General features: G+C 36.2%; 3 protein-coding genes across 3 annotated transcripts; all 3 read left to right on the top strand.

Moving 5' to 3' along the window:
- Positions 1–6,475: 6,475 nt before the first annotated feature.
- On the top strand, positions 6,476–11,133 carry LOC113318872 (transcription factor UNE12-like). The gene is made up of 7 exons (XM_026567154.1): positions 6,476–7,418; positions 7,569–7,709; positions 8,327–8,449; positions 8,673–8,738; positions 9,303–9,368; positions 10,012–10,089; positions 10,282–11,133. The coding sequence occupies exons 1-7, from the start codon at positions 7,023–7,025 to the stop codon at positions 10,510–10,512; spliced, it is 1,101 nt and encodes a 366-aa protein (XP_026422939.1). The 5' UTR covers positions 6,476–7,022; the 3' UTR covers positions 10,513–11,133.
- A 23,602-nt stretch (positions 11,134–34,735) lies between these two features.
- Positions 34,736–39,112, top strand: LOC113318935 (NADH dehydrogenase [ubiquinone] flavoprotein 2, mitochondrial-like). The gene is made up of 10 exons (XM_026567225.1): positions 34,736–34,896; positions 34,987–35,019; positions 35,123–35,188; positions 37,212–37,328; positions 37,723–37,800; positions 37,941–38,046; positions 38,204–38,250; positions 38,412–38,489; positions 38,571–38,636; positions 38,731–39,112. Exons 1-10 carry the CDS (start codon positions 34,828–34,830, stop codon positions 38,836–38,838), a joined length of 768 nt encoding a protein of 255 aa, XP_026423010.1. The 5' UTR covers positions 34,736–34,827; the 3' UTR covers positions 38,839–39,112.
- Positions 39,113–45,622: 6,510 nt separating this feature from the next.
- Positions 45,623–48,363, top strand: LOC113316167 (protein FAR1-RELATED SEQUENCE 9-like). The gene is made up of 4 exons (XM_026564386.1): positions 45,623–47,521; positions 47,650–47,874; positions 47,995–48,078; positions 48,292–48,363. The coding sequence occupies exons 1-4, from the start codon at positions 45,623–45,625 to the stop codon at positions 48,361–48,363; spliced, it is 2,280 nt and encodes a 759-aa protein (XP_026420171.1).
- Positions 48,364–72,089: the final 23,726 nt, after the last annotated feature.

Raw genomic sequence — 72,089 nt, 5'->3', positions numbered from 1 at the left:
ATATTCATCAGACATCCTATAACTTTTGAGTATTCAAGTTAAGATACTCCACTACCCTTATTTTTCTTGAGACTACAAGAATAATCGTACGAAGTACAAGCAGGTTTACAATCAGACTGATTGTATCTCTTAAGCACAACTCAACATAATGAGAACGACTAAGACTTATAAATGTTTGATTATCTTCTAATCCTCATCCCTAAGATTACATCAAAAGGGCCCAAGTCTTTCAAGTCAATGTTCTCATTCAGTGCATGTTTTTAGTGGAATTGATCACATCTATGTTTGTATCAAGCATATCATCAACATACAAGCATACAATTACACAGACATCCTTAACAAGTTACTTGTAAACATACTTGTCAGATTCATTAATTTAAATCCACTATCCATTATCACATGATTAAATTTTCCATGTCACTGTTTACGTGCTTATTGAAAACCATACAAAGATTTTTCAAATTACAAACTTTGTATTCACAACCTTTCACTACAAAGTCTTCAGGTTGATCTATGTAAATTTCTTTACCTAATTCACGGTTTTAGAAAAAGCTGTCTTAACATCCATCTGATGTATCTCTACGTTCTTTATGGCAGCAATAACAATTAGTATCTCAACGGAAGTAATTTCCGTCACAATTGAATTAGAATCAAGGAAATCTACCTTCTTTTAGTTTATAGCCTTTAGCTACCAACTTAGCTTAATATTTTTCCACAGTTTCATCTACCTATCGTTTCCTCTTAAAGACTCATTTACATCCCATGGTCTTACAACCTGGAGGTAAACTAGCAAGCTCCCAAGTCTGGTTCCAACGGACTGAGTCCATTTCACTAAATGAAGCTTCTTACCAGAATGGGGTTTCAGTAGATATCAAGGCTTCTTTACAAGTCTGTGGCTCAGACTAAGCTAGGCATGTTATGAAGTCGGTTTCATAAGAAGTCTCAAGTCTAATTATTTTACTTCTCTTAGGCTCAACATCAACTTCATCTTCCTTTAAAATAAGTTCTGACTATTTGAAATAAATCTAGGGGATCAACAACACATCTCTAATGAGGTACAGGTTTAGAATAAACATGTTCAAAGAACTCAGCATCCCTAGATTCCATAATATTCACACCAATGTCAGAAAAAATCAGAACACACAACCAAAAATCTATTTGTAGAAGTATACTCAATATACCCTATACGAAAACACAATCAACATTTTTGGTTTCAATCTAGTTCTTTTAGGAAGAGGAATTACAATCTTAGTCAAACGCCCCCACACTTTGACACATTCATAAGAAGGTCATCTACCGTTCCATATGGAGTTTCATCTGATTCTTAAAAGGGTACTTTATTCAGGATATACTAGTTAAGAGGACTGCCTCCCCCCACAAGGCCGCAGGTAATCCTGAACTAATCAACATGGAAATTATCATCTCCTTAAGGATACGGTTGTTATGTTCAAGGCTTCTAATTGGTTTCCAACTTCAAGTTTATACATCTTAAGGCTTCTAAGGCGTCATCCTTATCCTAAGCAAGTATACAAGATAGTACCTCGTACAATCATCTACGGAAGTTATAACCATCTTTTACCACAGTGGTTTTGGGTTGAACTCATGTCAACTAGGCCTAACTGAATTAATTCTAAAGGCTTAGAATTACTCTGAACATTTGTGCTAAAAGATTTTATAGCATATTTTGATTCTTCACAGATTTCACTTTTGTGTTCAAAATCCAAACTAAATTTGGGTACGAAGCCTATGCTAGCCAGTTAAGCATTGACTTATAAGTTTACGGTTCCAAGTCTACCACGTAAAACAATCAATCACACAAAGATCACAAGAATCAACTACGTTCACATCATCAGTTTTTCCGTTAAGCTTATATAGACCCAAAGTCCTATAACTCTTGCTTAAAAAATCACTGCCTAGTTACAACAAGTTTTCCAGATTCAATTAAGATCTTAAATATTTTTCCATCTACAACAGAACAAGATACAAGATTTTCGCATATGCTCGGAACATGAAAACTTCATTCAATGTGAGAATATTACAGATATGAGCTTCTGCTCGACCTTTTCCTTTTATGCAACCTCTATTGCATATGAGTTACTCAATAAGAGTTTCTCGACATCCCCTATCCTATGATAGGAGGTGAACAGGTCTCTGTTTCAACAAACATTCTTGGTGGCTCCAGAGTCCACCTACTGGTCTCTCACATTGGTTATTAAAATAACTTCCGACATCATGCCACCAAACTCGTTCTAGTTTGTTTCAACTAAATTAGCATTAACTTTCTACTTATTAAGGTTTTTATGTTGTCTACAATTTACTGCCGCGTGGCCAGGAATTTTACAAACATAACACTCACCCTTAACTAAAGTAATTCCGGATTCAGGTTTACGAAATATACCTTTATCATTAAGACCATGCTTAGAGTTGCTTTCGATGTTCTCACCTTTGCCATCTTTGGAAGATTTGTTTCCAACCACATGCGGCTATTAGCCATGTCCCTCGGAGATGACACCTTTATTCACAAATCACAATTCCAAATCAGAAAGTAAAATATGAGTTTTGAAGATAACATCTATATATACAAACTTCGTTTGAATCAGCGTTTCAAAAAACTCATGGTTACCCCACAAAAATTAATTTAGTTAACAACAATTTTCTGCTCGTCAGAATTTTTAAGAAACGTTTTTCTGTTTTGTAAAATATCAAAAAAATACTTTTACAACTCCAAAAATTCTGAAACTTTACGCGGGTAACTATCAGGATGTCTACTACGTTGTGTAAAAAGGGTTCATCGAAATTCCTTCTAGATTAAAAGATAAAATTGAAACTCTACATCTGACCAGAAATTCGTTTTTGTTTTTCACTCCACAATTAACATCCATGATTCACAAACCAATCAATCGTTTTCGATTATTACAAATACTAATGTCTTAAGATTGTTGGGTGCAATAATCAAAAACAAAGAAAAATCAAATAAGCAAAAGTTATTGATACTTAGCTCCTTTATAATGGAAGTGATTGCTTTGACGAAACGAACAAGCTCCCCGTATCTCCGCAACAGCAACAAGGCAAAACTTTGGAAAATAGAGTGAGTCACGTGTTCAACACGCTGTCCTTAAGACATTAGCGCCCGGCTACACTCAAGAGTGATGCTATAGCCCTCACAGGACGGATATCTCCAGGATAAAACACCCTAATACACCTACTACTAGCATATGTAGTAGATGCTCAACTTGAGCTTGGCAACTCCGAAAAAACCGTTAAGGAAAATCGCGAATGCTTAAAAAACGCTATAAAATATTTTCCCTTAGGGGTCCCTCTAAAATATAGAGCAACCCCTTTCCCATGATTTTACAAAAGTAGTGAATTTCTTTATATAATGGAATAAAACAATTTAAGAAGAGGAATTCCCCGATGTGAGACTAAAAAGTTTATATAGTCTCTTAAAACAACTAAAAAGTGGAAACTCCACAATGTGGGACTAATAAGTTTTTCATTCACAAACAAAACAATAAATTAATTTTATTTAATTAAACACATTAAAATAATAATTAATAAATATTGTTCCAACAAGGATTACATGTCATGGTTATGAAAAAGTCAGGCTTTCCGTATTTCTGAACCAATACCATGGCGTCATAATATCTTTGATGCATATCACGTGGGCTTGATGTATAACTTGGAGGCAGAATAACCCTTTGTCCAATATCACCTGCAAAGAATCACCATAATTTTAGAGAGTTCTAAAAGAGAAAGGAATGGACGGTCCAATTCAAAACCACCTGATTCTAAGGGAAGTTACTCTAACCTATATGTGTATACAGTTCTGAACTACAAAGATAATATTGAAGTAGGAGAAGTTGTAAATAAGTTACTTATGGAATGGAAATAAGAGGAATTTTAATCTACAACAGAAGTGACAGTTTCTGCAATTCAAAACTTCAACTAACAGTTTCACATTACTTCTGTAATGAGAAGTCGTCTATTGAAGTCTAACTTTAACTAGCAGTTTCACATGAATTATTGTTACCCGTGTTTGCATCTGCGGCGTCAAGAGCGCCAGAGTACCAATCAGCTCGAAATGTCTTTTGATTATCTCGAACCCATCTCAACTGCATTGTTGAGATCTTCACGTAATTATCGACCACGTATTGCAGCAGCAGCTTTCCAGCACGTAACAAAATCGAGTCATCGTTTTCTCGAATCTAATGACATCAGGTCAATTAGTGAGCAACATGCAGTCAAAAAATTTTAAGGCAGAGAATTCCCCAATTCAAAGTAAATTAACTTCACTTGTAGCATATATGCATAATATGCTCGACAACTGATCCTTCTAGTGTTATCCGAGAAAATTGTCAAATTCCATCCAAAACTCCCATAAAGAAGTAGCAACGGATATTGAAGTGGATCGTAGAAACATGTCGTGTTGGGTACATTCAGAAGTTGCCCAGAATTTGTTTCAACGATGATGTCCCTGAGAAGCACTTCACTCGGTTCTTCTCCGCCAACTAAGATAGCAGCTACTTGCGGTGATGTTGGCATGTTATATTGACGACGATACTGATAGACACATTTTTGTGTCTACTTTTTCCTCAATGTCTGTATTGTTGGAACTCTATTTTTGTACTAATATTGTGTTTTTATGTATTTTTAGGAAATAAACATTTTTGGAAAATTCGGCTCGAAAAGTTGATTTTGGCACCCGAAGGACAAGTGTTATTCGGGCTCTCGCTTTTGGATAAGGGGTAACCTAAGGGGCACCCCGGGTCACCCCCAAGGCATATGCTATTCGCACCCCAGTTCAGGATAGGGGGCATATCATCTTCAACATTCAAATTCGTGTTTTGGCGGGAAAACCATTTTCACTCCTGACAGATTTTCAATCACCAAAATGAGGGTGTTCTAGTGCGATTCAATCGCTGAAAATTGGTGAGAAGTTGTGATTTAACATGGAAAAGTTGTTGTGAGTGTTCTCTTAGCTCAAATTTGGCTAGAATTGGCTATCCAATTCACGGGCTCAAAACAGGTAAAACACATGCAGAAGAGTTTCTCTACGACTTCTGGAAGATTTTGTGTGTGTTCTGCTCGTGTTTCATGCATCGAGCAACCCTGTTGGAGCATGTGTAATCTAATTGGAGCGTGCTGGACCAGAGAAAACGCGTGAAAAGTTAAAACAAGAAAGAAAATATCCGAAAATATTTTCTTTCACTGCCGAGGATTTGTGGAGTTATGGAGGAGATTCGATGCATGATTCGGGTTTAAATAGAGTCCTTGGAGGTCATAGTTTGGGGTCGAGAGTTTGGGGTCGATTGAGAGACCACAGGGAGGTTGCAGAGGCGAAGAGAAGAACTGCAGGAAAGTTTCCTGCTGCTGTTGAAGAAGGAGAAGACGAAGAACAGACGCCCCAGGACCGTCGTTCTTCAACAGTGTCAACAGCAGCAGCTAAGTATCGTTGTTTTACAGCAGTAAACTTCTATCGTTGATTTCTGGACGCCTTTTGTGGGTCGTAGATTCACTGTTTTATACTTTTTCACTCTTTTAATCAAATTTTGAGCATCAATTATGTATTTTGAGAACATGATTAATATGACGAGTTAAACCCCAAGCACTGGGACGACGGAGGAGGCCGTGTTTCATCCATGTGGTAAATTAAATTAATTCTTTATTTACTTTTTGCACCAATTTTAATTGAATTAAGATTTTAATTAATTATTTGTGATTTTATTTGATGGAGCATGTTTAGTCTTAGGGATTCTTGATGCGCCATGCTCATAAAATACAAGTAATATTTTATAGAATCTACTTTGGCAAAGAATAGAGTTAATATTTGTTTTGTTTTGAACTATAATCGCCTAGAATTAAATTCTGAACCACTTGAAAATGAAAAATGGCCGAATCTTTAGTCCCAGTTTCTCGCACCAGTGTTAATATTTTTATTGTATATATTTATCTTTTTTATTAAGTTTAAAAAATTATCCTTCACAAGTCCGAGAGTTTGAACCTCATTACTACAACCCACGAAAAATTATAATCAGATACGTCGGTTGCTCTTTTATATCTAAATGAACATCATGCAAGTCATTACCTTGTGAAATCTGGGGAATAACACGTTTGTACGAGTTGAAATATCACAGGTTGTGCGTAGTTCAATCACAGTTGATAAATCCGACCTTGTTTGTTGGATATAACTTGATTGACTCTCGGACATTGGTCTTTGGTACCATCCGAGTTATTCTCATATCAATCAGTCTCACGGATTTCTATCTAGTTGGTTTACTGATTTTATTGTGAAAGAGACAAAGCTCTTTGATATCTTTCTTGATTGAGTTTCGCTTTTAAGTTGGTCCTATCGGAATTATATTGGAGTTTAGTCCATACAGATTGTCGAACGAAATATTGGGTGTGGTTGTTATACCCCGCGTTTATCTTTCTTTACCTATACAAATATATTCCAATGGAAAAAGAATTGGAAAAAGAAAAAACGAAAACTGAGTTTCCGTTTGACACTATTTACATGGAACTCAATTCCATGGTGCTTGGCGTAAGCATTCTTGGTGATATATGACATTGCGAGTATTTGATTATGATGACGATGATGATGAAAAACAAAAAAACAAAAAAAGTTCCCCCTTGAATCAATTCAGTTCTCACTTACTCTAAACTCTCCTCTCTCTCTCTCTCTCTCTCTGGAAGCCCAAGAAACGAGATGTATAACAAAGTGAAAGTAGATAGTTTCTTTCCAAGCACCAAACCATCTCTCTCTCTCCATAGTACAGTCTCTTCATCTCTCTCCCTCCCTCGCCTCTCATTTTTCTGTTCTCTTTTTGTATAAGTAAAACGAAAAACACTCTCACAGAACTTCAAAATCCACTCCGGTTTATCGGGTGACGGATCTGTAACCCGTTTTACGGACGCTTTTGGGTTTTCTCAAGAACCTTCTCTCTTACAGTGCATAGATACTCAGTCCTTAAAAAACCCTAGCATCATTTCTTGTTTTTCACTTTCTCAATCCAGTAGTAGTCATGGCTAATAGTAACCACCACCATAATCATCATCAGAATCATCAACAAAATCATCCAGAAGGATTAACAGATGATTTCTTTGAACAGATCTTGGCCATTCCATCTTACCCTGGAAACCACCATCACCAACACCAGCGTCATGATTCTTCAGGTTTAACTACAAATGTTGGAAATTTGGCGGGAACACCACCACCACCATCTTCATCTATGCTTTTACAACTCAACTCTGGGAATAGTAATATTTATCATCAACAACAGCAGCAACAAGGAAATCTGTTTCCATTAGGTTTAGGTTTAGAACAATCTTTAGGGAAAACTAGTAGTACTAGTTTCATGAAGCTAAATGAAGAATCATCAACAACTTCAGGAATGGGACATGCTTCATCTTCTTCTAATGTAAGTAATTAATTACTTCACTAGATTTTGTTTCCTTGTTTACTTCTTTACTTCATCAACCTCGTTTATGGTATTTCGGGAAAAAACGGTTTTGTGACAAATTTCAGATGAATTATATCGTTTTTTGTTTCAATGGTGGTCCTGAATCAGGATAACAGAGGAGGAGGGCTAGGAAATTCAGCTCATATGTCAAATTTATTTCCCAGTGCATTTGGAGGACATCATGTACAGCAGCAGCAGCAACAACGACATTCTGTGAGACCTACGCTACAATCCCATCAGGTTCATCAGGTTGGGTCCCACCAAATAATTTTTTATACTATCTATTTAATTTTTGTTTTATTCATAAAGTGTTTTAATTATTTAGTTGAAAGTATTTCAATGAACAAGATAATCTTTGTTTATGCAAGGAAAGTAAGTGATTATCTTGAATTGTAGTGTAATTAGTAATGCAATCCTATGTTAATGAAATGAGACTTGTGAAGATTTGTCGAAGAGTGGGTCCATACAAGGATTCACACGGGCGATTGTTCGATTGGTATTATTACCGCCTGTAAGGGTAATTGATGTCAATTTGGTTGAAGGAAGCTGACTGTTTCTTGGCCAATTGTCCTTATTGAGCTACAGAATTTCATTGATTTTCTTCCTGAACCACATTAGCTGATACTAGGATTAACCCAATTTGGCATGTATAAGCTTTGGTTGCATTAGCTGGTGATCAGATTCAAATGTGACATCAGTTGCAAAGTCATGTTGTAACATGGTGCAATTTGCTGTTTTTGTGGAAATAGTTGCACCCTTGATCTACTTGCTATAAAGTTATAATTTGGACTTCAAATTCTGTCCTCAATGCAAGAAACTGTGATGTCTATTTTTCTGAGGTTGGATGTATTTTTACATTTTTGCAGCAGCCTTTCCACGGGCAACCTACACCAGGTGCTGCAGGTACTGTACAACATCCACCTGCAATTCGACCAAGAGTGCGAGCTAGAAGAGGACAAGCCACTGATCCCCACAGTATAGCAGAGCGGGTAAACAACTGTTAGAAACTTGGACTAACAAATCAATGTGGATCTACCTAGCTACCTTAATATTTTGGTTTATAGATGTAACTACCGTGTTTCCAACTCTTTTGTCATTGATGACATCTTTTCCCCATTGACATCGGTTTTTACAAACATCTCGTGTATGTTATAGTTAGCTCTGGGTTCTATTCGCATTGCATAAAGAGTCTGGTTTTCTTCTTCGTTGCAGTTACGAAGAGAAAGAATAGCTGAAAGAATGAAGGCTTTGCAAGAGCTGGTTCCTAGTTCCAACAAGGTAACTCCTCCTACCGAATGCGATCATCTACCCCCCTGTGGTTTATGACTATAATATCTTGTCCTATGATCAAATGCATCTCTTAATGTTTGTGCTGAAAATTGCCAACTGATGGGTATATAGGCACTAACCCTCAATTTGTGCATATTGCATTTAAGCCCATGTTCTTTCCTTTTCACCAAACCAATTTGGCCACTTCCTCATGTATCAAGGAAATTATCGTAATAGACTATCACATCTTTCCTTAAAGCTAAAGTTGTATTGATGCATGTGGGTGAGTACCAGATATATATATGCGTACCAGTCTTTCTGACAGGAATAGTGTGGTTATCAGCCTTCTGAATATACATATAGTGGTTGGCGAGGATCTATTCTATAATGGAGTAGCATCCTTTCACCTGCTTAGATCGACATATCCTTACATTTTACCGTTAGTTTTTCCGTGGAGCCCAAATAAAAACTAACTATAAGTTAATTTTTCGGTCATTCAACTTGTACAATAATTTTATTTTACTTTTTTTTTTTTCAATTCTTAGGAGTTACGTCGTGTGTGTTATTCTGCAGACGGATAGAGCAGCTATGCTTGATGAAATTGTGGATTATGTCAAGTTCTTAAGGCTGCAAGTGAAGGTAAATCTGTCATCCCTTTGAGTTTAAAAGTTATACTACCTCCGTTTCAGGGAAAGTGATACCTTCACTTTTTCATTTTTGCTTAAAAGATGGGCCAAATCGAAAAGTGAAAGTGTCTGTTTCCCCGAAACGGAGGGAATATTATAAAAGAGCATCTTCTTCGTTATGTTCCTCCTAGTATGGGCTCATTTCTGTACATGGTTCAAACAAGTCTTTGCGAAGGCTCTTGTTCTTTTTTCAACTATGGAGGAGGCATCCCGTCAATTTGTCTTTGTCACTTTCACTATATTCCCTCATTCTAATTTGCACAAAAGAGCTTATGCATCTGACCTAGCATTGTAGCAAGATAATATCAATATGATGGATTTGCTAGTCACTTGCCATTTTCATGTATACACGTCAGTGAAGTTTGTCATGTTGTCAAAAAATCTTTGGCAGTTTCGAGATAAAAGTTATCTGGTTAAATGTTCCTAGTTGAACCAGAGAAGTCTGAAGCCTGAACTTTCAACTTATGGAAAATTCAAAATTGTCTCTTCCTGTCTTAAGTTAACAAGGAATATTCCTACCAAAAGAAACTTAAATAATTTTCTTACCTGAAGAAGCTTAATTGTGTTCTTACCACATTCTCTTATGAAATTAACAGGTCCTGAGCATGAGCAGATTAGGAGGAGCTGGTGCAGTGGCCCAACTTGTTGCTGACACCCCACTTTCATCAGTTGAGGTGAATAAACAGGAAGGATCTTGAGCTTACATTTAAGAATATTCTTTTAATATATTTGTGGATCACAGTTATGAATTGTCTAGTATATGCATCGATTGTGTTATTCAATCCTTGGTTCTTATGTAGTGTGCACATCTTTCACGTTTTCTTCTTTCCAAGTAACCACTAGTGCATTTCTCTGTGCTATTTTAGGGGGAGGCTAGTGATGGCGGAAGCAATAGACAAGCATGGGAGAAGTGGTCAACTGATGGTACAGAACATCAAGTAGCAAAGCTCATTGAAGAAGATGTTGGAGCTGCGATGCAGTTCCTTCAATCCAAGGCCCTTTGTATAATGCCCATATCACTTGCGAGCGCGATTTACCATACACAAACAGATAACTCTTCTGCCATCAAACCTGAACCAAATGCCCAAAATCAGTAGATCCACACACTCACCTACCCACACAGCCGGCCAACCAAGAAGAACACTTGCTCATGTCAATTCGTAACTCCACTTCCCATCTTACATACCCCACCTCTTCAGGTAAGTTCTTAGTTCTTACTCAAGTCTTGAGAGTGATCTAAAACCCTTGTTCATCCCCTTACTTTTTGACAATTGGTATCAAAGTCAGATGCCATAAGTTGGCCTTTTCACTGTTTCTTCACTCTTCTAATTTTGCTTCGTCCAAAAGATGTAATGTCATCACCCTCGAAAAGAAAAGGATAGAAAGGAAAAAAAGAAAAATTCAAAGCTTTTTCTTAGGTTGTCAAAGCTCTCTCGGGTATGTTCTTAAATTAATCAATGGTGGAGAGAGATAGTGGTGGAAGAAGGCCAAAGAAAATTTTCTTTTCTTTCTTTTATCGGTAAGGATTATACTTTACTTTTCTTTTTGTGATAGTGGAGAGAAGAGTGGGTCATGTAAAGGAGGGAAGAAATGGATTTTGAAATGACTCATGGTTGGTTTGATTGTTTAATATGTGAAGAAGGAAAGTTTGTGTTGGGATGTTTTCTTATTGTTTTCACAGTAAAATCATTAATACATGTTGACGTTGTTGGTGGCTTGGTGCTGGTGCTCTTAACTTGGTTATCATTCTTTGTTGTCGCGAGTTAGTGGGATGTGCTTCTAAAAGTTTTTTTTGACCTCTTTTAATAGATCCTTTTTCCAAAACTAGTGGCAAAACAACTAGGTGACCAACTTTGTGGTACAAAAAATTCAATCATATTATTTTTAATAAATTAAAACAGTTTTATTAAAAAGTGGCACAAAAATTCAGGTCAAATAATAATGAGCAAATTTAATTTTTTTTTACTTAAAAAAAGCTTAATATACCCTTTTTAGATTTTCTTCTTCTTCTCTCCTTTCTTCATTCTCCTTCTCCCCACCACCATTACCACCAGCAACAACAACAGATCTCCACGAACACCAGCAACACCTCCATCACCTCCACGAACACCTCCGTCTCTTTTCTATTGTTTTATTTTCAGATTTATCACCAACAGTAGCTCCGCCACCACCAAACCAGCCGTTATGTCCAGATCCGCCACCAACAACACCTCTATTTCATCCACGAACACCTCTTTCTCTTTTTCTTCTAGTTTTTTGTTCAGATTTATCACCAACAGTAGCTTCGCCACCACCAAACCACCTGTTATGTCCAGATCCGCCACCAATAACACCTCCGTCTCCTCCATTAACACCATCATCACTACTTCAGCCTCCTCCTGCTATCATCTAAAACCACCAATACCTTCAAATCCGCCACCAACACCTCATCCTCCTTTTATCCTCTACAATCAACACAGTACTTGCAGATCCGACCTCATTCAATCCTCTACAACCATCAACACCACCACCTTTTGATGTATCATCACCAGCAAATGATGATTCATCTTTATCGTCGAAATCAATATTTGTGTTGGGGAAATGACAGATTTCTGTTGAAACCAAAATTGGTTTCATCAAATTCTGACAGTTTTGGTTGGTGAAAAACAGTAAGTTTATGATGAAACCAAATTTGGTTTCATCATAAACTTGCCTATTTTCTACCATGAAACCAAATATTTTAATGATGAAAATTAAGTTTATGATGAAACCATCATATTGGTTTCACCTGATTTTTGTCTAGTTTATTCGGCATAACTTGGAAGACAGCTTGTTTGGTTTCATCATTGAAGTTATGTTGGTGAATGACAATATGTGGGAAAATGATGAAACCTAATTAGGTTTCATCGTATTGTTTTTCATTTTGTTGAATATTGATCTCTATGAAACCAATTTTTGATGGTGAGATACAGGTGGATTGTTTTTTGTTGAAACTAGTTTTAGTGAGGAGGTAATGGTAGTGGTGGTTGTGGCAACGATGGAGGTGGTGCAGTTGACTGTGGTGGTAGGTATCATCTTATTGTGTTTCATTTTTTCTTCTTTCTTCCTTCTCCTTTTCTTTTATAATGAAACCAAATTTTGGTTTCACCTGATTTTTTCCTATTTTATTCGAACTGACTTGGAAGTCGGTGTGTTTAGTTTCATCATTGAAGTTGTGCTGGTGAAATGACTGTGTGGAAAAATGAATTAGGTTTCATCATATTTTTTCATTTTTGTTGAATATTGTTCTCTATGAAACCAGTTTTTGATGGTGACACACAGGTGGATATTTTTTTTGTTGAAACTAGTTTTAGTTGAGGAGGTAATGGTAGTGGTGGTTGTGGCGGTGATGGGGGTGGTGCAGTTGACGGTTGTAATACCTCGATATTCGGCAGTGGTTGGCCGAATGGAATATAAATAATGATTTGTCCTTTCCTAACACCGAGGTCTTTTCAGCACAATTGGCTCTAGAGTTGGTTGAAAACTCTGCAGTTAAGCGTGCTCGGGCGGGAGTAATCCAGGGATGGGTGACCATCCGGGAAGTTTATGCTGGATTACCGCAGCGATGCCCGTTGAAAACCCCACTTTGTAATGACCCGTTCCTCCACCGATACTGTCCCCACTTAGCCAGTGTTGTTATCCGGCAGTGTAGGGTTTTCAACGGCACTACTGCGGTTATCCAGCAGCAGTTTCCCGAGAGGTCACCCATCATGTGACTACTCCCGTCCGAGCACGCTTAACTGAGAAGTAATACCCCGATATTCGGCAGTGGTTGGCTGAATGGAATATAAGTAATGGTTTGTCCTTTCCTAACGCCGAGGCCTGACTTCTCAGTTAAGCGTGCTCGGCCGAGAGTAGTCACGGGATGGGTGACCTCTCGGGAAGCTGCTGCTGGACAAACGCAGTAGTGTCGTTAAAAATCTCACACTGCTCGATAACCGCAGTGGGTAAGTGGGAACAATATCGGTGTTAGTTGGGATACAACTAGGGGTCGTTCGCTTGTGCTCGGGTGGGAGAGTATGCTGGGGTGTTATGCCAGATACTGCTCTCGCAGGAGGCAAGGAACGTCTACATTATACCGAGGCCTTTTCAGCACAATTGGCTCAAGAGTTGACAGAAAACTCTTTAGTTAAGCGTGCTCGGGCGGGAGTAATCCAGGGATGGGTGACCATCCGAGAAGTTTCTGCTGGATTAACGCAGGGATGCCCGTTGAAAATCTCACATTGACGGATAACAGCAGTGGCTAAGTGGGGACAGTATCGGTGGAGGGACGGGTCATTAAAAATGGTATCAGAGCCGACGACGGGTCACCTGCCGAGGGTGGGAAGGTACGCTGAACGGGGTTGGTCCAGGTGCTTCTCATGAGGGGCAGGGAACGTCGGAGATCTGGGCTTGCGAATATATTCTGGAACCGAGGACGACTCCAATTTAAGGTGGTGGTATTGTAATACCCCGATATTCGGTAGTGGTTAGCCGAATGGAATTTAAATATGATTTGTCCTTTCCTAACACCGATGCCTGATGGGTTCACTTGACTGAGTTGTGGGAAAAAAACTTCTCAGTTAAGCGTGCTCGGCCGAGAGTAGTCACGGGATGGGTGACCTCTCGGGAAACTGCTGCTGGACAACCGCAGTAGTGCCGTTAAAAATCCCACACTGCTCGATAACCGCAGTGGATAATTGGGAACAATATCGGTGTTAGTTGGGATACAACTAGGGGTCGTTCGCTTGTGCTCGGGTGGAGAGTATGCTGGGGTGTTATGCCAAATACTGCTCTCGCAGGAGGCAAGGAACATCTACATTATACCGAGGCCTTTTCAGCATAATTGGCTCAAGAGTTGGCAGAAAACTCTTTAGTTAAGCGTGCTCGGGCGGGAGTAATCCATGGATGGGTGACCATCCGGCAAGTTTCTGCTGGATTACCGCAGCGATGCCCGTTCAAAACACCACACTGCCGGATAACCGCAGTGGCTAAGTGGGGACAGTATCGGTAGAGGGACGGGTCATTACAAATGGTATCAGAGCCGACGACGGTAGGGCCGTACCAACTGCTTAGGAAACATAAGCAATCGCCTAGCGCCCCCGAATGATAGAGGCCTCCGATTTTATTTTTTTAAATGTGTATTCAACCGTCACAAAGCAAAAAAAAAAAAAACTACTGTCAATCTCATAATCATGATCAATAATTGAACATTGGACTAGTTTTAGTGGATTGGAGAAAATAATAGAGCAAGAAAAAATTATACATGGTGTTGTTATATTTGTTGTTTAATTCAGATTTTAGTTCTTCTTTGAATTATGGGACGTACAACATTGCGTCCCATAATTCAAATGCTATTTGCCAGAAGAAACTTAAAGGCCTGTTGAGGTTTCGAGTTTCTTGAAATATATGAAGGTTGCTACCCAAATGCAGAAATTGCATACGGGATCTTATTGACAATTCCAGTTACAGTTGCTTTTGCAGAAAGAAGTTTTTCGAAGTTAAAGTTGATCAAGTGTTACCTTCGGTGGAAAATGTCACAAGAAAGATGACCTAGCAATATTATCTATCGATATCGACATGGTAAATAACATCGATTACGATATGATAATTGATGATGCATCTAGGAGGCCAGGAAGATCAATTTTTCGTAGATTAACTATTCTTGTGTAGTCGTTTTCCATTTGAAAATTTTATTACATACTTATGTTATTGTTTATTTTCTTGAAACATACTTATGTTGTCGATCTTCTTAATTTAAACGATCGGGGAATTTTTTTTTAGGGCCCCCATTTCAAGTTTTCGTCTAGGACCCCTAAAAAACTTGGTATGGCCCTGGACGACGGGTCTCCTGCCGAGGGTGGGAAGGTACGCTGGACGGGGTTGGTCCAGGTGCTTCTCATGAGGGGTAGGGAACGTCGGAGATCTGGGATTGTATATATATTCCGGAGCCGAGGACGGCTCCAATTTAAGGTGGTGGTATTGTAATACCCGATATTCGGCAGTGGTTGGCCGAATGGAATATACGTAATGATTTGTTCTTTCCTAACACCGAGGCCTGATGGGTTCACTTGACTGAGTTGTGGAAAAAACTTTTCAGTTAAGCGTGCTCGCCCGAGAGTAGTCACAGGATGGGTGACCTCTCGGGAAGATGCTGCTGGATAACCGCAGTAGTGCCGTTAAAAATCCGACAGTGCTGGATAACCGCAGTGGGTAAGTTGGAACAATATCAGTGTTAGTTGGGATACAACTAGGGGTCGTTCTCTTGTGCTCGGGTGGGAGAGTATGCTGAGGTGTTATGCCAGATACTGCTCTCGCAGGAGGCAAGGAATGTCTACATTATACCGAGGCCTTTTCAGAATAATTGGCTCCAGAATTGGCAGAAAACTCTGCAGTTAAGCGTGCTCGGGCGGGAGTAATCCATGGATGGGTGACCATCCAGAAAGTTTCTGTTGGATTACCGCAGCGATGCCCGTTCAAAACCCCACACTGTCGGATAACCGCAGTGGCTAAGTGGGGACAGTATCGGTAGAGGGACGGGTCATTACAACGGTGGTGGCAGATTTCATCTTATTGTGTTTCATTTTTTGCTTCTTTTTTCCTTCTCATTTCTTTTATGATGTATCTAATTTTGGTGAAACCAATTTTGGTTTCATCATTTTTTTCTGTTTGGTTTCATTATTTTTTCTCATTTTGTTGAATATTGATCAACGAAACTCACTTTTTTGTGGCGGTGGCGGTTGGTTGGTGGTGGTGCTGGCCAGTGATTGTGGTGGTGTTTCTCGGCGGCGGTGGTGGTCTATGGTGGTGGTCGGTGGCCGTGGTGGTGGTTGGTGGTGGTGGTTGGCGGTGGAGGCGGCGAAGGTGGTTGGTGGTGGCGGCGGCGGCGGTGGTCAGTGGTGGTGGTGGTTGGCGGTGGCGGTGGCGGCGGCGGCGGTGGTGGTCGGTGGTAGACGACGACAGTGGGCGACGATGGTGGTGATCAGTGGTGGTGGAGCGGTGGTGCTGCTGCTAGTGTTGTTGGTGGTGGGTTGTTTGTTGGTGGTGATAATATAATAAACTTGAAAGGTGGGGTTGATTTTTGTTTTTGTTGGGGTGATTTAAACTATTAAAAGGGTAATATAGAGAGATTATATAAATGGGGTTTTTTTGAACAATTTGTTTGGAGTTTTTGTGCATGGATAGTGATATCTTTGGGGTTATAATTCGCGACCCGTCCTTTTTCATTACTAAAGCGATTCATGTAATCGTGGGTAAAGGGGGTGACATCGTTGACCCTTTTGAGAGCTAAGTCAATTACATGAAAATTATGTATTTACGACGGGATTCAATTTTTTAGAAAACCAGTTTTCCCAGATTGCATATTTCAGATTACTGAGGATGTCTAATAATGACATGATAAGACTGATAGCAATAGCAAAGAGAGTTTTAGACCTGTGTGCGCGTGCGTGCAGCTGCTAAACTCTTGCAAGTCTAATGCCGCAAGCTTGGGATTGCAAAGAGGGTTCGTATATATTGTTTGACAGAAAGGACAAGGGGTTCGCGCTATATTAGGAGTTGGGATATCCTCGTCCAAGATATGAAGCTACATTGGTGTCTCAGGAGCCAAAGCCGGGTCTGAGGCAGTGCGAGGTGCACACTCGCACAGGGCCTGGCTCAACGCCCGTGAACCTGATTGTCAAGAATAGTACTTGGACAAACTCAAAAATCAATATCCAAGATCAAAATAGTCGTATCCAAATTATCCAATAGGAATTTTGCCAAGTAATAAACTTGTTATCTATCTTTCAAGATACCAATTCTACAAGATACAAGTCTCGTAATGGATCACGATTATATGGTCGTATCTACTAAGATTGAATGCGTATTACTTGTGTAAATCATACTACCTCAGTCCCTAATTAGATGACCTAGTTAAAATTTACTAGTAAATTTAGAAATTATTTATCTCTCAAACTATACAACGGATTTTCGTAAACTTTGTATCATCGGAAAGCATTTTAAAACATCTATCTAATGAATATAAATATGGCTATCAAATTTTACATATTTCTTATAATAATACTAATCTATCACTCCACTTATTTATGATATAGGTCATCTAATTAGGGACGGAGGGAGTATTATAAAGATAAACAAGGCACAAGACACCAGCAATTTTGTTAATGAGGAAACCACAATAGCATAAAAACCCCAGGACTTTGTTCAGATTTGAAAACCAAACTGTATTAATCCGTTACATACACTAGCTTACTATAAGGCTTCAGACTGGAATATAGTTGAGACCAAATCCACCCTCCAAGTGATTCAGTTACAGTCGCGCTCCTTACTTCAATTGAACCTCGCAAGGCTCTAGCAATTGGTTCCCTTAAATGACGTCCTTTACAGCCTAAGAGTTTCTTTAACTTAAGTGGAGACTTTTCATACCAGTCAGATAAACCTATTTGATTTCCCTTTAGATCAAAGATCAAGGCTTGGAAATATGTTTGCAATAGACACAACTAGCAAACCTCACAAATCCGTAACACTTGCACTCACTTAGATGAGAAGCCTAGATTCTTTACCACCCTTTCATGAACAATCTTCAACTTATCAAATAAGAATAGTTTTCAGATATTTATCTTAAGGAATCACAAAGTCTGAGACGATAGAACTTTACGATTACTATCTATCTTGCCTGAAAGAGATTACGAAAACATAAATAACATAATAGCAAGATCAGGATACACAAACTATCAAGATAAAAGATAGTCGGACCTGGCTTCACGAATCCTCAAAGCGAAGTCTTTTAGTCGTAGACCTAATAACGTTTCACAGAGGAAACTTATGGCAATAGACGACGAGAAGGATAAGATTAATGAGTAGAGGGATGTCATTTATATGGGGAAGGGGGTAAAATAAAAGTTACGAAGGTGAAAAGACAGGCAGTTATAAAACTAAGAGGCACCAACAATTACTATTGAAACACATAAAATATAACCGCTTGAAAACATGGCCACGTGGGATGTAAAGTGACGATCCAATACCGGACTAAATCAGAGATGGAAAGGTTAGCAATACGAAGTGGGGACTAAAGGGTCTAGTGTGCACCTGAAACAGAAAAAGGAAGGTCTAGAAACACGCTTAGTTTATCGGGGACTAGGTGACTGTTGCTCAAGTTGTATACACGAGTCAACAGTTACAGGATTAATGTTGATACCCTAAAATGATCATACAAGAACCAAGCCAAAATAGAGAAATAATAGGGCTTATATGGTGATTTCGAAGTAATCTGGGTCCAAGAGGAGAAGTTATAATAGCCCATCAAGGAAGGTCAAGACACTAAATTCAAGAGGAAACACCAAAAAGTCAGGTTTTAGCTAAAAAGGAAGGGCATGATTGCAGATATCTCATAAAGGAGAGGTTTATGGGTAATACCAAGGAGAGGTATAACTATAAAAGTAAGGAGATTATGCTAATGAAACCAAGCTTATTCTCCACATTTTAACATGTCTTGTTGTTATTAGGGTTGGACCACTACCTAATTATTAACAAAAGACATAAGTTTGGGATTCCAAGCTTTCGAAAGACTTTCAAGGCCATAGAAAGATCTTTAGTTGGAAATTTCCAATTTTCCCAACTAATACTTCTCCCACTAAGTTGATTTGAGATAGTTTCACATGATGGCTTCTTATCTTTTAGTGTAGGAAACTCGAAATTCCCCATAGGAAAACTTTTGAGAGTAGCCAACAATTCTCTATCCACTTCAAAAACTCTTCTTCTAGTCATGGTTATAAAGAACAATTTCTCAAGATTAACATTATGAACATTTGCATAGAAAACTCTGGTAAAAACATCAAATCCTTCACCATGACCATCAAAGATGTCATCGAGGTTATACTTTTCAAAACAAGATAGTTTGTTGGCATGCAATTGATCCTTGACCAACTTCTTTTCACGGTTGAAACCTCTTGAAAGAATATTGCCATAGGTTTTAGCATAATTTTCATTAACAAAGATTATTCTAAATGATGTTTGGTTCCTAACTTAACCTTTTCCATTAAGAAGTTGCGTTACCTTTGAAACACCCTTAGAGTTTTTCTTAGATTTTCCAGCATCTCCTTTGATTCTAACCATGTGTTACTAAAAATAGTAAATTGAAGAAGAAGAAGGATGAAACTTACTCGAAGGAGATCTTTCATGATAATAGTCACTTCAATTGATGCTTTATCTATGCAATAAACTTGAATTAAACTAAGATTCATAGAGAAAATTCTATTAAAGGCAAACGGAAACCGGTTTCTTAACCCCTAACATTCCTTTCCCGTTCATGATTTGTTTGAGAATGAAGGAGGTAAGGGAGGTTCGTCAACCCTTGGACCTTATAAAAGACTTTATGGGCATGGTAGATTCCTGACCCACTACCAAAAATAAAGTAATCTGCAAATAAAATTGTTAGATTCTTCTACTGAGGTTTACAGATAAGTCCTTATTGATGAAACATAATTCAATCAATATTTGTGGTAAAGATTGGCAGTTGATACATAATTCGATAAGTACATAAAATTTATCAAATAAAATGTGTTATCCAAAATACTTTTTGATAAATTCAAACACAAGGACACCGAATCAGGTGCTAAGAAGAAACTCATGAAAACACATGTGGCTTTACGTGATAGTGACAATTCATGATAATGGAGCGAAGCTCAACATGACATGAATGTCTTTTTATGTCTCTTCAATGTTGAAACAAAAAGGTACTAGGCATAACAGAACATCAGATAAGACATGTGGACGGAATAGTCACAAATAAACCAAAACAAAAAAAGTACAACTACTTATCTGTTACTTTTCCCACCTCAAGAAATATATATGATGAGATGGTTTCAATTTCTTGCTAGCAAGAAGTTGGGTGAGCGAGAACCATCTCAGAATGATAGTTGTCGTCTCTTGTGTCTGGAACATAATCAAAGGAGTGATTATTCTTGAACATGCTTGAAGTTTTCCTTTCAGTTCCCTTCTTGTTGATGAAGTGATAACTGGATGAGTTTCATAACAGGTAGACGATGTCAAAATCTCAGAAGTTTCTTTTTTAGGGATCGTGTACAATTTCTTGATATGACCAATTTATCCGCGCTGAAAACAAAACTTAATAGAGTTGGAACAATGTAAAAAAATTTCTTCTTTCATGATCATTGCAAGAGGTCGCAATAATGCCAGAGTATTCTTAATGGCTATAAATAGATCTTCATTTATAGATCTACCTTTGTTGCATTTCTTAAACAATTGGATATATAATTTTTTAAGACTGCGTAACCTGATACTCTTGATGGACGTATTCTTGACTTTTTTTCTTGCCTGGGGAACATTTATTTTTCCTTTAAATTCTTTACCCTCAACTAAGGTATTGGAGGTCTCAGTTGATTTGAGAGTATCTATAGAAGCCGAACTAGAATCTCTATACATAAATATCCGAATAAACTTAAAGGAACTCTGGCGTACGTTGCAGGTGAACGAAGAAAACCTCCCAAAATAATTCTGCATAAGAATATGTTTTAATGACCAATTACAAAAAACAAACTTATTAGGTCTAAAGGTGTTTTCCTGCTCTGATACCAATTGAAAAGGAGAGGGTACCAAGTACACCACCAACTTTTTCAATCGGCAACCTGTATGGACAAAACCGAATATAATTGCAAGTAGACCTACTGAATTATCCTTGACAATATGTATATAGAGTTTATATCTCTATTTATTCTTTATCAGAAAGTATAGAAAATAGAGTCTGTGAACTTGATTGTTAAAAAGGGTACTTGGATGATCTCAAAAATCAATATCCAAGATCAATCTAGTCGTATCCAAATAGCCAATCATAATTTTTCCACTAATAAACTTGTTATCTATCTTTCAAGATACGAATTCTACTAGAAACAAGTCTCGTAATCAACCACAATTATATGGACGTATCTACTAAGATTGAATACGTACTACTTGTGTAAATCGTATTATAAACATAAACAATATAATGCATAAAGGGAAAAACACAAGACACCATAAGTTTTGTTAATGAGACAACCACAATAGCTAGAAAAAACCCAGGACCTCGTCTAGATTTGAAGACCAAACTTTATTAAGCCGCTACACACACTAGCATATTATAATACTTCGGACTAGAATGTAGTTGAGACCGAATCCACCCTCTAAGAAATTCAGTTACAGTCGCGCTCCTTACGTCTTTTGAACCTCGCAAGGCTCTACGCAATTTATTCTCTTAGCTGACGTCCTTTAAGCCTAAGCGTTGCTTCAACCTAACTGAAGACTTTTGATACCAATCTGCCTCTAACAGATAAGTCTATTTGATTTTCCCTTTTGTTCAAAGATCAAGGCTTGGAAATCTGTTTGCGATAGACAAATATAGCAAACCTCACAAATTCGGAACACTTACACTCACTTAGATGCGAAGCCTAGATTCTTTACCACCCTTTCACGAACAATTTTCAACTTATCAATTAAGAATAGTTTTTCAGATATCTATCTTGAGGAATCACAAAGTCTGACATGAGGAGAACTTTGCAATTACTACCTATCTTACCTGAAAGAGATATACGAAAACCTCAAAACAGAATAACAAGATCAAGATACACAAACTATCAAGATAAAATATAGTCGAACTTGGCTTCACGAATCCACAAAGAGAAGTGTTTTAGTTGTAGACCTAATAACGTTTCACAAAGGAAATCTAGGTCAATAGAGGACGACTCTAGCTATCAACTAGGACACAAGGTGTCAGAGATTGATTTTCCAAGTTGAAATAACATATCTATTTATAGTTTTTCTAGACTAAGGGTTATTTAGAATTCAAGCAATGATAACTTGAGATTCAAGCAAACACTTTCTATGTTTATATTAACTCTAATTAGGATTTTAAGTAAGCATGTGAGAATTAGTCTTGAAATCACATAAAAGAATATACACAACGTTCCGGTTATGGAACCGTATATAATGGTTTGTTCTGGAAAATATGCTTTATAAACTATAACCAGTTTCATGTTCATTTAAAAACTTAATAATTTAATCATGATACACATACACAAGTGTTTTATTGATCAATGATGTCTTAGAGGTGTTTATGAGAGTCATAGCAATGCTAAACACTGCTAAACTTTTCCTGGCACCGTTGGTGAAACGGTTCGTGAACCATAAGGCAAGGTAAATCTTGTGTACGTGCTCACACAAAATATAGCAAAATAAGTAAATTTTGCGTGTCGACACAAAATTGAGTGAATATGTAAACCTTACATGCTCATACAAAATTGAGTAAAATAAGAAAATTTCGTGTGCTCACACAAAATTGTTAGATTCTTGTACTTCTTATCTCTGACACGAGAATTACCTGATTTTATGAACATAGATGTGATGCTTAGTATTTTTTATGTGCAGCTTGTTTAAACACTGTAATGAATCAATATTATTTAGAATTGCTCTGTATTAGTGGGTAATACCTCTAGGATCCCGAGATTTATTGTGCAAAAATTATAGAATATCTGGGAATGTTGCAACATGAACCACTATTATTCTAATAACATTGTATGTATGCACATACCGACTCATACGGTAAATACACTGCACATATATGTATATTTTATGAGTTCAGTTGGGTGAAGCACATAGATATAACTATAAATATGCAGAGAGATAGGCATAAACACCTATTATGATTTTAGCGTACTCCTAAAATTCTTTTCAGAAGGAAAATATACCACTTTTTGATACTAGGTCAGAAACACAGATTTTTACAATTTTTCGCCTTAAGCAAAAACCCACGACCAACAATAGGAAAAAAATAAAAAGGTTTTGAAGAGAAGTAATTTAGAAGTTTTGTGCTCCAGATGATGATTGTTAGAATCAAAATTCTTTAACATATCCATATGTCTTTTAGTTATCCGTTTTAAAGAATTGACTTTCTCTTGAACATGTAACAATTATCAAAATTGTGCCCATATCGATGATAGAAACTGCAAAGAGAACCTTTGCTTTTCTTTAATTTTGACAGTTGTGCACATTTCTTTTTCCTCCTTCACCATGTCGATTGCAACCCATAATCAGGATATGTATCCATGTTTAAAATGGATGGATTACGATGGCACCTGGCGGAAAAAACCATTCAGCAATAGGTGCAATATTAGTTGTATCCTCTTCTTAGAAGTTATATGAATCCGAGGTCTCATCAAGAGTTACAACAAGAGCTTTGAAAACCCTTTACACTTGAGGCACTATGGATGATATCCATCATCTTCGTTGCCTTTTTTTTCTTGTCCAGAACACGATCATGAGGACGTATAGGATGATGAATATCTTTTATGGATCTCTTATTTCTGTTACTTAAGAGATCTCGAAAATGTCTAGTAACCAAAGACATGATTGAATCAATATCATCATCTGATTCATTTGCTCGTTTACCGGGTTTAGTATGAAGTCATAGATTTGTCCGACCAAGGATTGTCATGCATTTGGCACTAAGTTGCCTCCTCCGTTTTTGTTACAAAATGAACTAGAAGTAGGACCGAACTGAGAGTGAGCAACATAGAAGAATATGAATTTGTGAATGAAAAGTACAATTTCCCTACCTTCATAGGAATGAGTGGAATAATGACAAATTTCTCAAGTGGGTTGTGCACCATTCAAACTTTGCATTTTATCTCCCGCTTCTTGCTCTTTAAAAAAATATTTATAAGAAATGACCAGTTGGATTTATCCAACCAAGAAAGACATGAAAAAGATTCTTTCTCTTTCGATTCGGCTTTCTTCTGCTTAGGGAAATGGAAGCTTGTATTACAGCAAGCCCATTCATCAGTTCCTTAGCTGACTTACTTCCTTGCTCATTCGTTTATATAATTGTCTTGCTTTCCTTCCTAAGTTGTTTACTTTACTTACTTCTATGACAAGGATAAATTATAATCATGAATCATCTACTTTGAAAGCAATTCCTTTTGTTTGGTTAGATTGGGACAACATCATTAGCTTTCCAACAGGTGAGCTTCGAGAAAGTGTCGAAAGATGATTTGCTTCCATGAACAATCTTTCTTAGACTCGTGTCTAGATGGTAACAATCCGAGAATGTTGCATACTATATATTTTTCATAAATAATCTTTCTTAAAGAGAAAGATGCATTGACAATCTCAAAGAGTTTAAAGTGAAACTCCTCAAAAGTATCGTTATTATCCATACGAAGAATTTTCCAATCAGAAGTGAGAGTGAAGTATAACTTCTTTTAATGACGTGTTACCTTCGAATACAGTCTCAAGACTATCCAAGTATCCTTGGATGTTTGACACGTGGATACATGATGCTGAAAATCTTGGCTTATTGCATGTATCATAACATTCAAACCATCTGAATTCTATGTGGCAAGAAACTTTTCCTATTCAGTGTATGAAACTAAGCTCTTAAACTCAGTTTCTTTGCCACTTCTGCACGTACATATCCATTGAAAACTAATACTCAAGTATCAAAGTCAGGGGATTAAAGAAAAGATTTCATAGCAGAATTCTACCACATATAGTTAATACCATCAAATTTTGGTGGTAAGTTAACTGACCTGAATTCATTGTTTTTGGTAGGTTGGATTTTGCCAAAAAAAAGATTGTTAGATCTTATCGTGTTTGCCTGATCTGATATATACCAATTGAGATGACCAGGGTGCCAAGTACACCACAATCTTTTCGTATCAACCTACTATAGACATACCTTGTGTAATCTTACAGAAACAATAACTGCCAAAATATTACTTCAACAAGATGTTAGCTTGGTATATAGTTATACGTTCAAAACCAAACTAACTATGAAATCGTATACCAAGTGGATTAATGTACATGTGTATTTACTTTAGTTAATAACTATGAAAATGATAATGCGAAAGTAAAGTAAATAACACGACACACAAGATTTTTTTAATGAGGAAAACTTCTTGGAAAAAGAAGCTCGGGACCTTTTTTGAACACTTTGAGAATTAAGCGACTATACAAATTGACTACCGTAATTTTGTATAGTTGAAATTACGTAAACTATTCTTAGTTACTCAGTTTCTTCAGTATTCCTGTACCTATAGCCAATCTGGTATATGCACGTGAATCCCAAGATAGAGTTCACTATCTCAAGTTATGAATACTTATGCTAGATCAACTCATTAGATCGTAAACTGAAACAATAAAGGACTAACCTATTCTAGTAACTACCTCATTGTCTACCTCCCAAACCTTACAATGGTCAGAGATAAGTTGAGTATAAAGGACCTTTCGCGTACCATATATAAACTGCTTTGGTCAAAGGTCAATACCAAGACAAATATTGTATAAATAATTATTTCAGTCGATAAGCTCTAGTCAAGAAATTCTACGAGGAGAATCAACTAACTAGTTTGCCCGATTTTTTCACAAGTCTGGTGCTTATCGAAATAAATTGCTTGTTTGATCTTTGAGAATCAAGTGTGCACGGAGTATCACAAGATCAGAATACCAAAAATAAAAACCATATAGTCTTCAATATTCAATCCTCAAGGCATCTTATGTACAAACAACTTGATTCCTACTAATAATTTATCACACACAGATTAGAATCTGTTTGGACAATAAGGAATTACCGAATCCGAAAATCCTTAAGATACGCAATAAATGTATATTTTTGGTTTTGAAAAATTCCAATTGTTATACCGAAATCATTCTTAGTTGATAACTAATATTATCTATCATACATACATATACTTTAGTGATATAGCAATAAGAGATATGTAATCCTATGGGATATGAAAATCATACAAATCTGAATATCTTAAATATACTAGAATATTTAGGTTTCGGGATCTCGTCTTGAGAATCAAGAAAGATACTTGAACATTAAGTAATAAGAGTATAACACGTATTCAAATCACTATGCCGACATTTTGTGAACATTCCAAGTTCAATCTATGAACGTATAGATGTTTGTATAAACCCTAAGATTACCAAACATATTGAAAATATAAATACATATCAAATTACAAACATGATCGGTCAAGTATCGGTCCTTGCCACAAGGCATCGGTCCTGGATCGGTCATGTACTCTCTTTCGACTACGAAACGGAATTTCGCAAGTCTACTCCCTTAGACTATGTTTAGTATATTCCGTCATATATATAAGCTCAAGGGTTGAATTCATTCCGGAAGTTCACACTCACAAAATACTAACAAGTTACAAATTATAACATCTATTTATGAAGCCTATAAATAAACTATACTTCGTAATTCTAAATATCCAAGTTGTATAAAACAACTAGTATATTTTTCCTTACTATTTTTATCATAGTATAATGACCAAGTCATAGAGACAAGTAAACAAACTATATACCGTATGTTATGTTTTTAATAAACACTGACTTGAATGAACTATGATAGAAATGGAACAATTCATGTCTGTGTTACTAACCTCGAAATAAAGTATGTGTTCGTTGATGATGATACGTATTCAGTTTTTTTATGAGTAACAAGAACGAGTCTCTATATTTCTATGTTCCTAGTATAACCTAACAAATTCGCCTCTAGTAATCGAATCAAGCAGCTTCAAGTTTTGATACTAAAATACGACAACCAAAATTTACATACCAACACTTGATTGGTTCAACCGAGCAATGCTCTAACAATGTCTACCACGTAAAAATATTGCCTTGTGAAAACCTTGTTAGGAAAACCTATTGGGAAATAGTGGAGCTAAAGAGAAAGAGTGCAGTATGGGGTGAAACTGAGAGAACTACCTTATTAAAACCTTGCTAGGAAAACCCATTGGGAAAACCACAGTGGAGGGAAAAAAGTATAATTTAGAATTTATCCCTCTCTTGAAAACTTCTATAGTACTTTAGCTTGACAAATATTTGAGTTATCTCATTCCAATGTTTGAGTGCCTCATTCTTAAATGTAGAAGTTGGTAATGCTTTGATGAATTATTATCAAGATTTTCAAGTAATTTTACTTGCTCACTTGAAGCCCTCTGTTCTTTAAAAGCTCATATGTGGAAAAAAACTCGAGAAATATGCTTTTTTGGATACTTCAATCAACTTTCATATAACCATATTCGAATCATGCAATGTAAGTAGTATTTCCTTTATATAATACTGTTGGGTGTCTTTAATCGAAGGAAGCCCACATGATTGCTTAATATGATGTTTCATAGTTCGTAACCATACATACACACACGACTTGCTTCATGATTTGCTAATTTCAGAGCGATTTGGTGATAAACATCCCCTCATGCAACGTAAGACTATTTAATCAATGTTCTTCTTTGATTAAAACCCATATACTAGCTGTTTTTGCTGAAAATAAGAAATATGTTGGTCTTTCTTTTTTAAGGAATAACATGTTGATCTTCAAATAATGTCTCTGAACATATCTTCAAACACTTATTTTTGCAACTTATTTAAGATGTTTCCCTCATCAAAACCTTGTCAGCAAAATCCAAAAGGAAAAAACCTGAGCGAATCGAGAATTTTTTTTCTTCTAGTTGGACACACACATGTTACTTCGTTAAAACCTCAAGAAGAAAAACCCAATGAGAAAAAAACCATGACTATCCAAGATATATAATATCATCCCCTTGGAATAAGACGTCTTAGTTGATCGGTTTATAATGCAGCACCACTAGTACATAATTTAAAATCATCTTCAACTAAAAACAAATATTGACAAGAAATACTTTTGTGTTGTTACAATTTAGTTAGAGAATTCAAGTTGAATTGTCTTTGCCCAATTTCACGATAATTGATTGGTTGTATCTAATATATCTTTTATTCTCCGTTAACTTCTCCCAAACAGTTACAGACGATCGTTGTTAAAATACTGCAAAGGGGATGTTATATTGCTCCAACAACTTGGTAAAAGATCAAAACAAATTGTATGCACTTAATTATCAATGGGACATTGGATAAACCAGTAAAATAAAGAACCAATGTTAGAGGTACCACAAATACCAAAATACATAATTTTTTTGGATTAATGTTTCCATACTGATGTTAATTAAATTTTGGCAAACATATTCATTGTCAAACAATTTCAAGTATAACATATAATACAACACGAGTCATAACCTAGTGACATATACGTCAAGAGTGAATTGATGTTTGTCCTTTTGTATAGAACTTTATATTTATGATTAGAAATATTAAGATGGATGTCACATGGAGTTATGAAATGTATAATGTTCATATCTATGAACATGTATTGTTGGTGAAAGATTTATTTGATTATTCTTTTAACAATCTTTATTCGAATCTCTTTATCAATAACAGTTAAGTTACAATTTCTTTTGGGGGTATATTGTATTTGAAGTTCAAAAATTAGTTTTGGTTGCTAATGAAAGATCCATCTCGTTGTAGTTAAACATAAAAAAATGATTTCAAAACTTCATGAGTTCATGATTTTTGTATGGAAATAACTTGGTTCCATCTTCAAAAAGTAAATGGACAATGACTTATAAAAGTAAATGGGTAATGACTTCTAAAAAAATATGAGTAATGATTCCGAAGACACAAATGGGTAATGATTCCAAATAACGAATCGGTAATGATTCCCAAAATGAAAGGGAAATGATTTCTTCGAGTCGATAGATGGCGGCGCCTGCACCGAGAAAAACAGTAGGTGGGCGTATGAACTAATGAAACTCGTGCCATGAACTCTTTAGAATATGCATTGAAATTAATGATTTATTGTATCCGTTAATGGTGATAGGTTTAGCGAATTATTGAGTACGAAATATTTCTTTTGAAGTTGTACAGTCGTTTTTCTTCTTATCTGTTTTCTTGCTTATTGATATTCTTTTGCATCCGTTTGAGGATGGGAAAACATGAATATTGATCCACCATCTCACCCCAATTGACATTGTTACAGATTCATCGAACGTGGAAGTGGAACTAAGAAGTTATCTAGCTTGTTCACGTTGTTCGGTGTTTGTTTTCCTTTTGAGTGTACAATGGATTCACATGTTTTAGCTAAGAATAAACATTTGAATACGTCAAATTATTTTCTTAACTATTTTCTTACTGGTAATTGAAATGAAATTATCATAATTTTGAAAATATAATTTGCTTGTGAATGTTATTATTCCATTTTTCTTGTCATGTGCACTTCAGTCTTGTTGTTGGTAAAATCTGTACCAATTAGTATGGATTTGGGTGATAACTTATTCACAGAAAATACTCATCTATATCTCAACTATAAGAGGTTCATAGATATTCATGTTTTGGTTATGTTTTAATAGATATGACACTTGATGTACAATGCGTCTAATCAGAAAAATGTAGAAATGTAGTTATGTTAGCTACTTTGCATAGACATTTCACAGACCATTTGAGCTTAGAATTTGGATCGATAAATTTCGCATTATAGATATGAGTCTCTTTAGTTTCCAGATTTATGCCAATCCAACTAAGTCTACGAAATGCTGCGACTAAAGGTCGTCATAAATGCACTTTTGTGTTATAACCGTAGAATTCTTTTTTTAAATCGTTTTGAATCAATCCATGCTCTTTATAATTGTCTTCCTTTTAAATCATGGTGTTTACCTAATTTTATTAAAAGGTTAATTATGTTTGAAATTATATGTTAGATCATAACTTAGTTGAACCCACCAAGCGTTGGTATGTCAAGTTTGGTTGTCATATTTTAGTATCGAAACTTATCTAGAGTCGTTTGATTAAATACTAGAGTCAACTTAGTTTAGGTTAGACTAGAAATTCTAGGAATGTTGAGACATTCAAGTATTACTTTGAAGACCTGAAGAATGTGAAGAAGTAACGAACTGCAACGATGACATCATCCTTCCACTTGAGGTTAGTAATATTGACTCGAACTTGTTTCATTCCTAACGTATATTTCAAGTTGTGCTATATTGAAAACATAACATGCAGTGTACATATTGTATATAATACTTTAGTGAAGAGACATGATCATAATAGAATGATCATGGTATTAAGGAATTAGACTACGAAGTATAACGCTTATCTTTTGAACTTTGTAGATATGAGATTGACATAATCTTATATATAGTTTTATGATTATGTGTATGGGTTTATGGTGAATATTTCATCATAGGAAATGATGTTTTACATTTCATTAAACGAATTACATTCATGAAACTTGTTTCATGAATCGAAAGATAAATCATTAGGGTTATTGGTCCGGTTATTCATTGCAAATCTTTGGATGACCATATGTGTGAGATGGTAGAACCGATCGTAACTATGTTATGTATCTTGGTATAAGTTATAACTAATCATAATGCATGACTTATGATTTGGTATGACTGATTATTATTAATTGGTGTAACCGATCCTAAGTAAATCACCATGAGATGGTATGATCGATATTTGTAATTGGTGTGACCAATCCTAGTAATTGGTGTGATCGATCACATAGTGTTGTGTAATCGATCCTTCTAATTGGTGACAAATACTGTGGAAAATATTATTAGTAAATGTGCTACACTAATAATAAAAGTTTTCTAAGAGAGATTTCGGAAATATGGGTTGGTAATTAATTGGAAATAGGAAAACCGAAGATTAGGTACTTTAATGCATGTCTCGAGAATATTTTCTGTTTTGGAATTTCTTTGTTTTCCAAACAACCTTGGTCTATAAATATTTGAGTTTGCATTTCTTGCAAACTTTCCTAAGAGCTGGGGAAACTTCATTCGTGTTGTTTCTGTAGGAGTCGTCTATCCTTAGAGGAAAGTACCCTAATTAGGCAAAATCTCTTATGACCGCTTGTTTAAAGACTTTTGTGGGATCAAGAAGCTCTACGAGTACCGTTGGCGGGAAACTAGATATTGCATTGTTATTTTAGTTTTCGATTATTGATTTGATTGACTAACGGTTGTTGAAACTTTGATTGCACCTAGTTTGTTTATTCTTGAGAACCTTCTCTTCCGATACAAGGCTCACTCAAACTAAATCAAAGTATCGACGGGATATTTATAACCATTTTCGAATATAAAGACATCTTGTGATAATCCATTGTTAACAGACTCCGTTCTGTGCGTGATTGATCACAAGAGGACTCAAGTTGTGTTGTACAGGTATTAAGAAGACAATCGAAGATTTGAAGACGAAAAAGATTTTCTTATTAGTTTTCGTATCTTGTGAATATAGTGCACAAACCTTGGTCGGCTGGGATCCAACTGGAATCATGTTTATCTTTGGTAGATTTGATTGTCTAGTTGCGTGAGATCGACATCACTTTATAGTTACTTTTTGAGTTCTATATTGATTGATCGCGAATCTAAAAATTGATTATTTCGGTAATCAAACTTTTAGGTTGATCTGACCAGACAAAGGAGTTTATTAGTTTAAATAAAAGAGCCTTTGTCAAACGACTCATTAATATCTTATTACCAAAGATTGAATATGGTGGTTACCAAGCAGCTTTATCCTTTACTGTTTGAAATACGATCAAAAGGATTGGTGATTCATGTGTATGACTCTAGAAGTCGAAGGCGTAGGGATACTGAGGAAACTAAGTATCTAGGGGTAGTCTACTTGGTCTCAACTATACGAAGTTGATATTAGATTTTCTATAGCGGCTTAATTCCGAGAGTATTCAAAATTGGACTAGGTCCATTTTTTTTTGCATTTGTTGTTTCCTTTAACAAAATCTTGTTGTGTCATTTACTTTATTTTTCGCATTATAATTGTTATTATAATTAAGTAAATTACACACGTACGTTAATCCGAATTACTTGACATCGAACCTAATAGTCAATAGGTTATTACTGTAACTATTGTCAAGTAAATATCTTGTTGTCGTATTATATCGACCTCATCCATAGATAATCACACAAGGTATAAAACTTAAGTTTTATTGTCTCGACTCTGTCGATAGACGATCACTTAAGATACCTGACTTATAAGTTGATATTTAAAAGATTGTGGTGTATTTGGGTACCCTCGTCTTTTTATTAGAAAATTATGAAGATAAATCGTGAGAGATATTGTCCTAAGCCTCATTCCGACCCGTAACACCTTGAGTTCGGATCTCCATATGGGTTTGACCCTGATCTGGAACTCGAAGTGCAATAGGTATCTTCGAGAGAGCTGAAGCAAGACCAGTATTTTCAACTACTACACAAGAAACACAATAATTTACTGCATCGAAGGCTGCGAGGTTGGCAAATAATAAAGAGCTTCAAATTCTCAGAACTGAAGGAGATTACAAAAGAATCATAAATTACCTCAATGAAATCAACCATAAACTACAATGAAAGCGTGAATAAGTGCTCGATGGAAATTGAATTGCAATAATCTTTTTGAAATTTAATAATTTTATTTTTAGGAAAGTTAATGGAGCTGCAGATTCTTTTCGTAAAGAAACTAAATTTTATTACAATGTGATTATTAGAGAATTGACTCTCGTTTACGCAAAAACTAAGTCTATCATAGGCTTATAACACATAGTTCCGACATTTAAATAGTGAATGATCGTCGATATTCCACTAAAAATTTGTGACAATTCTTGTTGTCCGATTTGGTTAGCTGCTTTAATATAAAGAGAAAGCAAAAAAAAAAAAAGAGAGTTTGACAACTTATGCAACCAATTGGGTCGCCTACTTAGCAAAACTTGGTGCCCCCGAAATCGACTTCCCAACTAATGTAGAAGGGTGTAACATTATATAATTGTCTTAAAGGCCTAAATTTATGCCTTTTTAAATTTTCTTGTACCCCTGGAAGATATTAATAATAATCTTATGAGTTAGTATAATAGGCTGCATGAACTCATATTAGGTGGCTTGCAAATCTCTCCTAAAATACCACACAAATATCAGTTAGAAACAGTTTTGGAGCATTCAGACATGGTCGGGGATTACTTCTAGAAGTGTTTATCTGATATTCTTCCCACAAAGGAAAGACTTTCAATAATTTGCATATAATTAATCGACAATGCCCTCTTTGCAACCAATATGGTGGAAGTACGATGAATGCATTGTTTTCATGTCAATTATCGAGAGCAGTATGGATTTGATTCCAGATGGTTCTGGTGTGCTTTCAGGAACTCATAATGATGTTGCTGCTATGTTTGAGAGTTGGATGATGCAAGATCAACAACAAGTTTCTCAGACTGGCCGGTTAAATACTGTTACGGTTGTCTCATGAACTATCTGTAATGAAAGATGCGATGTCCAATTTCAGAATAAAAGACTGATTTGTATATGGCAGCGAGGAAAGCTCCGATTTTTCCTAACTATACTGAGAACCTCGGCATTAAACAACTAGTTTGCAGTACTAACAAGCATAATGCTTTGCTTAATGCACGATAGTGGAAAGCCCCTGCATTTCCCTTCTTTACCATTAACTGTGATGCCTCGTTTGATTCTAATACTAGACTAACAGGAATTGCACTAACCTTGCGTGACTATGCTGGAAAATGGTGGGACAGTCTCTTAAAGTGCTATGTAGGAATAAGATATTTTGAACAGGCAAAATGTCTAACTTTTTTCGATGATGTTAATTAGAGTATATAGTTGTAGTCTAATCAGATTATTTTGACAGGGACCTGAAAAGAATTGAAGGCTATATTAACAAAGCATCTCCAATGATAACATGGGAGAATGAAATCATTCTTCTGGATGTCAATGATAAATTGAAAACTCCCAAAATAGGGGTGTCATTTTATTCCAAGAACTTGTAATAAAACTGCTGCTAAATTAGCAAAATTCAGCAAAAAGCATGGAGTCACTAGGATCTGATCAGATAGTCCACCTTATATTATGGAGAGGAGTCAATTGTATTGTCAGACTAAGTCTAAGTCAAGTGTTTCCAGCGATGAGACTAAGTCTTATGGGCTAGATTTGGTTTCTAGATTAGGCAAAAAACGTTGCAAATTCTTCTCACAGCGTTGTCTATTCTTCAACACTACTTCTCTCTCCAGATATATCTCGAATGCCAGCTAGTAGCGAGATAGTTGCGCTGTTTCATTTAGCGTAACCAAAATTCTACTTTTCGCAGAATGGTTCAGTGAGATTGTTTTATTTTTTGATCCGACGACTGAGATGGTTGCGTTGTTCCATTCAGCGGCACTACGTGAAATGGTTCAACACATCTAGATGCTACATTGGAATGGCCATAAGATTTAAATGGGTATTCTAGCTGAGGTGAACTTCCAGTATAAATGCTAGACCATAAGACTAAGCCTAAAACTTCTCCTCTTTGGCATAAAAAATAAAAATAAAAAAATCTTATGACGTGGCCAACAAAAATAAATAAATGGTGCCCTCCGAAATCCTTTGTTACCATCCTTGGACATGCCCTAGTGGATCAAACATCCACACCAACAAGACTTGCCCTTAAGTATAGAGCGTGTTGCCCTCAGGTATAGAGCGTGTTCTCCTCACTCCCAATCTCTCTGCAAATCGTTCAAAATGTTTGCCCGTCTCGCCAGCAAACGCCTCTGGGAGATCCGTCAAATCTTTAATCAATCTCCTTCTCAGGTACTAATCACCATTATCTTTCTCCACCTGTTCTATCTTTCTCTATCCCAACCGATCTGATTGATTAATTTTTATGTTCCTAATCTGCAGAGTTCTCGTTCCTTGTCAACTGCCCTAAATTATGTAAGTCACTCCCTCACTCCACCATTTCATTTCATTTCATTTCATTCCATTATTGTTTAATAATGATTTGAATTCTTGATATTTCTGCTATATTTCTGAACAGCATTTGAATTCTCCGGATAACAATCCAGATATTCCATGGGATTTCAACGCTAAGAATAAGGAAAAAGTAAGTATCATTTTCTTTAGAAAAAAATTAGGCCTTGATTGCGAATGAGCTGAATGTAGGAGTAGAAGTACACGTTTAATTGTGAACTGATGATCATTTTGTACATTAGTTTTTATTCTAATCGAAATGAGCTTCTGTTTGCATGAACAACATATGTGGGAAAAAGGGTTTTTATAAAAATACTCACAAATTCGTCTTGTCTAGTTTTACTACGTGCATCTCATATCTCTGTTAAGAATATTCAGTTAGGGCACGATTGTTTGAGATTTTTCTAGTTTGCAGTAGCTGTTGATTTTTGTTTATTGCTGGGTGAAATTAAACAGTTCAACTGGCTTTTTGGGGCTTATACCTTATTTTCATGCTAACAAGAAGATTAAATTTGCATAAGGGGGTGGGGGGTTGCTTTAGGTTTAAATCTGTAGTTCAGCGATTAGGGAGCTTAAGATGATTCTATTTTGTGGAATTTGAGTGTTGATTTCTACATTTATTGTGCTGTTTAATTGTGTTGTTTAATCAGCAACCAAGTGGTTAAGTAAGAAGTTTATCTAACAAATTACATCTAGTCCTTGAAGCTCAAAACTGACACTTATATAAGTTATATAAGTATACTTTCGCTCGACCAGGTGGATCTTTTCACCATGGACAATTATTAGGTTAGGGAAATTAGATCGACTGTTATTAACTATACCACATACTCTTTCTAAAGTCAAGTTATTCTACATTGTAAATGTAAACAGAGTAGAGATTCTAATCAAATTTCATTCATGTTTATAACTCCTTACTAGTTACAAATAAACCCAAGCTAGAGGAAACATAAAGTCTTTATGATTTGCCAACTTTTATGCCTTTGAATATCAGTTCGTATAATGTATGAATAGCAGATGAGAGCAAATGCCTCCTTGTAAAAGCATCCACGAGTGCACTGTTTCTAATTTTACTATAGGCATCTGGGTGTAGAATATCCGGTAACAGCATGTGGAAATAGAATCTTGTTACTAGTTTGTAATTTCTCGAAAAATAAAATCTTGTTTGTAGTATATCTCAATTTTTGTTTATGGGTGGATGGCAACAAATAAGTATAAGGGACTTTTGGGTTTATACTTTATACCTATTCAAGCTTAAAATCACTTATCCGTAACAAATTTCTGTAGGTTAACATTTTGTTTAAGGAGTTTAGAATGTTTATGGTTTTTATAATTTGGGTGCTAATGTTTAAGATTTGTTCAGTGGGTTGTAATCCCTTGGAAATCAACCCATGTTAAGGAAATTAAAGTTTTACTGGGTTTTCAAGGGTAAAAATCATTATCTTCAATACCTGCCACGTTGCTAATCTGCATATAGTTTAGTCCTTGACGTTTGCGAGGACATTTTTGGACTTGTAGTTGGGTCGGGAAGTTTAAAAAGAATATATACAGGTCCCTTTGTTATGGGCGAAGGCTTCACAGTATGAGGAACTTTATCAGAGTTATGGTGGCAACTTGATACTGGCTTAGGTCTCTTGTTTACCTACTGCCATGGATGCATATAGAATACAAAGTACATCTCCTCGCTAATAGAAACAGAGTTGTATGGAGCTTCCGGTGATGATACCACTTAAGTGTCCAATGCCTCTTTTTTCTTTCTTTCTTAATCTGTTAGACCAATACTCTTCGTAAAAGTATGTGTATCATAGATAAGAATTTGATGTTTATTCCAACTTCCTGGTTTGGCCTGTATATATGTGTATCTTGCTGAGCTTCTTCACAATCTGGATCATTCACATCATTGGTGTTATGATTTCTTGCTAACTTACAATTAGCTTATTTTAAGAAGTATACATATGATATTTGCACTGGATTTGGAGTGATTCGACTTATATCAGCTCCTTTATAGATTAAATTATTTCAAAACTTCCGTAGATGTTTTAATTCTGGAGTTTATGTTCTTTCCTGTCACTGTAATCAAATTCAGGGTTGAAACAACTTGTTGTGAATCTCTTCACTGATGAGAATTTGAAATTGTACATATCTTTATTTATGTTCAGGTCAGGGAGATATTATCACACTACCCATCCAACTACAAGCAATCAGCAGTCATTCCTCTTCTAGATCTTGCACAGCAACAACATGGGGGATGGCTGACTGTTTCAGCGATGAATGCTGTAAGTTAGCATCATTCACTTCTTCTTCTTGAAAGAATGAAGTCAATATTTTGAAAATAGGGTTTTCTGGTTTGCTATTCAACATTCTCGCCTAGAGTCTCTGGACCAACATGCTTTTCTTGCCAAATACTGGTATCTGCAACCCTCTTTGCGAGGAGGCACCCTTACCCCAGCAATTATAATTAGCGTTAGGAAGTCCATTTTTATTTTGTTTCTCTGATTTAGGGAAAGTTATACATATGCACCTACTATTAAGAAAAGCACATACCGTAATGCTTATTCTGAGGAAGGTTATCTATGGGCTGAGAACCAGCAGCAATAGCAACAAGTTCATTACTGTTCATCTCGTGGTTGCTTATAGACCACTTATATTTAAATGATTGTCGTTGTTCAGGTGGCCAAGGTCATAGAGGTTGCTCCTATTCGTGTATATGAAGTGGCAACATTCTATTCAATGTTCAACCGTGCAAAGGTAAGCAAATGTTATTTCTAGATATACTTTTTGTGGCATTCATGATATCACTGTATTCACTGGAATTCACCAGTGAATGGTGAGTGCTTCTATGTATTTTCTGGTATGAAACTTGCACTTTTTGTCCGCTGGTCATGTAGGTGGGAACTTATCACCTCTTAGTCTGTGGTACTTCACCTTGTATGATACGGGGTTCACGTGAAATAGAAGACGCCTTGCTGAAACACCTTGGAGTTCAGCGAAATGGTTAGTAAACGGAAGACATCATTTTTTTCTCTTTTCAATGGCATTCCCATGACCAGAGATATTGTAGTTTGAGATTGTAGTTTGAGATTTGTTGAGCGCGAAGGTTCAATTTGAAGTGACCTGTTATCCCACTTACTTGGATGATTCTTACATGCAGAAGTAACAAAAGATGGCTTGTTCTCAGTTGGGGAAATGGAATGCATGGTCTGGTCTCCACTCATATATCTCTAACCGATCTATCAACATTTGTTTCTTTTGCAGTATGATATTACAAATACTTGCTGCTGTCACTCGATGTGAACCAGTTGTACTGTGTCTGAACTGATTTTATAATTGCTGACCCTCCTATGGTTTGTATTTTGCAGGGTTGCTGTGTAAATGCTCCTATGATTACTGTTGCAGACTACTCCAATGGTTCAGAAGGATACACATATAATTACTATGTAGGCTATCTTCGCATTTGAAGTGTCTGAAATGTCCAATAATTAACATGCCGACTCTTATATGTTTTTTGGTACCTTCAGGAAGATGTTACTCCAAAGCGAGTTGTTGAGATCGTCGAGATGCTGAGAAGGGGAGAGAAACCGCCGGTGAGACCATTTATGACCAGAGCATCAATTATTTTACTGTACTATAGACTTTGTTTGACCAAGTTGCATTCCACCTTTTGCTATGTATTTGCAGAAAGGAACTCAGAATCCTAATCGTATAATGAGCGGGCCTGAAGGTGGAAACACCACTTTGTTAAGTGATCCAACTCCTCCACCATGCCGCGATCTTGATGCGTGCTGATAATCAAATGATAAAATTGTTCTAGTTTCAATAATACCAAGTTTCACTGTTGAATTGATGTTGTTTCACTATTGACCTGCGCAGTATGAGCATGGTTGCAGTAGTGATCATTTACCTCAACCATTTTGGTTATTCGGCTATTGTATTTTGGTTAGTTGTTCTGTTGTATCAGATGATCCTTGGATACATTGTCCTCGGAGATATGGATAAAACCATTGCGTTCATAATTTTTGCTTCAACATGATAAGGTATCAGACTATTAATGCTGTAACAATTCCAGACTTCAAGTCTCTAGCAAAACCATGCATAAGAGTGATAATACAGTTTGTCGTGGATTGTGCTCATTTTTGGTGGGAATATAGTTTAGAAAAAAATGCATAAGGAACTTACCATCACAATATTAGCTTTAAACTCATTGTCATTTGAGTTTTATGAAAAAAATGGTGCAAATAATGTGAGATAACGTGTACATATGAGCGTGTAGAGATCCTCCTTTTTCTAGAAATTAAAACTAAAACTAACTTCATATAAATCGACTTGATCACTCTAGAACACCTGCTTCGAAATATACGAAATGGCTGGTGTTGATTTTTGTAGCTAGCCTATAGTTGTTGAGGAAACCCTTCAGAAAATGTTGTTTTGACTAGTAGTGGTGAATGGAACACTAAATAAAATTCTTGCATCACCAGTCCCAAATGCAAAAATACGATGAATTGAAATGGCTATAGACAAAAGATGAACTCCACGTTTTTTTTTATGCAAGAAAAGAATTTATTAGATACGGGAACTTGTTACAAAATATTTAGCCAGCTTATCCACTGGTTCAAGGTTTTTAAATCGTGAATCGAATCGTAAACCGTTTTTTCATTTTTAAGAATCGAACGTATATTGAATCGTGAATCGAAGATTCACAGTCATAATACCTCTAAAAATTAATTATGTATGAATATATACCGTTTATTTATGAAAAATTATTATATCTTTGGTTTTTAGTTAATAATTGGTAATATTATGATGATTTAATTGTTTTCTAGGGGCATATATAGTACATATGAACTATTGAAATATACATATACACAAATAATGTTGGTGTACTCATAACTCAGTGTGATTAAAATGTAAATAAAACCAATAGTCGTCGTCTATAATGACAAAATATATATCATAAAAATGTAATCACAAAAAGTGACTTGGCCGGGTGGTTTGAGCCTCACTCGTATGACACAGAGGTGTCTGGTTCTAATCTTCCCGTAAGAGTAATATATGGAATGATGTCACAGTCTTTTTATAATGGTAGAAATATTTTTTTTTTCGAGCGACCTGGTTAATCAGAGCTTCTGATTGATTCTGGCCCCACCATTCTAAATTTCAGCCAATAGAATTTTAAGAGAATCTTTTGGGCCCACAAAATATTATTTAACCAATCACATTTTTAAAAAATAATTACCTAAAATTATTAAATCTTATTAATCCAGGAAACATAACAAAACAAATATAAACAACTTCAACATTACAAAAAAAAAACGACTTCATCATGATAAAATTAAATAAAATTAAATATGCAATGTGCATAGGGCTGCACAACGGGTAGGATGGGTAGGATATGGCCTATACCCGCTACCCTACCCGTTTATTGGCGGTTAAGAAAATCTTTACCCGTCACCCTACCCGCCAAATAGTGGATAGGGTAGGATATGGTTAAAAAACTGGCGGGTAGGGTAGGGTTGGCGGGTATGGGTAGGGTATGTGCACCCCTAGTAGGAATTGCTCGAAGACCAGTAGGGTAGGATAATTTCGAGCTTTACCCGCCACCCTACCCGTTTATTGGCGGTTAAGAAAATCTTCACCCGCCACCCTACCCGCCAAATAGTGGATAGAGTAGGATACGGTTAAAAAACTGGCGGGTAGGGTAGGGTTGGCGGGTATGGGTAGGGTATGTGCACCCCTAAATGTGCATCATGATATCATCATAAAATTTGATCAATCATATCAATTAAAAAAAATAAAAAAAAATCCAATGTCCAATGTTCATTTAAAGTTTTTGTAATAAAATTTGCCTAATTACAATTCCAAACTACGGGTAAAAGAAAATACTTGCAATTACACTTTCAGTTGATAGAAGAAAATACAAAATTTAAATTGACACTTAAAAAAATTTACCTGATTTGTGGATGTCACACATGGATCGAGAAATCTTCTTTTGAAGGTTTACAAAAGGGTTTGTTAATCCTGTACAAATAAAAATAATACAACATCATTAAGAGTAAAAATCAACAAACAATAAAATTTGCAGAGAGGAAAAAAAACAAACAAAAAAAATGGAATACGTTATTGAAAGATATCAAAATTAATGTGGAAATCAAAATATAATAAAGAAAAACATCGAAGGAAACAAAAAATAAATCAAATGGAATACGATATTCAAAATTAACGTGGAAATCAAAATATAACAAAAAAAAAAATATCGAAGTAAATGTGGATATCAAAAATATAATGATACGGGTATCAAAATTTTCTTAATATTATTCATACAAAAATAATTACTATTCCTAAACGTGCACGTTTTTTTTTGACAACATTATACTAATTATACTAAAGAATAAAAGGGATCAACCAAAAATGTAAAGTATAATACAACAGATATTTTTCATTATTATTTCCCATGTGAATATTGCAACAAGTTTCCAAATAAATGAAAAACTTTTGATATTTTTTAAATAAATCGATATGATATTCAAAATTAAATCTTTATTTTGTGGACTTTGTAGATATGGTATCTCTGTATATAAAGCATTCGATGCAAAGGCCAAACCCTATTGTCCAGGTTTTTTCTCTTCCACGCTTTCATTTTTCCAGCGGTTTATGACTATTTTTTTGTCTGATCTAATTTGTTCTTTTTTTTAATCCCTCAATCAAGCTCCTTCCTGTTTTACATACGTCAAACAATTCTAAGGTATAAACTCATTTATTCATGCAAATATTGTTGCGCTATGATTTATATTTTACATGTCTTATTGATGCATCGAAACGAGTTTTGCAACTCTTATTATCGTTTATCGCTGCTTCACCTGCTAAATCAGGAAATAGAGGTTCGCTCAATTTTATTACTGGTTATGTTCATATCTATAACTATGTTTATTTTCTCTTTTTAAGTTTCTTATTGTTGGTCGACCAAATCAAGGTAATAAAGATATCTTTGGCAGTGGTGTTTTTTCACATGGTATATTAAAAATAAGGTAACAAAAGAAATCTTTGGCACTATAACTATGTTTATTTTCTCTTTTTAAGTTTCTTATTACCAAATCAAGATAACAAAAGAGATCTTTGGCCAGGGTGTTTTTTCACATGGTGTATTAAAAACAAGGTAACAAAAGAAATCTTTGGCACCAACGTTTCTTCACAGGGTGGAAAAACTTGATGAAAAAGAATATGAGGAAGACCATTAATGCATTTTGTTAATGTATGCAGTTTTGTATGTGTCGTAATTTTTTAGCTGGAACTTGGTTGAACAAGATCATGGCTAATGAAAAATTTGTTAAGCTGGAGCCAATCTCAAAGGCGCATAGAGGTGGTGTTCTATCTTAGTTGTATTTTTGCTACTTTAGGTTTTATTCCTTTGTACTGACATAATTTCTATTTACACATGATGGGAAGGAAAATTTTGAATATCTTATAGTTGTATAACTGTTTATATTAATATTTTGTTAGGTTCTGTGGTTATATTTGTTTTTATAGGTACCGTGGAAAGGGTATTGTTCTCTCCTTCATAAGTTTTTTTTTTACCAGGGATTAAAGCTCTTAACTTAAATGGTTTTCATTCTATGGTGGCAATGGCGAGAAAAATACTAATTTTTCCAAATTGTTCTCTCTTTTGTAGTCCTCATAATTCAAAAGAGCAAAACAAGTTTAAAAGAAAAAAGAAATTGGCAGTGACGAGTTTATTTTTTAGAAAATTAGTTGGGAAAGGAAGGTAAAATAATTAGTAATATATTTTATGTTTTGATTCGTTATTTGTGCTAAGTTTTGATATATATATATATTTTTTTGCTGAGAACCCATAGTTGATGTTTGTAATTTCCTTCTTTCTTTTGATACTTTCTTATGATAGCAAGTTAACTTGGATCGCTTGACTGCAATAAACCAGAAGTACACACGTAAGCTAGCTTTTGTGAAAGATAGCAAGTTGAGTTTCATTAAAATATTTTGTATCATTCAACAATCTCATGGTTTTCCACGTAAATGGTGTACAGATAGAACAAAAGTAACCCTGCCTGCTCCTGGTATTTTTACATGCTGGTAATAGCGGTGTTGTGACGATAAAGATGGATATTGGTGTATTATGCACAATAATTTTTGTTAGCTTGGTAGAACATGTACCAATGTATTCTAGAGTGTGCAAGGATAGAATTTATTTGCGTCCAAGGTTAAAAATTTAACTATCTAGATTTGATCAGTTGGACTGAATCGAAAACCAGAAGGTAACCTCACATTGTTATTGTTATCGTCTCCCGTGTTTTGCACTTCCGACCTGGCCAAAGTGCAGGAGGGGAAATAGAAGAGAAAATATTATATACAAGTATGTACTTATTTAAGTTATGATTTGGAAACTGTACCACTGATTCCCGTCTCTTTATGTCTTTCAGTTGTTGGCGTTCTTAGGAAGAGATGAAATAACTCTTCAGAGATTTAGGATATCGAAAATACTTGCATTTCATCTCTTGATATTTTTACTCGCAGTTTTTGTAGGGCTTCAGATGTGATCGGTTTCCAATTTGGGGCTTGCAATGTGTATAATATTTAGTTGAGTTTCCTTATCCTGGCTATTATTGTTACTACCATGTTCTTTGGACCTGTATTCCAAGATTTAGCACAGATGTTGTGTGAACAAGACAACTTAGTGGACACATAACTAGGAAGTGATGGGGAAGAGCATACGTGGCCACAAAGGCTGTCGAGGGATTATTTATTCAGGAATAAGTTCTCTTATAAGAAAGTGTTCCAAACTCCATTCACTTAGGTTTTCTTGGGTGTTCGAAGACCTTGACTCATGTTGATGCAACTGGCATGCATAAACTTACACCAAAGGGGATTAAAGCATTTGTGAGTCAGCAATTTCAACTGCTGACTCCCAGTTTATACGTCCATGTTCGTTTGTTGCTTACAGAGGATAAACCATTAGAAATCATTTGATTTGATATCTTACGATTCTTAATTACTGCTTTCCAACTTTCAAAAAAGTTTTGAGTTTAATTCTACTTGGATGTGGATATGCAGATTATTAAAGTCATATTTAGGTGCCTTGCAGAAACCATCAAACTGCTCCTTTGGTACTTAATATGGCTACGATGCATTTTAATACGGTCTCACATTTTAATGAAACGAAGGGCATGCCTTTATTCTATTAAGCTAACTTCATTGCCCGTAGGTAAATGCCTGTAGGTAAAACTAGACAGGAGTTCCGTCTGGAGGTTGAGTCACTCCCCTGCGCAACAAAAGTATGATGTCGAGCATTTCACTCTTCATCTTTTCTCATTTCAATTAGAATGTAATTGTAAACTAAAGCCTTAAACAGTACAAACATCAGCCAATTAAACAATCTTAAAGACTTAAATCATTTGAAATAAACACAAATTAATAAGTTTAAGCACAAATGTCGATCTGAGTAGTGCAGTTTATAAATATATCTTCATAGTATTTCTTTTCCTTTTTCATCAAAGAAATGCGCCCACTTGGGCATCTTAACCAGCATGTTATTAGTGTTTACACTTAATAAACGTAAAATAGTGTTAAGTGTTATAAATATTAACACTTAATTCACGGGCATGCAAAAACTAATTTCATATATCACTCAGCTATAATTCACTAGTATGGTAGAGTCACTAAATAAGTAATTCAGGAGTCCATCCGTATCTTCGGTGCCAAAGGCAATATGAGCCACCTGTGCCAAGCCAATGAAATCGCGCCACGTATTCCTCTTTATTTTTAATATCAAAACCGGATATAATTTCCTTAATCCACTCTTCTCGGTCTGGAAACAGTATCAAAACGGATTCCGTTAATGAATTTGGGAGAGAGAATATAAATAGATTATTTTCTGTTATTTTTATATAAATAGAAAATATAAAAAATATTTGACCGTATATATACACTATATATCTACTTTTATATACTTCGTTCATGATGCTAAGAAAAAAAAAACACAAACAGTTGAGTTTTATGGAGCCTGATGATCTGGAGGTACTACTTATATGAATACTAATCATATTGTATATTTTACCCAGTCAAAATATGTATGTTGTTTCTAGATTTCATATGCTAATTTATGTTTTGTATTTTGATGCTGTAGAACGCATGCCCTGCGGATAAGTTTATAGAAGGAAGTCAAACTAATCGAAGATTGGATTTTGATCAAGGTATAGATTTAAACACTTCTTTAACTGATGAACTTATTGAAGAGCCAGAAAATACTAGAAATGTTGATGAAAGTATTGAAGAGCCAACGAATACTAGAAACGTCGATTTAATGCATTTTAGAATACGAAAAGAAGAAATTCCTGTCGTTGGAATGGAGTTCGGAACCGAAGATGATGCATTCAAATTTTATAATGCACATGCTTTTATGATGGGTTTTAGTGTTAGGAAAAGTAGAACACATTTATTCCAAGATGGCAAATTGAGAGACAGACTTTAGGTTTGTTCAGCCCAAGGTACCCGCGAAGAAGATAAACGCGATGATACTGTACAAAATCACCGAGCAGAAACGAGGTTTGGGTGCCTAGCATAAATGAAAATTAATCGCACACCCGATTGTAAGTATCGTGTTAGTAAATTTTTTCCGTATCATACACATGTGACTACAACTCCTAGTAAGTCTCATCTTTTTAGGTCACACAGAAAGCTAAATATCGCAAATGCAGCTCAAGCTGATATGGCTGATAGTTCAGGAATTGCTCCTAAAGAGGCTTTTGAGTTTATGAGTAGACAAGCTGGTGGTCGTGAGAATCTTGGGTTTATACCTATTGATCATAAAAATTATTTACGTACTAAGCGAACAAGAAAAATAAAATATGGAGAGACAGGTGGTGTATTAGAATATCTACAAAAAATGCAAGTAAATGATCCTAATTTCTATTCTGCTATACAAGTTGATGAAGATGATTTGATAACTAACATTTTCTGGGCTGATGCAAGGATGATGTTAGATTATGATCTGTTCGGCGACGTAGTATGTTTTGATACTACTTTCAGGAAAAACAAAGAAGGACGACCCTTTGCCATGTTCGTCGGAGTGAATCATCATAAACAATCAATTATTTTTGGTGCTGCATTATTATATGATGAATCTGCAGAAACTTTTATCTGGTTGTTTGATACTTTTTCCAAAGCTATGTCTGGAAAAAAGCCAAAAAGTATTTTCACTGACCAAGACGCAGCAATGGCTAAAGCATTAGCTTCACAGTGGCCAGAATCATGTCATCGGTTGTGTATTTGGCATATTTATCAAAATGCTGCAAAGCATCTTAGCCACGTGTTTCATAAATTTACCAACTTCGCAACTGATTTCACAAATTGTGTCTATGATTACGAGGATGAAGAAGAATTTACAAATGCTTGGTTTAAGATGCTTGAAAAATACAATCTCAATGGAAATGATTGGCTAAGAAGATTATATGATCTAAAGGAAAAATGGGCACTAGTTTATGGGCGAGACACCTTTTGTGCTGAAATAACCACCACTCAACGCAGCGAAAGCTTAAATAGTCTTGTAAAAAGATATGTCAGCTACAAGTATGATCTATTGCGTTTTTTCGAGAATTTTGAAAGACTAGTGGATGATCGTCGTTACGAAGAAAAAAGGATGGATTTTAGAGCGAGCCAAAGTACTCCTACATTATCATTTCCAGTAAAAATTTTGAAGCATGCAGCAAGTGTTTATACACCAGCAGTATTCAAGTTGTTCCAGATACAACTATGTAGAGCTCATGATTATTCCTTTAGCTGCTTTAACGATGGTGAAAGTGAAACATTAAGTAAATATAAAGTTATTCCACATGGGAAAAAATACCACCGCACAGTCATTTATGACTCGAAAAATAATAATGTTTCATGCAGCTGCAGGAAATTTGAATTTGCTGGTTACTTGTGCTCACATGCTTTAAAAATCCTTTGTGTAAAGGATATTAAGAGCATTCCTGATCAGTATATTTTGAAGAGATGGACAAAAGATATTAAGTGCGTTAGCACGAAAATCGGTTCAAATCTTCATGAAAAAAGAGAGTCAAGGGAAAATGTCGTAAGGAGATATAGAGAGTTGTGTAGATCATATATTCAACTAGCAACAAGGGCAGCTGAGTCTGAAGAGGTATATGAAATTGCCAAACTAGGACTGGATACCACGTTGAAGGAAGTTGATGCAAGTTTGAGGGGACTTACAATTCAGGAAGACCCAATAAACAAAGACATCACATCGGAAACTAGCGATGACCCAAAGCTAGTTGTCACTGCTATTCATAATAGCTATCAAGCAGTAGTAAAGGGGATTAAAACAAAAGAGAAGGCAACTGGTACTACTTCCGTTAGGCCAAAAACCGCTTTAGAAAGAGCTACACAACCAAAAAAACCTCGACAGACAGTTTTAGATCCTCATGAACACCCATCTGCACTTCCACATCAAATCCAACAGGTAAAATTATATTTTCTTGATTGATTTGATTGGATACAAAGTTCATTTCTTAATCAATCATCCATTATCAAGGCTAAATAATTTAGTTCATTCTTGTTAGTTATTAAACATTTTTATTCATGTCTCAGGAACCAAATTCATTTACTGGAACCATGGGAATATATAGCAGTCAAATGTTGCCGATGCCGTCATCGACATTGATACCTCAACGTAGTAGCCATGAGCTACCGATGCACCTACCCATGTCTCTGCCTTCGCATGATTTCTATATGGGAACCATGCCTACATTGACGTCTGTACCTATCTATAGTAATCCTATGTTACAGACAACTCTACCTTCAAACAATGTGCCGGTAATATACTTTTCACGACTGTTTTCATTTTTGTACGCATGCTGATTGTGAACTCAATTGTACATCTCATGTTTCGATGATACATGGTCATTTAACTAATTTTAATTATTAATATAATAGCAATGGTATACGGGAGGTAGTGGAGGCTACAATACTACAAGCAATTATCAACAACATTCCAATGGCATGGTTAACTTCTTACAGGTACAGTTGATGAATTTGTTTGTCTTCCCTGTTCCCCTCAAACATTTGTTCATTGGACCTTGCTACTGAAAAGAGAACCTTGTTACGTCAAGGATTTGGGTCATTGAAGCTTGTGCGCTTCATAGAAGCTGTTTTATATAAGTTAATTAGCAAGTTAGTTCAAATTGATATTTGTATATCTAATTATGTGTACATTTTTATAATGATTTGCAGGAACAAGTGCAACTACAAACAAGACAAGGCAACGAGCAGTTGAATAACCTACATCCCCGCAGCTACCAATGAGTGAAGGAGCAGGATATTGATGCAATTATATTCTGTCTTTCAATTAATAAGATAATTTAGAAATTTTTAAATTGTTATATTTATGCTTTTAATACAAAAATTTTGATTTCAAATTGTTATATTTATAATTTAAAAATTTTGATATATTGTGCATTATCACTTCCTAGCGGTAGGTAGATCAGATTCTAAGTGAAACTGAAAGACTGCCACACTAACAAACGCCTGAACTCTTTTTTTTTTTTGAAGCAAATGTAGTCTATATAGCAATGAAAATAAATTAATCTGATAAATTTAACTATAAAAAATAATCTATTTATATTCTCTCTCCCAAATTCATTAACGGAATCCGTTTTGATACTGTTTCCAAACCGAGAAGAGTGGATTAAGGAAATTATATCCGGTTTTGATATTAAAAATAAAGAGGAATACGTGGCGCGATTTCATTGGCTTGGCACAGGTGGCTCATATTGCCTTTGGCACAGAAGATACGGACCCATGTCTTAGAGCTTCTTCAATGTTTGATGTGCTTATTTCATATGTGTCAACATTTTTTTGACTTTCTCTTGGCAAAAATTCCCTTATATAGATATAGATTTCTAAATATTGGGAATTAAAAAAATTCATCTCCAATCCAAATCAATTTTAATCATTTGTTTCTTAAGTGTCATTTAATAATTGGTTAACAATTATTCTATTTTTGTTTTATAACTTATTTCACTAACATAAAAATGAGTAGGATAGGAAGACATTGTCAAGGTGAATGACTAGGATAGGATAACCACGTCACTCCACGTTCATTTAAGAAGTTAGGGTTGGAGAAGGTTTTTAGAGAAAATTGATATGTATCCTATGTGGATTTATAAATTTATCCTCACACACATTCCATTGGAGAAACTTTTATAGTTTCCGGATACAAATCCATACATACGCTCATTCCCGTGGTTATCTCATAAAGTCGGTATGAAAATCTCCGAGAAAAGATTAAAGAGAATATAATAGTTATAGTAGACTTTCTGTTTCCACTTTAACGGAAAACATACATCTGTTCCTGGAAACCTAATATTGCACTTCACTGATCAAAAACATCATTGTGGTTATCAAAAACGAGAAAATATTTCATTACATATATTTAATTTTGAATTAAATATTTGATGTTTTGCATGTAAAATTATCTTGAGGTTTGTTAGAGAAAAAAATTTCAAAAGAAGACCATTAAACCACCAGAAAACTATGCGCACGAGGTTTTCATTTTTAGGAACACGAGTTTATTGAATTTTTATAATCATAATTTCTCTTCATTAATTAGTTTTTTTTATTGATTTATTATATAAGCATATTCTCCGCGTCAGTTTATCTGTAAATCACCGTAAAGTTTCAAAGCCGGACCATATCTTAGTAGATGGGCTTTGTGAATGAATCCCCTTTTTCCTTCGTAAAGCACCAATGTTAGTAGCTTTTCGGTCGAATCTTAGTCGCACATAGATGAAAATATGATTCCTATTTAAGACGATATACATCGATACTTGAAGTCCATGATCATAATCCATGTTTCATTTTACATTTTAGTAGAATTATTACATTCTCTTAGTACGTATTGATTTGATGATCTTGCTGATCATTTGGAGGGTCATCCTATAGTTCCAAGGTACACGTACACACACATAAATACATATTTACGCCCAATTTACATATAATCACTTGATTTGAATCCAATTTGAGCTGAAATGGTACACAGAGTACTCTTCAACGGTGAAAACAATGTATTCACGACTTTAAAATACATATGCATAATTCATGAGAATCCACGGGTTTAAATACACCCGCCATACATGAAGTTCATGTACACACTATATATATGTACAGTATCAGTTTATATTTATTCTAATTTATTTTGTATTTGATGATTTCTATATGAAAATGATTTAGGATTGAGTAGATTCCAAAGAGCGGGAAAATCCTGAAAGAAAACACCAAGAGAATCACATGACATGATAGAAATAAATTTATGGATAAAATCAAGCAGATGAACGAGATTTTTGAAGATCTGACATGTCATGCTATTGATGACTTCTTTTCTCAAAATTGGAACGATAACTTTTTTAATTTATAGTCTTGAAAATGTTTGACTAAAAAAACCATATCATTTTTGAAAGAATTTCTATTGCGTCATTGGTTAATTGGATGTTTTATTGATATTTAGGGTCATCATATTGATTGTGTTAATTTTTTATAATCCGACATTCCATAGTCCATACCCAGACACAGACCCGTGCATCGCACGGGTGAAAAACTAGTATACTTAAAACGGAAATATCTTCGGAAAGTCCTCGACGAGAGCTTTCCAACGAGTACCATTGTTGCTATATTTCGGGGCTTTTAATTTTTACCTTATTCTTTAGCTATAAAATGAATTATTATACGAGTTCATTCTACAAAATGAACTACTTTAATGAACTATCATACTAGCTAGTTCATTCTAAAAAGTGAACTCTTAGCTAGGATTAAATAACATTGTTTGCACCCAGAAATATTTCCAGGCACTAAACACGATGATTTTGGTGTTGTTGATGGAAACATGGCTAATAATAGAAAATAATCAAGAATGACAGACACAAATTTAACATGGTTCGGCATGGTTTTCCTACATCCACAGACGAATCCCCTTGGGGGTGGTATTTTATTGATATTAGAATTACAGTAGTCTCTCTTCGCTCTCCCCCCTCAGAATTACATTTCCCTCCATTTATATAATTGCGAATCAGGGTCTCCCCCTAATTGTCAGGTAGGAATAAATTGTATTAAGTTTCCCTGCATGCCTCCTGGCATTAATGTGCCATGCGTAACCCCTGACATTAACCTTCCTTGCATGGCTCCTGACATTAATCTGCCATGCGTAACTCCTGGCATTAATCTCCCACGCGTAACTCCTAGCATTAACCTTCCTTGCATGGCTCCTGGCATTAATCTTCCATGCATAACTCCTGGCATTAATCTTCCTTCATGGGCTAACAAGTTTCTCGTGTATTTTATACACGGTACAAACATCGCCCCCTCTTAACCTCCAACTTGTTGGGGGTTAAGAAGTTAGTCTTTCCTTCTGCGTCGACCGTTGATGACGTAACTCGCCCCCAAGCGTGAGTGGAATATTACAGAGAAGCCCCCAACTGTAATTACCTGCCAAAAAATTTGCTCACGTGCTAGGCGAGACTTTTTGCCACGTGGTGGACTTGTGATGTTCGAGAGCTAGTCGAGACTTGAGTTAAATGTAGTGTGCTTGCAGTTGGGGCAAGGATTTTTGCTCGCAACGTAACAAGGCTGAAGCGCTCGCTGCTCGGGCAGGCTGGCTGTTGCTTGTGTTGAGTACGAGTCTTTGGACCAATATCGGGCATTGGGCTCGTGGTTGAGACGAGACTTTATGCTTGCCTAGGTGCAAGTCTTTGTACTCGCGTGCAAGGCGAGATTTTATGCTTGCGATAAGAGCAAGACATATGTGCTCACGTGCAAGGTGATTTTAGGTGCTTGCGATGTGATGCAAGGCTAAATATTGAAGGGTCTAAGCAATCTTCATCTCAGACTCGATCATGTCGCTATCCACGTACCTCGAACTTGATCATGTCGTTATCCACAAACCTCGAACTCGATCATATCGCTGCTCCAAATGTACATAAAAGTTTCTCGAACACAGGAACTCTTGCTTCCATGTTATAGGGAATCGAAAGACGATTCTTACGAGTCAAAAATCACTTAATTCGGACTTAAAACGAAGAAGTTATTGACGAAACAAGATTTGAACAAAGCGCGCGTGCTGAGACAATATACGCTGACTGGACAGTATTGCTGACATGGCAGAAAACTGGATGCTGACATGTCATAAAATTGCACAGTCAAATGGGTGATGATTGGGTGCTGCTGACGTGGCACCTGATGCTGACGAGATGTTGCTGACTGGATCAGGTCCATGACGTGGAATCCAGTGCTGATGTCGACCGGTGTGTGTCCTTTGTTGGCTGAGCTGTCAGATGACGAGGTACTGAATGAGATTGATCACGACTCTAGCAGGGTTACTACTGTAATTAATACCATGGCCCCAAATATTTAATGGAATATTGGATTAAAGGCTCTTGATGGCGGACGACAGTTTCTTCTTTGTAGCTGTGGGAACATTATTAGAATGAGATTTTATGGTGAAGCTTCGGTCCACGAGGTTTCTACGTGTGTGCTTCACCTTCCACCATTAATTAGGAACAAGGACAAGGAAAATACTCCAGTTGAACGCCAATTTTGTCGGAGCTATTTCAAGTTCCCATCTTTCTTTTGGCAGGACTTGTTCGGAGTTACCACGAGATCTGCTATCTGAAAGCTCTTTTTTTTTTCCTTAACTTCGAACGGATGCCACCAGTCTGCTGTTGAAGACCACGAACATCTTCTTCACGGACACAACTTCTAAGTTTTTGCGGTACTTTTCTTATATGGGAAAGCACGCTTCTTTCGCTCTCTCCCTCAGCCGGCGCCAATGTAATATTTCCAGGCACTAAACACGATGATTTTGGTGTTGTTGATGGAAACAGGCCTAATAACAGAAAATAGTCAAGAATGACAGACACAAATTTAACGTGGTTCGGCATGGTTTGCCTACATCCACGGACGAATCCCCTTTGGGGGTGGTATTTTATTGATATTAGAATTACAGTAGTCTCTCTTCGCTCTCCCCCTCAAAATTACATTTCCCTCCGTTTATATAATTGCGAATCAGGGTCTCCCCTAATTGTCAGGTAGGAACAAATTGTATTAAGTTTCCCTGCATGCCTCCTGGCATTAATGTGCCATGCGTAACCCCTGGCATTAACCTTCCTTGCATGGCTCCTGACATTAATCTGCCATGCGTAAATCCTGACATTAATCTCCCATGCGTAAATCCTGGCATTAACCTTCCTTGCATGGCTCCTGGCATTAATCTGACATGCGTAACTCCTGACACTAATCTTCCTTCACGGGCTAACGGGCTTCTCGTGTATTTTATACACGGTACAAACAAACATACGACTTCATTCTACAAAATGAACTGGTATAATGAACTATTATTTCATTCTACAATATGAACTATCATTTACGAATTCATTTTATATAATATGAACTACAATAATGAACAACTATTACGAGTTCATTCACGAGATGAACTACCATTCTTAATTATCATTACGAGTTCACTGTACAACATGAATTATCGATCCTACAATATGGACAACCATTATGAGTTCATTCAAAAATAAGAACATTTATCACGAGTTCATTTTACAATATGAACTATAATAATGAACTACCATTGCGACTTCATTCTTCAAAATGAACTACTATTATGAGTTTATTTTACAGAACAAATTGCTAGTATATACGAGTTCATTCTACGAAATGAAAAGCTAGAACTAGAATGAACTACCATGTTCCAAAATAGTGTTCATTCTCGGATATGAACGACTATTATACAGTTTTTTGTTTTTTTTTTGTTTTTTTTTGAAACATAGGATAATAAGTACTCGTTATGTAGATCTCGTCGAGACCTTTCCGAATATATAAAATTTATTACTTTTTGACTTATATTTTGAGAGATATTTAGTTTTTAAGTTTTTTATCTATTAATGTTAGGAAGAGAGAGAAATTAGCAGAGAAAAAAGAGAGAAAACCAAAAAAGAAAATCACGTGAAGAAGAAAGAAAATAAGAGAGAAAAATAGTATTTTAGATACTTTAATATTTTTGAATAAATAAAGACCAAACAAAATTTCCCTTTTGTTGCTGGACCAAACTAACTTGGGACCACATAAAATAGGATCAAGCAATAATTTCCCATGTTATTATTTATTTCAAACAAGAAACGTGAGTGGACTAGTCAACATGGTCAAGATCGTATATTCTTGAGGAATCTTCCAATTTTGAGGCAGATTCGATTCATGAGTGCGAGTTGAAGCGATTTTCACCAAATTGAAGCGACTCGTACGATTTGACTCGTGAATCGTACGAGTTTAAAAACTATGTGCTGGTTTATTTAATTTCCTACTGATAATTTTGCAAGTCCATAATGGATGCTTTCTTAAAAAACCAATAATATCAAGAATGAGAGCTTGTGATTCCCATCCGACTTTTTTATAATCTATATTTGTTGTTGCTGCCACATTCAGTGCATCAATCTCAAAACAAACGTGTTGCAGTTTAAGTTCCTCTCCCCATCATATAGCTTGCAACAGACCTTCCACCTCTGCGCGCTCCGCATCTAGGTGTCCACTTTCATAGATGCAACAACCCCGTTCAAAGGCACCTGTAAAGTTACGAAGTATTAGTCCAATGCTAGTATGAGTTTCAGAAAGATTTTTTTTAAAGGAAGCATCACATCAAATAGAGTATGAAGGTGCATTAGGTGGTGACCAAATTGCAAGTGTAATGTTAGTTATGTTATAACTACTACCCATACCAGTGTTTTCCTTAATCATTCCTTCTCCTGTCATGTTGTTAAGATATTGTATATTGCGTATGACTTCTATCTGATTGGGTTTCTTTCCATCAAAAACTTTCCTGCAACGTTCCTTCCAAATCTCCCAGCATGCGTTTGCCATTTTTACTGTCCAATCACTATAAAATTTGGAGAAGTTATTTGAGCCACACTATAATTTTCATCTTCCATACTTCTTCTTGCGCCTGGAATTCAAGTCCATACAGCTTGAGCTAAAGCACATTCCCAGATAATGTGTTTAGTAGTCTCCATCCTTTGTTGACACATACTGCAGATTTCTCCACTATAATGCTTCACTCTTCCCATGCGCTCACTTGATGGAATGATATCTTGTACACATTTCCATATGAAATTATTGATCCTTGGTAGTGTGTTTAACTTCCAAAGCTTTTTCCAAAAGGATGCCATTTCAGCATCATACACAGTAGCTATATTGGTTTTGAGTTCAACCAATTTCCTTTAAGCAAACTTTACTGTGAATTATCCATTGCGAGTAAGAGTCCATATTAGCCTATCTGGAGAATTTGCAGGAATTTTCATACGAAGAATTTTCTGAACATCTGCAGTTGGGAAGAGCTGTTGTATGTGTTTATTTCTTTATCAATAAGATCACTGACAGTGTTGTAGTTGACTGCTAAATCGAAGTCTGCTGTTGTGATTGGTGGTTCTTGTGCTCATATTATCCAGTTATCTTTCCATGTTAAAATCTTATTTCCATCCCCAAGAAACCAGAAACTGTATTTGTGCAAAAATGGTACTTCACCTTGAATACTCTGCCATGCCCATATTGTGTTCTTTTTCCTCTTTGAGTGTAGAATCGAGGTATCTGGGAAGTTCTTTTCCTTTAGTGCTTTTTCCCAAAGTTCATGAGAGTTATGACATAGTATCCATACAGATTTTTCCAGTAGAGCTTTGTTAAAACATTCCAGGTCACGAAATCCTAAACCTCCATTGTCTTTGTGGGTGTTGATTCTATCCCAAGAAATAAAATAAACCCCTTTCCCATCTTGGTTATTCCACTAGAATCTCCTTTGAACTCCATCCATTTCCTTATTGTTTTCTTTGGAATTTTAAGAACTCCGATTTGGTGGGGTGGCATGGCGTTAAGTACATGCTTAACCATCACTGATCTACCTAATTGAGTTAAAAACTTGCCATTCAACTTTAAAAATCTTGTCTTCATCCCTTCCACAAGAGATGAGAAAGATGTTGTTCTCCTTCTGTTCAGAAACAATGGGATTCCTAAATATTTTTCTTCGAGAGATATTTTCTTCATCTTCAATATTCTTAGTAAAATCCTGCAATGCCTTGAGTGTAAGTGCTTTGAGAAGAAATCTGCATATTTTTAAAAGTTTATCTGCTGTCCAGAGGCCAGTCCAAAGTCCTTTATAATTTGTAGAAGATTATCAACATTGTGGAGATCAGCCTTCACAAAAAGCAGACAGTCGTCTGCAAAGAGGAGGTGTGAAACTGGTGATGCGTTTTTTGCGATCTTGATACCTTGAATCTTCTTTTCGCTTTCAACTTTAGCTAGCTGTCTGGTGAACATTTCCATTGTAAGTAAGAACAGACAGGGTGACAATGGGTCACCCTGTCTTATTCCTCTACTGGGTTTGAAGGCATTACATGGTGATCAATTCAGCATTATCTGTATCTTCGTTGTACTGACACACTCTTGTATTAGATTGCAAAAGTGATCTGTAAACCCAAAACCTTCCATGATCCTACGCAGAAAATACCATTCTACGCGATCAAAAGCCTTTGACATATCCAATTTTAGTGCCATGTAGCTTTTCCTTGTTTTCTTTCTTCTCATACAATGGATGATTTCATGCGCAAGAGTAATGTTGTCTCCAATTTTTCTTCGAGGTACATATATTTCCTGCATGGGTGAAATCATCTTCTCCATCAATGGTTTTAATCGTAAAGCCATGATTTTGGTAATGAGTTTGTATGTTGTGTTGCATAAGGCTATTGGCCTATAATCTTCAGGTTCTTGTGGTAGTTGAACTTTTGGTATCAAATAGAGATTGATTTTATTCATTTTCCGGAGCATCATTCCACTTGCAAAGAAACTTTGTACCATTTGAACAACATCATTCTTTGTTGTATTCCACTGAGATTGAAAAAATCCTGGTGGGAAGCCATCTGGTGGGAAGCCACTTGCAAAGAAACTTAAAAGTTTATTTGCTGTCAGAATCAATTTTCGTTTCTTGTAAGAATATGAATCAGGATGGAGCCTTTTGTTAATATCAGACAGATAGTTTATGGTATCTTTTGCAGCATACCCATTGCAATTCCAAGATATAATTCGCATATTGTGGGAAAAATAGGTGAAAAAAATTAAATGCAGTTGTTGACGTAAAATAAGTAAAAACTAAAATAAGAGATACGTAAGAGGTTTCTTGTTGAAAATTTTTTAGGTATACCTGCACGGTCTGATCCTGATTGTTGTTTGTGGTTTCAGCAGTGGTATGTCCTGATTCATTTGTTCCCATCATCGAGTTATTGTGGTTGTCCATATCCGTAGTGTTAGTGTTGTCACTAGCATTCGGAGGTTGGACATGGATATTATGGGGGTTCATAAGTGGTGTCTCATTGAGCTCAGAATTCCTCATCCTCTTTGGTTGCCTTGGTGCCTCATTAGTTTCTGCTGAACCTTCTTCAAAGTACATAACATCTTTGTCCATGTTTCTTTCTCCATCATTTCCCTCATAAACATCTGCTTCATCCCTCAAGTATTGTTCATATTCTTCTTCTGACAAGCTGTCTAGGTACAAGAGGTGAGATGTGTGCATACATTTATTATCATCATGGTCAATGACAAAACACTTTGGGCAGATCTTCTTTGGCTGCAACTCCCAATGGTATCTGATCCACACATTTTCATTAGTGGTTGTGTTCCACCACCCTCCTCTGTGTAATGGGTCTTTGAGACTCATCTCCACTCTATCCTTAACATGGTCTGCAGTTTGGGATGTGTATATATACTTTCTTCCTCATAAACCCTATTGCTTCATCTACAACCAGACTATTAAGATGTTCCAACTTTAAATACTTGAACTGTATTGTGAAAACATGATGTGTAAACTTGTAATCAGTTATAGGGATTCCATTTGTACACTTTTGAACAGCAAAAAGAGCTTCTCCCACGATCCATGGACCATTTTGGATAACTGCGTCACTTTCTTCTTCTGAGTTCAATCGAACCAACATTAAGTTATGACCCATCACACGAATCTGTTTGTTCTTATTGCTTCTCCACAGTGAGTTGATTTCCTCCCTTATGATCCTCATATCAATTTTGGTTTTCCACATTAACTTTCGCAAGATTCCAAAAGTCCATTCTTCAGCAGCATCTTGAACTATTTGTGAAGAACCAACAGTTCTTCTTGTTACTGGTAGCTCTATATTAGCCCTTCTGAGTTGTCTTGAAATTTGATTGATGCGGTTTTCAGAAGTCGGAGCCATGGTTAGGTTTTCTTTGAGATTACCAGAAGCAAAGTTGGTATTATTCAATAACTGACTACATTTAGGGTTTTGAAACTCTTATGTAGTATTTAAACTGAATGTTGTTGAATGAGTAAAGATTTTCCTTGGACGATAAGTACCGATCCTAAAACCTATGATAAAAAATTTTGCGTAATAATTGACCAAAGATTTTTTGTATTGGATTAATAGGTTTTTGATGGAAAGTATATCTCCAAATATGGTTAAGACTTATTCTCTGGCTACTTGTACGGAACTGTTTAGGGGGTAGTTTCTGAATTTGAAAATATGGGAAAATGGGGTATCTGACTGAATATTGGTTTATGTTGGAGGCTGTAATGGGTTTTCTGAACCTACAAGCTTGGTTTTGATATAAGAAATCTCCTAGACTTATACTACTGATAAGGACCATCACAGAGATTATGGTTAGCACCACTTCTGTGAGCTGTAATCTTTTGAACACCACTGTTTTTGAAATATAGACATTCCACATACTGAATATAAAGCACCACTGGATCCCACAAAAAAGTTAGGAGACCTGAAAAGAATCTAGAAAACCATTAGAGAGTTTCAAATCGAGAGAAGAAATGCATGGGAGATTGAAAAGAGTAAACTGATAGGAAGTAACTATAACACTAATGTTATGAAAATTGGTAAACCCATTAGTATGGTTCCACAACCATTAATGGATTGTAAGTTTAAAACATAAATCAAACAGTAAATACACTAGATGAGATAAGACTATAAAATGAAATCAGATCATGAATCAAAAATCAAGAACTATAAAAAAGAAAAAAATTTGCATGAGTGAGAACTCCACGTGTTAAGTCAATCTATAGATATCTAGGAGACTCAAAAGTGTAACAATATGTTTGTTTTTTCCTCTATGTAGTTAGAGGGTTCTACATAGAGGTTTACCTCTATCTCATATAGAATCCACTATATAATGTTTCTTAAATTTATGTTTGTTTTATCACTATCTAGTAACTATATATTTGAATTTCAAATATATTCAATATTATCTATTTTCCATTTTACCCTCATAAAATTTGTAAATTTCATGAAGATTCTAATTTATGTAGTTCAAATTAGAAATTCAAATACATATTAAATACTTTACCGTAAAAAATCTGTTATTGATTTACGTGAAAAAAATACACATAATGCACAATATTTATTTTATAAAAATTAATTTCATTGTATAAGAAAAAAATATATTAATTGATAATACTCATTCTGTTCAGAAAAAGTCATACTTTTATTTATTTTTTCTATTTGACCTTGTTAGAGCATTGCTCAGTTGAACCCACCAAGTGTTGGTATGTCAAGTTTGGTTGTCATATATTAGTGAACCAAAACTCATTTAAAAAGTCGCTTGAGTATTAATAGAGTCAACTTCGTATAGGTTAGCTAGAAAGTTATTAGGATATGAGACTTACAAGTATTACTCGAAGACTTGAAGAACCTGGCGTTGGGGTATACCCAGATTAATTGGGGTATACCCAATTTTAAGTGGACTCTTTTTAAGGGCTAAGGGGGAGTCCTAATGGGTGAAGTTACAATACTACCCTTACCCTTTATAATTCTTATTACCCTAAATCAGTTTATTTTTTTCACTTCATCTTCTACTCTTCTTCTTCTCCTCCTCAAACACCTTACCGGCCCTCCTCCATCCCCACCACCGAAACTCGTCGATTAATCCGTCATAATCGTCGATTCGAAAATTCCGATTAATCTTCAAACATGGAACCACCACGGAGGAAGGCTACTCGTATGAAAGAAGCTAATCGAAAACCCAATGAATATAACCCTGGATTTGCAAATTTAGTTCAAAGGAAAGTGGAGAAAAAAACCGTCGAAGAAGAAGAAATCAACGCCGCTGAAACCAAAGAAATAGTGCGATTAAGAAAGTAAGGGCCTATTTAAACTCACTCCAGTACTTCAATTTCATGTTTGCATGTCAAATTAGGTCAGAAAAATCGTGTTTTTGAATTTGCAGTTATTTAGCCGGCAAGGTGTTTGTTCCACGACCTTGCCGACTTTTCATGTTTAGGGTTAGTCGGCAAGCTCTTAGGTTGAAGATCTTGACGGCTGTTTAGTATCTGTAACTGCTCTTACAGGGTCGGCAAGTTATTCAACCTAGGAACTTGCCGACGGTAGTTTTTTTTTTCATAGTCGGTGTGTTATAAATTTTTACCCTGCCGGATGTTTTGAAAATAGTTTGCGTCTCCTGATGCCTTAAATTTTAAACGTCAGAATGGTATTTGAATATCACCCTGCCGACTTTATGTTACCCGGTATTGTTTTGATTATAGACCCTGCCGACTATTGATGTTGAAAATCCCGTGTTCATAGTTGTTTTAAGCCGGAAGGTTATTTTAATAAGACCCTGCCGAATATACTTTAGCCGGCATGTAGTTTAGATATCGACCCTTCCGACCATGGTTCCGCCGGATTGGTTATATATGTCGATCCTGCCGACTTATGAATTTTTTCTTACTTGTTCTTGTTCAGGTTGCAAAAGGCAAATAAGAAAGCTTTTACTCCTCCTTCAAAACCTCCTCGTGTTGGTGAGAAACTCTTGACTGCAACACATCGAGAGGCATTCATTGTGCTGGGAACGCTCAAGATCTATGTACCGAATGATTCCCAACCACCAACAGAACCAAATGATTCAGACGAAACTCCAAATGAAGACCAAGGGAATCCATATGGTAAAAGAGATGATGATAATGATGATGTTGAAAGAACTCCGGCCGCTGGAGGAGGCAACAATGATGATGATGATGATGATGATGGCGATGAAGACATGCTACCTATTGGAGGAGGTAATGATGATGATGATGGTGATGGTAACAGAGATAAAGATAAGGATAGATAAGATAAAATTGTTGAAGAGGAAGAAGAAGAAGAATAAGAAGAAGATGGAGAACAAACTCAAGCTAATGATCAACAAACCCAAGCTTCAACTTCAACTGAAACCGGAAAGAAGAAGAGGGTTATCACTAAACCAGCTGATTCACACATGCCTCCCCGTCACTTGAAGGTTAAACTGAAACCAGGTGAGTCTCTAAAGGGGACCCCAGAAGATGGTGGAGATGTTCTTTTTGGATACAAAGACGCGTGAGCATGTGAAATCCAAAATACTGTTGTAAGTAATCTCAAATTTGCTTTTTATTTAAGTGTATCTATCTTAAATTTGATTCAAGTGTTTGTATTTCTTTTTTTATTTTGTGTCTTTTGTATTTAGGATCACAAGCATGCCATCCGTCTCTTGAGGCGCCAAGCTTCATGTTCAGTGATTAAAAATTGGCTACTTGACAAGGAATGTGACGAGGTGCAAGCGATTGTCAAGAACTCCGGGTTGTGGCCTGCGGTGGAGAGCTCGAATGTTGAGTATGATAGAGCTACCATATATGCATTCTGTGAAAGGTTCTACGGAGAGACTGATACAATGTTATTCTCATTCGGTGAGATGGCGATAACTCCCGATGATGCTCATCAAATTCTAGGCCTCGAGGTTGAGGGAAAAGCAATTAGTGAGGGCTTCGATAATAGCATTTCTTGGGAGGAGATCTTAAAATTGACCAAAGATTTATTCGGTTGGAATAAGGTTCAGACAGAGTCTATGCTTGTGATGAAGGAGGGTCATCTAAGCAAGAAGTTTAATCTGAAGAAGTTGAGGGACACATTCTCTGGGACCAAGGAAATCTATGATAGGAAGGAAGGGTGGACTTGGTGCGAATTAATGATACCGCGTCCGCTTATTTTCTACACGTCCTGGGAAAATGTATCTTCCCCGACAGTTCCGGAAGCTTGGTCGACGCCAGGTATATTCAACTATTGCATCCCTTGGATCAGATGCATGAGTATTCTTGGGATACTGCGGTGGTCTCCTACTTGAACAATGAGTTGATAAAGGCTTCAAGGGCACTCACTGCACAAGTCAATGCAAATCTATGTCTCTTCCAGGTAATTTTATTGTCTAAATCATTTATATTTGCAAAATGCTCGTAATGTAAGATTCTTACTAAACTTTGTGCTTGCATAGGTTTGGATATATGAGCACTTCCCTACTTTAGTGAAAGCCAACCCCTACGTCAAAGTGAATGAGAATCTTGCGATTGATAAGCCAAGAGGACAAAGATACAGTTTAAGGGTGCTAAGGATAAGGATATGCCTCAGCTGCTTATTAACGTGCGAATCGGCTTGGACAAATTGACTGCGAAAGAGGTAATATTTGATCCGTATCGAGATGCTAGAAATCAAGGTTTGATCGAAAGGAGAGATGAAGTTTCATTATACGACGGTCCCTTGATGTGCACCCATGGATTTTCAATGTACGATCCACATCGGGTAATGCGACAATTGGGTTAGTCCGTGAAGAACCACATTTCGATGCTCAGCCGTTCTTTAATGTGGTAAGGGAGGAGTATAACACGTCCCAAAAAGGTATTGACGTCCGTTACGCTCCAGCGCCAGTTAACGATCATTGGAACGGAAGACGTTACCGTAAAGTCGATACGAGTCTTTTGGACGAGGTGACCGAAGTTCATGAAGCTCATGAGAGATACATGCCGTGGTACTTGGGTTGGGCTCATCCTACTGTGATTAGGGAAATGACTGCTGAACAATTGGATCGTAAGAGGAAGATGGAATCGAAAAACCTAGCAACAAGTCTTAAGTTCTTTGTAAATATTTTAGAGTTGCTCTTATTGTTTTAAGATTACATTATCGAATCATTCTATTATATGTTTGTTGTTTAATTGGAAATAGGAGGATCATTTGAAGAGCCTTGTGAGGGTGATGTCTTGCGCGAGAGAAAGAGGAGAGCCTTTGTCGATTGAAGATCAAACCAAACACATTGACTATGCTAGATATGTTGACAATGAGGATGCCTATGTGTTAGAGCATAGCTCGGTCAACCTCGCATGCGTTTCTATCTCAAGCATGTTTGTCAATGTTAGTGATCAAAACTATAAGTCTTGATTTCTAGCCTACATAGCTAAGTCTCGGACTAGGATAGAAAAGTGTAGTTGAGCACAAGGACTTCATGGAGATTCATCATACAACGACGAAGATCAATACAAGGAACCGTTGAACTTCATCAACAAAAAGGTATGTGGAGACTTGAACTTATCTATCACTCAAAAGTCTATCTCTTCTATCTCCTACTTCTTATGAGACAAAAGTCGTATTCTATATAGACTAGATCATACACATTTAACATTTCGAGCCAAGCATTCATTGCTTATCTTTTATCTAGAAATCGTGTATTGGTAAAGCGTTTCGCTTTGATCAAGTTTATCTTCACCTAGTGACGAAAGTCATGAAAAGTTTCAATCACTTTGAGAATTGCTCTGACGTGAATCGGTCTGTGAATAACGGCTACATAGCGTCCTCTGAGAATGTCTCAATGATTGAAATAAGAGTTTAGATTACATAACCATGTATTCCTTGAACCAAAGTTTTCAAACTTTGTTGATCAAGAGAAATCGGGAGGATTGTGGAATTGGCTTGCCAAGTCCGCGAACTGTCGGAAGTTCTCGACCGAGAATTTATGCTGAGATTTTCCAAATACTCGTTTGTGTGTCTAGTCCGCGAACTCAGTCCGCGAACTGGCGGAAGTACTCTTTCCGAGAATTTCTGCTGAGTTTGGGAAACTCAACCGATTAACTTAAGTCCGCGAACTTGTTTGTGAATTTAAGAGGTTATGGTCTAAAGATGTGCTTTGAACATGAAACATTAAATTACTAAGGAATGCTTTATGAAAACCGTGGATATAATGTTCATGAGCCGATTCAATCGAATCAAATCATCTTTGCTTCAATTGTTTCTTGTGTAGTTACATAAGATCTCATAGCAATTGAACAACTCTGTAACTAGTTCATTTGAATCAATTGAACTAGTTATGGTGAAGAAGAACAAGGTTAATATGAAATGCTCATATGGTTAACCTTTTGGGTTACTATGGTGAACCATCATACACGTACACGTTTGGGCATGGTTTTCACGAACCCAGTAAACGTCTACCCAAGTGTGTGCGACAAGCTTAGTTTTCGATCTAACGGTTGAGAAATATTAGCTTGAATCTAAATCAGGTTTTCATCTAATGGTGAATAAGGATTGCTTTGTAACTAAGAAAAAACCCTGATTTGAAGACTATATAAAGGAGACATCTAGCATTGTGCAAAACTAATCCCCACATGTCTGTGTGCTACTAGTGCGCCCGCTAGAGTCGATCTCCATTAACCTTTGATTTCCTTCTCTAATATCAGGTTAACGACTTAAAGACTTCATTGGGATTGTGAAGCCAGACCGATACTACTTTATCGTAGTTGTGTGATCTGATCTTGCATCTTCTATCGTACGAGTACAATCGATTGATTGGATTGAGATCGTGAGAGTTTTCCGATAGGCAAGATAAAGAAGTCACAAACATCTTCGTCTCGCTGTTAGTGATTCCTCGACAATCCGCTTGTGTAGTTAAGAAGGATTGTAGAGAGGTGATTGATTAATCTAGGCTGTTCATCAGGAATATAATACCGGATTATCAATTGGTTCATGTTACCTTGATTTTATATCTAAATACGGAACAAAACCTAGGGTTTATCTGTGGGAGACATATTTATCCTTTAATAGACTTTTCTGTGTGAGACAGATCTGTTTATTATCAAGTCTGTGATTTTGGGTTACAACAACTCTTGGTTGTGGGTGAGATCAGCTAAGGGAATCAAGTGCGCAATATCCTGCTGGGATCAGAGGCGTAGGAGTACAACTGTACCTTGTATTAGTGGGAGATTGATAGGGGTTCAACTATAGTCCAGTCCGAAGTTAGTTTGCAGTAGGCTAGTGTCTATAGCGGCTTAATACAGTGTGTATTCAATCTGGACTAGGTCACGGGATTTTTCTGCATTTGCGGTTTCCTCGTTAACCAAATTTCTGGTGTATGTGTTATTTCTTTTCCGCATTATATTTTATATAATTGAAATAATACATGTTGTGCGTTCGTGATCATCAACTTCTCTAATCCAACCTTTGGTTGTTGATTGTAGTTGATTGATCCTTGGACATTGGTTTTTGGTACCGTCCAAGTTATCTCTCTTTGATAAAGACTCGCAGATTTCTATTTGCATGAGTAAATATCAAATCGAGAGATTGAGATAGTAACTCCTTGAGATAATTTCTATCTAGATTGAGTCTGACTGTCTAGTTGATTCTCTAGCAAAGTATTTTGGAGTTAGTCCATACAGATTGCTAATCGAAATATTGGGTGGTGTTGTTAGACCCCCGCTTTTTCAATTGGTATCAGAGCAGGCAAACACATTTAAGACCTCATCAGTCTGTGTTTGTAGTGATCTGACTCTATGGGAAAGAGTACTATCTCTGATAAACGCGTCACCAGTAATAAAGATTCTCTCTCGTCTAATTCTATTAAAGAGAAAAGCTATTCTATCTTGAATATAGAAAAACCTTGTGGTTCGACAAGACAGACAAACAATGGCAGGTGTGTTGTTGATCTCCTTTCGAAAGATACCTTGTCTTCTAATGAGTGGGATACAACTGAAGAGAGTAATTTGATTCTAAATCTTGTTAGAATTCAAGCTGTCAGATTGGATCAGCTAAAACACCATGTCAATGTTCTTCTTGGTGTTGTAAGAGATTGCAAAGTCCATGGTAATGCTGAAGATCATTCTTCGTGCTTAACTCTTGAGGCCAGCCTAAAAAAGGATGCCTTGGATATTGAACGCCATTTGAATAAACTCTCTGTTCAAGGTTGTTCAAAGCAATCTAATATACCAAGAACTTCTGATGCTTTACATTCAGAAGTAAAAACAGGTGTTCCTAATAATCCCACCAAACTTAGGATATTCTGTAAAAAGCACAAATATTCTGATGATGATATTAAGACGACTTCCTCCAATCATTCTTATGATCAAAAGGTATGTCTCGTCTGTGAGACCAAGAGTTCTGTTAGACAAAGAGAAACCCTAAGTTGAATAAAGACTCCTTAGTTCAAATTCGACACACCCTAGATTTGATTCTCAAAGGTGTGACTGACATACGTATGATTGAGCCAATTGGTTTTTGTACCTATCATGTGAATGCTACCAAGAATGTCAGTATAGTGAGTTTCTTCAACGTTCACAGGTAGAATAGACGTCTTAATAAACATCATCCTAAGGAAGTTAACCATTGTGTTTCTGAAAGCAACGTTGATCCTATTGAGAGAGTCATCCCAGAAGGAAGGAAAATCAATAAGATGAGAAAAGATATTAAAAAGATAGTTGGAAGATATAAAGATCTTGTCGACAGATTATCCTCTTCCTCATGTCAAGACACTTCTGGTAAGAACTCTAACTATGTCTCTTATTTTGATGACAGTAATTTTTATGATAATTTCTCATGTCAAACATGATCCCCCTCTGAGTCTAATAGGAAAAACAAACTTAACCAAAGACATAAACCTCGTAATGAGCCTATGGCTCGTACTTGTGCTAATTAATCACAAGGTTCGAGAATTTACTCATATAAAATCCTGTTGAGTAAGTAGTGTTAAAAACAGGTATACTTGTTGCTTGCATCTTTTAAGTTAAGCTATTTTCTTATCGTCCATAGCTAAACTTGTGTTGACAGATTCGCTAAGATCAAGTATTGGTTAAGTCAAAAGAAGTTGTTGCATAATGTCCTAAATTTTGTTTTTAGGTCCTGTTTTCAAAATGTTTGAAGGACTTTATTTCTTGGGTATTTGTTGTACTCGAACGAATTACGTTCTGGCCCGAGTCAACAATTTTTTTTTTAAACCCTAAATTGTTGTCCCCAAAGATAAAATATTCAACCTCTTAGGGTTACAAGTCATGTACGTATGTTCCTGGTGGTTTTGCAAAAGGATTTCTTGACAAAGGTGTTGAGGTTGAATCTAAGAGGAAGAGAACACTTGTATATGAAGATCATCCCAATGCATGATGATTCTTTGCTTATACTCATGAAGATGCTGAAAAGGATGATATGATCTCTGCTGAAGTTGTTCATGACTTTCTTAAGTACTTTGGGGAAGCAAAACAACAACTTTTTGATACTCTTAAAGGTCTTGATATGGTGAAAACTGAGTTGGAAAAGGTTGTGTCTGACCTTGGTCTCATAAAATCTCAAATCAAGGATCTTCGAAAAGAGAATCATCTCTCCGTTGATGCTGAGAAGGTTGTCGATCACAAGCTCATAGACTTCATGTCTCATATGGATTGTGTACCTGTTCGATGTTAAGGATACACCGGGATCCATTTCCCTTTAAGCTTGTCATCTGTTTTTGTTGAGTTTATATGCTTAGTATGTCTTCTTTTTGGATTAGCTGGAAGAATAACTAGTGCTTTGAATAGCGATGATTGTGACTACACATAGCTATTTTTTTTTCATCTTCTTATGTTATTTTTTAGGTTTTGTTATTAAATTCTAAAAATATTTGGAGGATGATGTTCATTGCAGTATTTTAATGGTTTGTGATATTGCAATATTTTTATGGGAAATGTATTGTTTACGTCCGTGAACTTGAAGGTCCCATATTGCAGTCAAAAGTAAAGTCGTTCATGAATCAGTATTCGTATGGATGAAAGGATGAATGGACTTTTGACATATACAAAAGTTATGCCTATACAATCATGTATTTGATGGAAAATAGGATAAAATTTTTTGTTCAACAAGGATAAAGTCTATTATGTTGTTATAATGGAAAATAGAATAGATCCTTGTATGTTATACACGGTATTGATCTTCATTGATCCATTTTATTATGTTTTACCGTGAAGGTTCCATTGTGTGTATTATGTTGAGTACCTTACAACTAAGTCGATTTACCTTGGATTTGTTGGTTGTTCCATAAGATGCTATATGTCGAGCATTATGAACTAAATTAATCAACTAGTTTGGTTATTTAGTTAGTACTCCATAAGTCTTCTTTCTTATGTCGAGTACATGTACGGTTAAGGTTGTCATATTCTATGATGAACTTAGTCGGGGTTCCATAAGTTCTCTTATGTTGAGCCCAAAATAATTAAATTGATTACTGCAGTGATTAGTTTGGTTATTTGTATTCCAATTAGATTATTATAGGTTCTCTTATAATTAATCTAGTTGAGTTTTCATATATTCCATAAGTTCTTGTGTTGAGTATATGAAAGGATACACTATCATGTTCTTTGGTTAATGTAGTCATATATTCCGTAAGGTTTTCCTTATGTTGAGTATTTGAACGGTTAAGTTAGTCATCTTCGTATGATTGACTTAGTCGTATCTCTGTGAGTTTACTTATTTTGAGCACTTTCAATTAAATTGATCACTTTTGTGGTTTGATTTAGTTGCGTATTCCAATTGAATTAATCATGGGTTTACTTGTGGTTAATTTGGTTGAGCTGTGGATATGGAAAATCATTCATATGGTTTTTGGTGTCCAATAAAAAATCATTCTTTTCTTTCGAAATTAAGGTCGCTCTTGTTGTTCTCTCGGGAATGACATCAAATGGGGGAGAGTTCTTTTGAACTTGTGCTTAATGGTAATATCTTGCGGGGAGTGCCGCTGTGGAATTTTATAGGGGTTATCTTGTATCTTAAAAATCCTTGATGAATGTTGTTAGCTTCGGCTATTAGATTGCATTTAAATTAAGTTGGTATGTATTTTTCTTTTAGTCATGAAATGTCTCTTGTGGAAATTTAATTATGATCCATTCTTGTACCTTTGCCAATTTTATTGACAAAAAGGGGGAGAAATATTGTAGTTCACACTACAAATACATATGGTTTTCGGATCATTGTGTAAGGGGGAGTGGTTTCCATGATCGAGATGGAGTATTGACTAAGGGGGAGTGATACATATCACCGTAGTATTATTGTTAAAGTCGTGATACAATTGGACTTTGATGTTATATAATAATACTATTACATTATATAATAATGATCTAGAATCTCGATTTCTCTCACTGTTATAGATACGGATCTTCAACAACGATGGTGCTAAACTTACAACCTTTGGGATCATTGGAGTACTTGGAAGGCCGAAGATTTCAAGGAAAGTTGAAGATTAGACTAAGGAATAGGAGCCACTAAAGTTTATCTTTTTTGTATTCCATATGTATTAATAGTTTTGTCACTAAAATTGAAAAAAGGGGGAGATTGTTAGAGCATAGCTCGGTCAACCTCGCACGCGTTGCTGTCTCAAGCATGTTTGTCAATGTTAGTGATCAAAGCTATAAGTCTTGATTTCTAGACTACATATCTAAGTCTCGGACTAGGATAGAAAAGTGGAGTTAATCTCAAGGACTTCATGGCGATTCATCATACAACGACGAAGAGCGATACAAGGAACCGTGGAACTTCATCAACAAAAAGGTATGTGGAGACTTGAACTATCTATCACTCAAAAGTCTATCTCTTTTATCTCCTACTTCTTATGAGACAAAAGTCGTATGCTATATAGACTAGATCATACACATTTAACATTTCGAGCCGAGCATTCATTGCTTATCTTTTATCTCGAAATCGTGTGTTGGTAAAGCGTTTCACTTTGATCAGTTTATCTTCACCTAGTGACGAAAGTCATGAAAAGTTTCAATCACTTTGAGAATTGCTCTGACGTGAATCGATCTGTGAATAATGGCTACATAGCGTCCTCTGAGAATGTCTCAATGATTGAAATAAGAGTTTAGATTACATAACCATGTATTCCTTGAACCGAATTTTTCGAACTTTGTTGATCAAGAGAAATCGGGAGGATTGTGGAATTGGCTTGCCAAGTCCGCGAAACTAGTTCGCAGACTCAGTCCGCGAACTGTAGGAAGTTCTCGACCGAGAATTTATGCTGGGATTTTCCAAATACTCGTTTGTGTACTTAGTCCGCGAACTCAGTCCGCGAACCCAGTCTGCGAACTGGTGGAAGTTCTCTTTCCGAGAATTTCTGTTGAGTTTGGTAAACTCAACCGATTAACTTAAGTCCGCGAACTTGTTTGTGAACTTAAGAGTTTATGATCTAAAGATGTGCTCTGAACATGAAACATTAAATTACTAAGGAATGCTTTATGCAAATCTTGGCTATAATATTAATGAGCCGATTCAATCGAATCGAATCATCTTTGCTTCAATTGTGCCTTGTGTAGTTACATAAGATCTCATAGCAATTGAACAACTCTGTAACTAGTTCATTTGAGTCAATTGAACTAGTTATGGCGAAGAAGAACAAGGTTAATATGAAATGCTCATATGGTTAACCTTTTGGGTTACTATGTTGAACCAACATACACGTACACGTTTGGGCATGGTTTTCACGAACCCAGTAAACGTCTACCCAAGTGTGTGTGACAAGCTAAGTTTTCGATCTAACGGTTGAGAAATATTAACTTGAATCTAAATCAGGTTATCATCTAACGGTGAATAAGGTTTGCTTTGTAACTAAGAAAAAATCCTAATTTGAAGACTATATAAAGGAGACATCTAGCATTGTGAAAAACTAATCCCCACACGTCTGTGTGCTACTAGTGCGCCCGCTAGAGTCGATCTCCATTAACCTTTGATTTTCTTCTCTAAAATCAGGTTAACGACTTAAAGAATTCATTGGGATTGTGAAGCCAGACCGATACTGCTTTATCGTAGTTGTGTGATCTGATCTTGCATCTTCTATCGTACGAGTACAATCGATTGATTTGCTTGAGATCGTGAGAGTTCTCCGATAGGCAAGATAAAGAAATCATAAACATCTTCGTCTCACTGTTTGTGATTCCTCGACAATCCGCCTGTGTAGTCAGGAAGGATTGTAGAGAGGTGATTGATTAATCTAGGCTGTTCATCAGGAATATAAGACCGGATTATCAATTGGTTCTTGTTACCTTGATTTTAAATCTAAAGACGGAACAAAACCTAGGGTTTATCTGTGGGAGACAGATTTATCCTTTTATTGACTTTTCTGTGTGAGACAGATCTGTTTATTATCAAGTCTGTGATTTTGGGTTACAACAACTCTTGGTTGTGGGTGAGATCAGCTAAGGGAATCAAGTGCGCAGTATCCTGCTGGGATCAGAGGCGTAGGAGTACAACTGTACCTTGTATCAGTGGGAGATTGATAGGGGTTCGATTATAGTCCAGTCGGAAGTTAGTTTGCAGTAGGCTAGTGTCTGTAGTGGCTTAATACAGTGTGTATTCAAACTGGACTAGGTCACGGGGTTTTTCTGCATTTGCGGTTTCCTCACTAACAAAATTTCTGGTGTCTGTGTTATTTCTTTTCCGCATTATATTTTATATATTTGAAATAATACAGGTTGTGCATTCGTGATCATCAACTTCTCTAATCCAACCTTTGGTTGTTGATTGTAGTTGAATGATCCTTGGACATTGGTCTTTGGTACCGTCCAAGTTATCTCTCTTTGATAAAGACTCGCAGATTTCTATTTGCTTGAGTAAATATCAAATCGAGAGATTGAGATAGTAACTCCTTGAGATACTTTCTATCTAGATTGAGTCTGACTGTCTAGTTGATTCTCTAGCAAAGTATTTTGGAGTTAGTCCATACAGATTGCTAATCGAAATATTGGGTGGTGTTGTTAGACCCCCGTTTTTTCACTATGATTGTTCAAGCAAGCTGATGCTGAAGTAAAGAGGGAAGAAAAAGCCAGGAGGGAAGCACAAGCCAGGATGAATGCTGACAAAAAGAGGGGTCGTTCCCGTGGTGGTGAATGTAGTAGTAGTGGTGATGCT

Source organism: Papaver somniferum, chromosome 10 (assembly GCF_003573695.1).
Source record: "Papaver somniferum cultivar HN1 chromosome 10, ASM357369v1, whole genome shotgun sequence".
In the NCBI taxonomy this organism is placed as follows: Eukaryota; Viridiplantae; Streptophyta; class Magnoliopsida; order Ranunculales; family Papaveraceae; genus Papaver; species Papaver somniferum.
This window is presented reverse-complemented; position numbering and strand designations above follow the sequence as displayed.

Excerpts from the sequence above, each read along its gene's own strand:
- LOC113318872 (XM_026567154.1), top strand. The coding sequence starts at position 7,023 with ATGGCTAATAGTAACCACCACCATAATCATCATCAGAATCATCAACAA. Across the intron at positions 8,739-9,302 it reads TGGTTCCTAGTTCCAACAAG|ACGGATAGAGCAGCTATGCT; the intron begins GTAACTCCTCCT and ends GTTATTCTGCAG. Across the intron at positions 9,369-10,011 it reads TCTTAAGGCTGCAAGTGAAG|GTCCTGAGCATGAGCAGATT; the intron begins GTAAATCTGTCA and ends TGAAATTAACAG.
- LOC113318935 (XM_026567225.1), top strand. The coding sequence starts at position 34,828 with ATGTTTGCCCGTCTCGCCAGCAAACGCCTCTGGGAGATCCGTCAAATC. Across the intron at positions 34,897-34,986 it reads TTAATCAATCTCCTTCTCAG|AGTTCTCGTTCCTTGTCAAC; the intron begins GTACTAATCACC and ends CCTAATCTGCAG. Across the intron at positions 35,020-35,122 it reads TGTCAACTGCCCTAAATTAT|CATTTGAATTCTCCGGATAA; the intron begins GTAAGTCACTCC and ends ATTTCTGAACAG.
- LOC113316167 (XM_026564386.1), top strand. The coding sequence starts at position 45,623 with ATGAAAATTAATCGCACACCCGATTGTAAGTATCGTGTTAGTAAATTT. Across the intron at positions 47,875-47,994 it reads TACCTTCAAACAATGTGCCG|CAATGGTATACGGGAGGTAG; the intron begins GTAATATACTTT and ends TTAATATAATAG. Across the intron at positions 48,079-48,291 it reads GCATGGTTAACTTCTTACAG|GAACAAGTGCAACTACAAAC; the intron begins GTACAGTTGATG and ends AATGATTTGCAG.